The sequence below is a fragment of the Clarias gariepinus genome, chromosome 8 (genome assembly GCF_024256425.1).
Source record: "Clarias gariepinus isolate MV-2021 ecotype Netherlands chromosome 8, CGAR_prim_01v2, whole genome shotgun sequence".
In the NCBI taxonomy this organism is placed as follows: Eukaryota; Metazoa; Chordata; class Actinopteri; order Siluriformes; family Clariidae; genus Clarias; species Clarias gariepinus.
The window spans coordinates 30,285,975-30,348,025 of record NC_071107.1 but is presented as its reverse complement, the minus strand read 5'-3'; the positions used below and the strand labels follow the sequence as shown (position 1 = coordinate 30,348,025).

The 62,051-nt window shown below is 38.4% G+C and overlaps 2 protein-coding genes across 2 annotated transcripts; one reads left to right on the top strand and one right to left on the bottom strand.

Annotated features, from left to right (window-relative positions):
- Positions 1-4,656: 4,656 nt before the first annotated feature.
- Positions 4,657-40,481, top strand: pcsk2 (proprotein convertase subtilisin/kexin type 2). Its single transcript, XM_053501298.1, has 12 exons — positions 4,657-5,044; positions 6,686-6,790; positions 12,977-13,090; positions 13,442-13,550; positions 13,671-13,708; positions 25,226-25,302; positions 26,609-26,697; positions 27,356-27,531; positions 29,385-29,600; positions 32,337-32,437; positions 35,015-35,242; positions 39,359-40,481. The coding sequence occupies exons 1-12, from the start codon at positions 4,862-4,864 to the stop codon at positions 39,846-39,848; spliced, it is 1,926 nt and encodes a 641-aa protein (XP_053357273.1). The 5' UTR covers positions 4,657-4,861; the 3' UTR covers positions 39,849-40,481.
- Positions 40,482-41,633: 1,152 nt separating this feature from the next.
- Positions 41,634-54,833, bottom strand: LOC128528460 (filensin). The gene is made up of 8 exons (XM_053501299.1): positions 54,395-54,833; positions 53,218-53,278; positions 51,836-51,931; positions 50,443-50,535; positions 48,851-48,964; positions 46,631-46,851; positions 46,230-46,324; positions 41,634-42,529 (listed from the first exon to the last, which is right to left on the bottom strand). Exons 1-8 carry the CDS (start codon positions 54,760-54,762, stop codon positions 41,736-41,738), a joined length of 1,842 nt encoding a protein of 613 aa, XP_053357274.1. The 5' UTR covers positions 54,763-54,833; the 3' UTR covers positions 41,634-41,735.
- Between the last annotated feature and the right edge of the window lie 7,218 nt (positions 54,834-62,051).

Below are 62,051 nucleotides of genomic sequence, written 5' to 3'. Positions count from 1 at the left end.
CATGCTAAATACTCACACCTGAAGTGTGAATTTGCCCCAGTTTATTTGTTTGAGTCAGCAGAAGACAAAAAACACACCTTCTCCATTCTGCAGTAACATGCTCTACTTGTTTCCCAGGCAACAGAGTAATTCTGGTATCAAGACTTTTGTTGCTGTCTGTATGGTGCCATTACTGTACAGTGATATTGCTGTACTGATGTGAGACCTTTTATTACCTATACTGGGTCACTACATAAGCTCTAATGGAAGTATATATAAAATAACCCAAGGATATTAAGCCTTGGGTGACAGGATAAAGAAAATAATAAAATTTAAATTTTTCATATGTTTAAAAAGACAGTATAACCAAGCTAAGTATTTCTTTTCTACAGAAAATATTTCACAACAGAACAATTGAATTTGTGCATCTTAGAAATGTGTGCATGTGACCGAGCATAACGAGCTAATAATCAATATGTTAATGTCTCCTTTTCCTCCCATTTTTAATTACTTAACTGTGTGCAGATAAGAAAATGAACATTGAAAGAATGTGTAAAACTGTCGCCTCACTCCCCATGATTGGAAATTTGAATCTCACTTCTGGTCTGTGTGTGTGTGGATTTTACATGTTTTATAAGTGCTATAAACAAGGGATAAATAAATGCTGGGTCAGCATCCTAACCAACCTTGCTGGTTTAAAACACCCTATTTAAATACACCACAAAATTTATCCAAGTAAATGACAGGACTGCTAACGTGTGCAAAGAATATAATCGCCGTTATCAATTTCAGTGACTCAGATTTAAATATATGAGTCACAGACTACAAAGCTAATAAGCTCCCAGACTGTTGATGGAAGTAGACTTGGGGGGGAAAAAAATCAAACTCTCCAAATAATTTTTTTCTCCTGTGAAAAGACTATGTCTCCGGATTCATTGGCACTGAATATCTACTTTAAAGAGAATGATACTTCACAAGGTCAGAATTTATCTAAGCATATGGGAAGCAGAGGTTCTACTGTAGTTACACGATCAGCTTAGTATCCACATGCATCATCACGCCCACCAGTCGAGGTTTCCTAACCTGTCTGGAGGTTAACAGACCAAGTCAATCCCTACTAAACTATGACTCATATAATTCTTATCAGCAGCAGAGTTTCCAAGACATCATGATATAAGACAGTGGAGAATGAAAATGATTTCCTTTTCATCTCAGTGAAAAGGCATGTAATGGTATCAGTGCAAGCAAATTGATTCATCTTTGCACTGCACTCAAAATAATGCCATGCCATTAGCAGGAGATTTCTTACAATTAGACAGGTAGCCTCCATCAGAAAAGCAGCTCCATGCTCACAGTCTAGACATAGATAGTTCCATTCCATGTGTAAGGGTTGTGCTTTTTATTAAGGTCTAATTACAGCAGGACTCTAACTGTTTCATTTCTCTCATACTACAGCAATAGCTTATCAGCAAATTACCTTAATGGGCTATTTGAAGTGACTTTTCTTTCCCAGGAATGGTTTATTAAGTTGAAAGTAAGCATTTAAGCAAGATCTATAGAAACAACAGATAGAAAATACTCTCAGAGCTACATGTGCCAGATGTACAACTTTTATTTATTTATTTATTTATTTATTTATTTATTTATTTATTTTTCTTGTCTATAAATACTTGAAGCTATGAAGCCTATAAAATAGCAAAATGGACACAGTGGTTGTTCTGCACACATGCTCAACATTCATTTTATACAACACATCAATGCATCTGCTCACTCATGCAATTATCTAATCAGCCCATCCTGTGGCATTAACACAAAACATAAAATCTAAAGATACAAGAGTTTCAATTAATGTTCACATCAAACGTCAGAATGACTTTGACCATGGCATGCCTGTTGGTGCCATATGGGCTGGTTTGAATATTTTACAAACTGCTGATACAACACTATGATGAGTGTACATAAAACAGAATGAAAAACAAAAGACGTGCACTGAGCAGCAGTTTTGAAAGCAAAACTGTCTTTCTGATAAGTGGGGTCCAAGGAGAGAAGAGAGACTGGTTCAAGCTTATCGAAAGGGAATTGAATGTAAAATGTCAGAACTAACAAATAAAACTCAAACAAACAAACTAACAAAAAAGTTAAGGTAAAGAACACATTGGACCCCAGTCCTGTCAACCAAAAACAGGAAGCATAGTTACATTGGATGCAGACTTATCAAGATTGGACCACTGTGGGAAAAAATGTCTCCTTGTCTTCTTTCAGTCACTGCCAGGGTTTGTTGAGCATGTGCACACTGTATCCTCCGATTCCTGTTGCCTGAAAGAAGTGAAATCCAATTGGATGTTATTACGTTGTAAACCGTATGAAATAAATGAGGCTGCAACATTTTGACCTATTTTACTCACAGAGGAAATTAAGACAGTGCATCAATAATGTTTAGTATTCAGTGCAGTAACTATGTAGTATTTGTCTCATAGACAAAGGGCACAGTTAAACACAAGTGTAGACAGAGATACCCCAAATATAGTTAGTGTATACTAAAGGTATATATACTGTAGGTTGTATGGCAACCATACTATTTTGTGCATTTCATACTGTTTAATACTATTAATCCATGCCATTATTTGCATGGATTTCTTTGTAAGACACAAAGCAAGCTTGTTGAATCGCACCGAACTGAGCTCAGGTTTAATTGAATTAAATGTAAAACTTTTATATAAGCAGCAATAAGCCATCTGGTATTAAGCCTAAAGAAAGTTATTTTTTCCTTTTTTCCCCACATGGCACACATGTTGTACATATACCCAGAAGGCATATTACTCTAGCAACATTAAATCTCTTGCAGCAAAATATGCAGAGGACACACTGTTCCAGAAAGACTTATAAGCCTATTCATTTTAACAAGAAATAGTACCCCATTCCTGCATTGTTCCAAATCATTTGCCTTGTGTAAAATTCTTAATATATGCAAAACTGCGAATGTACAGTATAGATGTAAGTGAATTCTGTATTAATGTGTCAGGCTTTAGGCCAATAAAACAATTACACTTGAGTTATTGATCTATCCAGGCAATGCCTTAATCTTTGCTTATTACAGTATATTTCTTAGGAAACAATGTTTACCGTCAAAACACTGGTGTTTGGTTAAATACCTGTTTATGGCAAATACTATTAATAATAATAGCAATAACTGTTTATTAATCCCTGGATTTTATCATGTTTGTGTTGCCATTTTATTAAAGCAATAAGCCATGTGAGAGCAGACATTACAGTGATGGATAAGGAGGGTTTAATCATGCTGCTACACATTATGCCTTATAACAGCCTTACCTGTGATAAAATCACTGTAATGCAAAACCTCGAGTGGCTTATTGCTTTAATAGACAAACAGTGTGTAGAGTGAGTAAAAAGCTTTATTGTCCACTAGCCATATATAAGTGTTTTTGCACTGTGCTATAGAAAGGGACAACAGTGAAGCATCAGCCAACATGTAGTGCAAATTAGGGAAGCTGCAGTGAAAATGAAGTGCACAAGTACAAGACAATAAAAATATAGACTTGATACAATGGGGACATAAAAAAATGAAACTTTTATAATAGTAAAATATACAGTAAGCTACAGTCCATAAACACCAGTGCTGTTCTGTGGACAGAAATGCTTAGGGAATGGCCAGACTAGTATGAGCTGACATTAAGGCTATGCTAACTAACAAATGACCACTCTATAAAGTCATGGTGCATAGGAAAGCATATAGAAAGCATCTCACAACATCAGAAATTTATCCTGAGATTACAGTAAGCACTGGTACAGTGAGGACAACACTACCATTACAACAGAACATGACTACATGCTACATGCTACTACCGTGTAATGATATGAACTGGAGAGGTGTGTAATAATGTAATACTTATCACAACATCCTAGCATTAAAGAAGATTATGAGAATTACACTTAATAATGGCCATTTTTTATGACAGATATCACTGGTGGTGGCATAGTGGCTTAGTGGCTAGCACTGTCACGTTAGGTTAGCACCTCCAGGGTTCAGGTTCGATTTTCACCTCAAGGTCTGTGTGCATGGAGTTTGCATGGTTTCCCCGTAGTCTGTGGATGATCAGGTAAATGTGTGTATGTGTGCCCTGCGATGGATTGACACCGCGTCCGCAAGTCTCCTGGGACAGGCCCCCGGCAACCCTGTATACAGAAGTAAGTGGTATATCAATATAAAGTTAGTGAGTAAAATATCACTGGTGTGATTAGAAAGTGCATAATGTCAAATGGACCTGATATAATAATCAATGTGAATACTGTGTAAATAATCTGGAATTGTTCACCAAACAGGGGGAATAATAGGCAAAATAATGAATCTATCAATTAACATCAAATAGCTTGATTGATTAATTAGGAGGGGGGAAAGTACAAGGGTTTAAAACGACGTGGAAGGTTGTTTTGTGCTTAGCTCTTAATTAAGCCTCGTTCTCCAGGGAATTCTCCAGGGTGCTGAAAAGGAGCGTTTTTATAGCAAGCCAGGAGGACGTGGGCGGAGAGTAGGCAGCACGTGGCCACGCCCATTGCAGCGCAATTGGCCACAGCGTCACGTGACCGTTCCTCGCACGTTTAGGCCGCTGAATTATAGATGAAAGCGCTCGAGCTGAGAAATGTAGATCGGGTCCCCCGCGCGCGCGCATCTCGGCTCGCGCAGCGCACGACCGCCTTCCCGACTCAGCAGCCTACAGGACGAGACGACGAGATGCATCCCTGGTGCAAGCCCTGATAAAAGTCGTCAGCTCGTTTTGCAATTGATTTCAAATAAACAAACAAACAAATAAACGGACAACAAACAATAAATCACTTAAGAACACGGAGAGACAACAGAGGCGCGATGCTCGGGGTGGTGAAATACGGGACAGCAGTGTTTGTGCTGTTGTTTACTGCATTGCTCCTCTTCACCGGAGCCACCGAGGAAGGAATTCTTACAAACCATCTTTTAGTTCAACTGCACCAGGGAGTGAGTGAAGATGCCCAGCAACTTGCACTTGAGTATGGCTTTGAGAGTGCCAGACAGGTAAGACATCATCATAAACACTAAATCTAATAGAAATTGGGTATTATTTATTAGTTGTGAGATTGCTTGCTGTTAAAATAATCACAACTGAAAAGACTTGTTACAAAACAACAGCATAGCTCTTTGTTAGTATTTGTCAAATATATTGCAGTAAAGAAGACTTTATCTAAAACGTGCAGACAATGTAAGAGTAATTTGTTCAGGTAAAAGCATAAAGTTTAAGCCAGCACTTGTTTTTCCTCCTTCTCAGGTAAAATGAGGCTTTCTGTTATGGCCAGTTAAAGTTTTACAAACCACCATCTAATTAGTTCACTCACTTAAGAGTGTTACAGCACGTTTAAACATGAAAACATCTAGATTGAATACAATTGAAAAAGATTCTTTATGGCATTAAAAAAAGCTTTATGGCATTAAAAAAAATAAAAATGTTTAAACAGCCTACTAGAAGTGTGCATATGCACATATGAACATGACATGTCTGTTGATCATATGTACCCATTGTTGAAAGTTGCTGAAACTGTGTTTGACTTAAACCGTTTCAAGTCTCATGCAAGCTACAGACGTTGATAACACATATCTATTTAAACCCCACCGGTTAATGGTAAGCCACAATGACCTATGATTTCACGCTAGCGGTCAATGCTTTTGGGGATGTTAGGTTGCTAAGGACCCCGACCTCTGCCCATTTACACACACTCAGACACCCTGTTACATATTACAAGCAAATTAGTCCAAATGTCTTTGGACTGTTGGAGGAAACCCATCATGCATGGGTAGAACAGGTGAACAGACCAGGGAACCCCCAACCTTGGTACTAAGTCACAGATAACCTCTTATAGGTGTATACGATATCCACTAATACTCATAATTAGTTGCTGTGGACGTGTTTATGGCAGAAAATTAAAATGCTGTAAAATCAGTGTCATTGTAATCTTCAGCTACACTGAGGATAAAGCCATACTTCAGAATCAAGCGGTATATTACAGTACAACGTTAGAAAATGTCCAATCATGTGGGCAGATGTTCATCTAATGCTAGTCATCTGTTTCTGAAGCAGATTGACATCTCGTATCGTGCCACATTTATTAAGTTATCATAAAGCAAATTTAGCAGCGAATAGAGAATATTGTTCATGTTATGATTAGTTTGGTCAAATGTCAAAACATGAACTGATATATGTGTGTGTGTCTGTGTGTGTGTGCAGTGGACTGTTACAACATCTAATGATGTGGAACGCAGGACTTGTTTAGTCAGGCATTCCAAATTTCCCATGATTATAGCCTAGCGTTTCTATTTAGAAGATTTCACAGAGAGCGTATTACAGAAATTATGCACAGATCCAACTTTGTAATTGCGCCTTTAGCACTTAGTTTCATTTCCATGTGTATTATAATCTGTAAACTGGACATCTGAGGTTGCCATTAAGCTTAGCGCTGTCTGGTTGTCAGTTTGAAAAATACTAATATGATTTCATCTTTTTTCAGTAACACGCTGTCTCATATAGTCAAAAACCTATAATAATATGTTTTATGGATAGAAAAAGGTCATTTATCAAGGTCAGTCCTATGACCTTGGACAACCCTTAATTTAATGTTATGAACATAATTTACTCATACAGGCTGTTTTTGTCTTTTCTTCAAGCTTCCCTTTGGTGAGAGACTTTTTCATTTCTACCCCCGGGACACTCCTAAGACGAAGAGGAAACGCAGCCTTCGTCGCCGCCAGCATCTGGATAAGGACCGACGGGTGAGTCTACAAGCTCGGTGTTTAGTTCCCATAGAAACCGGCCCAGTTTCAGTCCCTGGAAAAACAATAGTTAATAGGGGAGTGTGATGATGCAGCCTAAAAATTAGATCACAATGTTTTCAAAGGTCTTAATAATAATATTTATCACAGGATACTGTAGATAATAGTATTAAAGAGGGCGGGAAATCATTAACGCTTGTTAAACGGTATTTCACTTTATTGCTTTATATATGAATAGATGCATATGAATGTCTGAGCTGTTTAGCAGTACTTATCATCTGGGCTGACCCCAAGGTTAAGGCCATCATGGAGAAGTTTAAATATTATTATTCAATTATTTGATGAAAAAATTTGCAAAACAATGTCATGTTTTTATGTTCATATGGAGTTTAATGATATTTAAAGCTTTGTTTATTATATTGTTCAGTGTTAAAGACAGGCATCAAGTTAGTACAGACTGTACCTTTGTAAAATGTGATGCAGTAAATAATTTAATAGGTAAGATGCTATAAAAATGGACAAAGTTGTCAGTAACTCGTTGTTAGCAGGAAACATAAAACCTTGCAGAATGCTCCGTGCTTGCTAATTAAGCCGTGGTACAATTTGTACTCAGCAGCAAAATCACCTTCACGTTACAAAAAATTTTAGTTGAAGAAATAAAAAAGCATGATATATGGATGGTTTTTTGACTTGTGATGACCAAGAAAAACGGATGTTTATGCCATATAAGGCAGACATCAGGAGATATACTGTTAACTATGATGAGATACAGGATCACTTCTTCTTCACATCTTATTGCATGCTGGTTTTCTGAAATAATCCTTATTTACTTTCCCTTTTTCCTCTGATACCATAGGAATCATGTAGCTGCTTCCGCCTCTACTGTATATAGTAATTTATGAGTGTAGATTTATGCAAATTGCAATGATAGGGGCACACATAGCCTTTAGGATAGACTTAGGCTCGTCATCATAAACATATGAATAAGAATAAATGTAGTGTTTATGCAGCTATTGGGTGAGAATTCCGGTAGAAGCGTTGCATTTATCAGCAAATTTACACACAAGATGGGATAGGCTTAAAAAGGGCACAATTTTCAAGCACATTTCCAGCATGTTTTTTGGCACATCTCCAGGATTTTGTGGCTGGAAGATAAATGTTTAAACATTATAATAATTATAAGCAGTTTTATGAGCTGGTTTTAGGATTATACTTGTTTAGTTTTTAATCATTGTGTGTTTTATATGTTCAAGGATTTGAGGCTGTGCAAAATATATACATTGATTCGAAGCTTTGTCATATACTGGACACTCAGTGGAACAGCTGTTCCCCTGCACCTCCATGCGATTATCCAATCAACCAATCAAGTGTCAAAAGCTCACTGAATCTGGGAAGTTGAAGATCGGAAAATAACACCTTGTCTTTTTCCAGTAATTAACTGTTAGGTTTTGGGGAGCCTGTGTCTATTGTAGCCTCAGATTCATGTTTTTTGGCTAAAAGGAGTGCAACACAATGCTGTCGTCTTCTTATGTAGCCCATTATTGTTAATGTTAATCCTATGATGCTTTTCTGCTTGGCATGTGTGTAAAGAGTGACTATTTGAATTACTGTTACTGTAGGCATTAGTAAAAGCCGATTCAGTTTTAAGTGGTAAAATGTTGGCATTCCTCTTTAATCCTCTAAACTCTTCACACAGCTCAGCATACCTGTGATTTTGTGTAACAAAATCTGAAAAAGTTTAACATCGAATCCGGAAATGAATAAAATTATGATACTTCAGAATACAAATTGAATCGGCACCTACAGTGGGTACCGTGATAACATCGTATCCGGAGATCGTGGGTGATTCCCGTCCCTATAGAAGCCATGTTGTTAATTCAAAACATTCTGGCTGTTCTTCTCTGATGTCTTGCTCCTATTATGCTGTCACATGATTGGTCGATTGTATAACTGCATAAATGAGAACAGGCACAAAAAATAAAAATGTTGGTGGTGGGTGTAAAGAAATGACGTAGAGAAAAGCATTATTTATCATTATATTTAAGCTGATATGAACACTAGACGTGATGATGCAGGAGCACACAGGCTTAGTACCTTCTATGCAATGCTGTTGAAATAAACACTTATTTACTAAATGTACTGCAGCATTTTAAAGTGACCTTGGTATCTTTTACCATTAGTATTTAAATTGAAACTAGCAATGCTTTTATGAGCCACATTTGCAATCTAAAGTGATCATTAGGTTTATTCGCTTCTCGACAGTTACTGTGTCAGGCATCAATAAACGTTAAGCAAAGGACTATTCAGACTTGTGCTGGTTAGACTTTCAAGAATCAATCCGAGGACATAGACGAGCTTTTTTAAGTCCTAAACTGTATTCAAGTGTTCGTTATAGAGTGCCTCATATTGATCCCGTGCTCCTGTTTTCCTTCTTCAGCTCAGTTCATGCTCACTGCCCGAGCTGTTGGCTGTTTACCCTTAGACAATCCCTGTGTTTACTATGCTCTCGATCCTCTTTATCTGTTCCCTTTCTGTCCTTTAGGCTGCTGAGTAACTGCCTGATTAGATGCTACTGTATGCATGGCATTTTACCTGCTGAACCACACCTCAGATTATGCCAAAATATGCAGTTTGGAGTCCAGTGTTTTGATTTTACGCTTTGGTTGTTTGATTCTTTACTTTCGTACATGTCAGAAAGGCTTGATTTCAATCACTGGTTGAGAAGGACTAGGGTACCATTTTAAAGAGCAGCAGTGACTGCCAGAGATCAGACAGACTATTGTCAATAATGTTCTATAGCTCACACTGCAGGAGCAGAAGTGCTGGGGCTGATAAGAGAGGAAAAGCCATAAATCATTGAGGATGATTACATGGATTCTCTGTGTTGTGATGATACATAGCTTATTTAACTGCCTTTTTTTGTCTAGGATTTACTCTTTTAAAAATTTCTTACAATCTAAAAGCCATTGTTTTACTTTTAGACTCTCACATTTGATACAATATTTTATGTTTGCTTGTTTTTTAAGATTTGGTTTCAAGCTTCTAATATTCTCATAAATAGTGGTAAATGATTGTGATGTCCACATTTGGGACAATCCGGGACAAAGTTTTTTTTTTTTTTTTTTTTTTTTACAATGTGTGATGATTTATACTGACTGTTATAAAATTTTATTTGAAGCATTTATGATGATTAACATCAATTCACACTGACCACATCCATAGTCCCATATGTCCCTGCCAGGTGTTTAGAATTCCGATTGGAAATTGGGACAGACACCGCACATGTATCTCATGTTACAGATTTCTTAGTGTTGCAGTGTTATCTTTCTGTTGATTTTTTTCCTTTGGGAATATTGCTGTGAGATGCATCTTAGCTCCCAAATTCCTGTTTTATAATATGTACAGCATCCAAACTGCATCACGTCTGCTTTCACAAAAAAGATCATTTTGCTGGATTTTTACCCCTTTTACTGCTTTTTTCTAATATTCCATTAAATCGTTTTTCATTGTATGTATGTACTTTTACTATAGCATCAATACTATGTTTCCTAGAGGTCCAGTGATAAGCATGCAGTGCTGTCTTTGCAGAGGCTGGAGTTTGAATCCTGCTCAGGCCATCATTTTGTTATTAGTATTTTTCAGCAGTTGTTTTTGCAACATTGTGCTAGAAGCATTTGATCAAGTTTATTCCATGGTCATATAGTCAAAATTGGTCGAATGTCAAAGTAATTTTAAATTTTAATTCAACTTAATACCAACATTGTCCCAACATCTGTATCCTTGCCATATTAGCGTTACTACAACTTTATGACAACCAAACATTTTTGCTGGGCAGGGGTGTCTCAGTGGTTAAGGTGTTGCACCACTCATCGGAAGGTCCCAGGTTCAAACACCAGCACCACCAAGTTGAATAAGTGCTAGCTGAAAACCCAAAAACAGTTTATAAAATGTAAATTTATACATTAAGACTCATGTATGGCTCCAGATGATGAATGAAATGGTTGCCAATGCACCTTATGTTTTTAGTTTGCATGTAAGGCAGACTTTGTTTGTGTACATGGTGCATTCACATTGCAATTGAACCGCACCTGAGTTTTTTTTATATCGGACAGAAATTCTACTTTTCAAGCAGTCTTTGTTTTGCTTGATGTGTACCTGCAGCGTTAGAACGCCAGCGTTCACACTTGTTCAAGTGAACCAGATTAGCAGCACTATAGTTAATTTTAATTATTGTCACACTTGCTCCAAATTTTCCTTTTAAGCTGAGATAATATGGTACCCGAAATGTAAAATGTGAGATATCAGGTCTTTGAAATGAGTGGTATCATGAGATGCATCTGATTTTATTGTCAAAATCAGGAACAGCATACTATTGTTCACATACATAATTATCTTTTTAACTGAAAACATACATAATTCACTATTATAAATGTCTTGATGTTTCAAAGCTTCAGAAACTGCTATAACCAGGCATTTTATTATGCAATTTTAAACCAGCTTCATTTCAAAACCGCAAAAAGAGAATTGTGTTGTGATAAAACAGGTACCTGTGAGTCAAAAAGACCACTAGCTGATTTCATATGTGTCAAATGTTTGCACCTTTAATCTTAACAAGTCTGGGTCTGAAAATCCATGACTGTTAAACTCACCACTTGTTCCAACGCGTTCATGCTCCTGAATTTGTAAGCATTAGAATAGGCACATGCATCCCTGTCTTAAATTACAATGAACCATTTTACAGCAGGTCCCAGGGACTGCATAATGACATTCCGCTACATGAGATGCATTTTTAATGTCTATACTGTTTGCTGCGTTGGAAAAGAGGGTGCTTCTGGGAATTCTCAACTTCTAATTGAGCAGAAATAGGCTGATTACCAGTGACCTCTCTTTCTCTTCTTAAAGTTGTATCTCTTTAAGCCTTGATAAGAGTAGAATTAACACAGTATTTAGCGAGTTACCTGCTCCCATGAAATCACGTGAGCTGACAGTGATATTTAATAATCTGTGTAATCAGGTTGCTGATTTACAGAGAAGGAGCTAATAAATTTTATAGGGATTTACATTCTGAAATAACCAACGTGATGGTACTTAAGCCCCCTGAACTATTAATTTACCATAATAAAGTTCAACATCATGTCCTTTAGGATGCTTCTTGACAGCTTAATTAATAGTCTACCCATAAACCGTGACAAACAGGGGTCTGTCAGGGGTCAGGGGTTTATATTCACCATAAGCAGAGGTCATCGATGAGTAATGCTAGGCTTAGCCTACATGTATGACACATTTTTCTTAAAAATAAAACCATGTCTAAATTGATAACCTTTTCCTATTTATTTATTTTTTAAGATGGGATCTTCATCATATTTTATAGGATGAAAAAAGTAACTAAAGTAACCGATTTTTGCACCCGTTGTGAGCAGAGCATACTGTATATGAAACTTCCGATGGTTTACAGTAACAAGAAGCCACATCGAGTTTCACTCCATCAGCTGAGAAGAGAAATCTAAGACTACATTGTGCACAGGTTCACCTTATACTGTGCTCACTGTAGACGATATTTAATCATATGCAGATAACAGGACACCATTTTAGCATATTGAACATAATTACAGCACCACGTTTATATTTTAGTTCACTTTCATTAACCTCATCCTGTTTAATTGAAAAAAATAGACTATCCGAGGATCTAGACTTCGCTTTAGTTACAGACTTGCTTGTTTAATCTCTAGGCAAATATTAATAAAGAATATTAAATGTAATGGCATATTTTTAACCTGAATTACTCATAGCAATTGTGAAGATTTGTTCATTTTGTTGGCCTAAATAATATACAGTATATCTAGCATAGTAATAATTGTGATGGTTATCAAAGGGCTTTCAAAGCTCTTCCTAAAATTAGCCTTTGCCTGCCTTTAATCTTCACGATGTCTGTTTGATGAAAGCGAGAGAACATGCAAATCTGAGTGCATAATACAGCCATTCTTTGTTCCGAAGCCCTTGTCACACCACATACTGCCTGCTAAATGTGCATCTGTTGGGATAAAGAGTACGGCCCTGGAGATTTTATTGAGTGATAATTGTTTTATTTCCCATGCAAAAGGAATTCCCATGAATTCTAATATTTCATATAGGTATTTGTAACATTGTTAAAATGTCAGGTTTAACGATTTTTATTCTATGTCTCAGGTAAAAAAGGTGATTATGCAGGAGGGATTCGAACGTCAGAAGAGAGGCTATCGAAACATCGATGACTTTGACAGTGGTTTAAATGATCCACTTTTTACCAAACAGTGGTACCTAGTAAGTAATTACCACCTTAATCGTCTTCATGCCTTAATGCCTGACCTTCAGTTCCATAGCTGTTCATGGCAAATTCATCAGATAAAAAATGTAAAATATTTGTCTAATTTGCAATCAGTGTCAAGTGTAATCTCAGAGCAAGCGTCTTCAACGCCTTCTTCATTCCCTTTATGAAAACAGAACGTCACCTTTATTGAGCTTGTCATTTTTAAATGTTTCCCAGCACCGGTCCATTATCAGTGACCTTTATTTTGCTCTGTATTATTGTTGAGGTTGTGACTAATTTTATAATGTCCACACACCTGGAGTGTTCAGCTCATGAGAAAGGGTCCATATTGTGTTGTTGATTAGATAAATACAGGGCAGGCAGACGGCACTCCTGGGCTGGACCTCAACGTGGCAGAGGCCTGGAAGATGGGCTACACCGGAAAAGGAGTGACCATCGCCATCATGGATGATGGTACATACGCTTTAACTGTGTCTGCCATTTTAATTTGTTAACTACTGTTTTTATGACGTTTTTTATATAATTGGTATGAATTTATACCAAAGTAAAAAGCATGTTTTACTATTTTGACAGGAATCGACTATTTACACCCAGACCTTGCTTCCAATTATGTAAGTATATGTAATCATGTTTTGTATACTTAAGGGATGTAACTGAAAAAAACTATTATTTTTAAACTTATCATCATACTTCCTTAGGATTTATATTAGTGAAATACACTGCAAAGGCAAGGCAAAGATGTTACTTTGTTCCGAAAGGGTCAAATTATTGGCATGCATCAAGCAAAGAAAACAACTAAGATGTTTGAGATTACAAAAAAAATCAACAGTAGAAGTCAAGGCAATGTTTATTAGTGAAAATAGAGCATTTCTTATGCAAAGTGTGAAAAAAACATAAAGGATTGGGACTAAACAGCTGTGTAGGTTTACGAAAAACACTTATCAGTGAATAAAGACTTCAATTTATTAGGGAGCATGAAGAATGGACTGTGGAGGATTGGAAAAATGCCATGTTGTCTGAGGAGTCCAGATTTATGTTGTTCAGGTCCAGATTTAACCGTATTACAATCTTATTAGCAGTAAGCCTTTCTATGCTTTTCCAGCTAATACTTAGCTTGAATTAAGAGTGTCTATTATTCATTAATATTTATAAGCAGTCCACTAATAGTCATACATTTTCATGAATTGAAGATGTGTCCAGTACAAAAGAGAGCAAAATATTTTGCTTCTATAGCAGAAAGACATTTCAGAGCAGTGAATTTATAGAATGGTTTATTACCAATAGCCTGGACTCGGGGAGGTAGAACAACCAGTAGCATTCTGAGTCAACTGAAATGCGTACGTCATGGCGTCTTTTTGAAATCAGTGGTTTGTATGCTGTCTTTGTTTCCAACCTGTGAAAGAAATATGCTGATTATATATTTAAGCAATAATAAATCTTACAATGCTTATCTGTGTTGTCCTGGGAGAAACATGGTAATTATAAAGATAATGAGCGGAAAGATTTCAGAAAATGTTCATCTTCAATCAATAATTGATGTAATTTATCTAGTGAACATTTGTGGATCTGCGCGGCTTCTGCTCTACAATCAAAGACTAAAATATAGCCCAACACTAGCTTGTGCGTGCATTTCTACCTGGAACTAATGAACGGCTTTTCCTTTCCATGGGTGAGGTGGGATCAGCGTGTGCCTTAGCCATTATTAAATGCTGCAATTTTTCCGTCACAAATCTCAGTAGAGATTTCAGAGCCGAGTGTCACAGTGTCATAGATAAACACACACTCACACATCTATACAGTATGTGTATATATCGTGGATCTCTTGGTCTACTTTAGTACATGAAACCGCAATCCTGGGAAAGACTGTTGACTTGACATTTGCTCAGAAAATAATCATTGACACCCTGTAACAAGCAGGGTTAGCCATTGATGAAAATGCTAAAGGTCGTTAATGAAAGGACTAGCTCTTCGCAGAGTTTTGCATCAAGGCATTTTCAAGGAAAAAGTGATAGGGAAAAGTGTGGTAGGAAAAGGTGCACAAGCAACAGGGGTGATGGCAACCTTAAGAAGTTTGTCAAAAAAGTGGGATAGCTTCACAAGGAGTGGAGTGAGGCTGGAGTCAGTGCACCAAGAGCCACCATGTACAGTACAGACGTCTTCAGGAAACGGGCTACAACTGTGGCATCCCCAGTATCAAGCCCTTCTGAATCAGAGACAACAACAGTACCTGGGCTAAAAAGAAAAAAAAAATGGAACTTTGTTAAAGTAATCTTTTCAGATAAAAGAGAATTTTTTATTGAATTTAAAAATCAAAGTCTAGAGGAAGAGTGGAGAGGCATAGAATCCAAGTTGCCAAGTGTGAAGTTTCAACAGATGTAATCTGTTGGTGTTGGTCCACTGTGTTTAATCAACACTTAGTGCCTGCTTACAGTGCCAAAACTATCACTAACTGGTTTGCTGACTAGAATATTACTGTGCTTGATTGGCCAGCAAACTTGTATGACCAGAACTCTACAGGGGATTATAGAAAGGATGATGAGAAAGGCTGCTGTCAAAGCACGCTGGTCGTCAGTTACACCTCCATGCCATGCCGCATTGTTTAATTAATTTTTGCTAAGGGAGATTCTTGTGAGTGTGTTAATATACCTTTCAGATGTTGGACACGTTAGTAATGTAAATCCTGTTTTCGATTGATCTTAAGAAATATTATAATATTTTGAGGTACTAGATCTTTGATCTTCATGAGCCAAATCAAAATAAAAAAAGGCTTGAAATATTTCACTTTAGGGCTTCTGAATTTACAGTATGAGTTTGACATTTTGAATAAAGTTTTTCAAAAACACTTCCATGATTTTTTAATTAATTGAGATGTATTGTATATAAAAATCTTTTCTACATCTACCTTTAGTGAACTCGCACACTCGTAGGAAGCAGGCAGTTTAACAGGTACATGTGCTCAGTTCAGTTTATGTGAAAGTCCTTATTCGGGGTTGCGAGTGTAGTGTAGTGTGCGCTACGAGTCTTACCGTGCCTTTGAACACAGAGGAGTCTCAACCCAAAAATAACCTTTGCTTATCTGTGGTGCTGGGTGATGCCAGCGCACGCTCCGCTGGGCCGATGTCTCCTGCCGAGCCAGGCTGAAACAGACATTTACTGCCTCCTCCCCCTCCTCTCCTCCTTCTCTCCTTTGCTCTCCCTTCCATTCCCTTCCCTTCCTTCTTTGCTGCTACTGTTTTATTTAGCATCAATTCCACCCAGAGCTCCAGCTCCTCGTTCCCTCTGAATTATCAGAACACATGCAGGCATCTTTGCTGCAGCACACACCAGCTTTACAGGGCCTGAGGCCATTGCTTTCCTTGTCTCTATTTTTAGTCAAGGAAGATCATTTGTAGCCTAGTTTGAAAATAATTCTTAATAAATTTGCTTGACTGAAGCTGTATGTGGGATTTTCAACTGCACTTGACTGCATTCGTAGGTGGCAGCCAAATGGAGGTTTGCCAGAGCTCCTCTCTCTCTCTCTCTCTCTCTCTCTTTCTCTCTCATTTTCTATTTCTTTTTTCTGCCAGACATAACAGATAACAAGCACAAGCTGCCAGTTCCTCCTTGCAGCTTTATGTATGTTTTTTTCCCATGAAGTTGCCATAGCAATAACTTGATATATTTAACATGCAAGGAATATCCCACACTCTTTAAAAAAATTTTTTTTATCTAGTATGCAAATAATGTTTACGCAGCATAGTGCACTTTTCCCCCTTGTCTGTTTGGGTTTCTCCAGGTGATCTGGCCTTCTCCCACCCCTACTGTACATGCATGCCAATAGGTAGACTGACTACACTAAAGAGCAAAATTTCATTAACCAATCAGAAAGATTAAACAGTGAGAGAGCAGTGCTGTGTCCGAGATGTTTGGTAAATCGATTAAGGGAATTATATCGATTGACTTTGTGCAGGTCTGTTTGTTTTTCTGTTTTTTTCTTTTTTGAATGCTTCTGTACAGTTGCACTGTTTACTCAATTCTTGTCAACTCTTAACTTCCTATTGAATTACTCCAAATATTTAGTAGAGAGTAGCCTATAGCATAAATCAAGTGTGATAACCTGTCGACTTAATTATGTCATCACTAATGTTATCCTGTCCTACCGAAATCTGTTGTCATGAATCACATCTTTCAAAATGGGCAGGCGAACGGAATATACGAGCTAAAAAGAGGCAAGGATAAGAACACATCTTGACAACATGCACTCAGGCACAGCATGTAGTTGACACTGTATAGACCTCCCACCTCTTTCTGAGCTCTGGCAAAGAAATCCTGATCATCTCTGGAGCATGTTTCTTTGCTTCTTTAGATAAAGACAGTTACACTCTACTGGCCTGTGATTGTTCTAAAAACAGCAATGACCAGAATATTCCCTGATCTAAGGGTAAGTGGTGCAAATAGTAACCCATTATTTCCGATCTCAAATAATCAACTTGAGCTATTTATATAGTACATGTGGTCCGGTATTTTTGTTGCTGGAAGTCTATTTAAAGGAATTTAAAGGAGGTTTTTGCACGACATTTTATTCACTCACCTTTAGCTTTGATTACTGCACACAATGTGGTGGCCAGCTCATGTGTGAAAATTCTCTCAGTGCTTTGCCCACAAAACCAGACTCCAAATGGGGCATGGTCATCTGGTCATGCACCTGGCCCATACTCATGCCCTAGGGGAACTTAAAAAAAAAATCCCATCACGTATACACTTCCTGACCAAACATTTCACGCACTCTAAGATTTTATTCTGCCACCTGTACAGTAGCTTTGGTTATAACACACAATGTGGTGACCAGTTCCCATGTGAAAATTGTTCCTCATGCTCCAAGAAGCACTCTTTTACAATCGGAGTCCTGGAACGTACAGTACCTGTGCCATCAGGAAACAAAAACTCCATAGATTTGATAATTTGGTCATTTAGTAAATTCAGGTTGTCAGCTGACTTCATTTTATTGCCACATAGTGCTGTCAAGCGCAGACCTGCCTAACTGACACTGCCTTTAGGGGCTTGTACAGTGGGCACTATGCATGATGGGTGCATCACTTTATGTGCTTCTCTTCTTACCCTGATGCACTCATCACTCTAGTTTAGGCTCAGTCTCAACTTATCACATGGTAGATGACATTTTTTCATTGCTCCAAAGTCCATTCTTCATGCTCCCTAACAAATTCAAATATTTTATCTGCTACATCTCACTAAGAAGTGGCTTTCTTATGACCATACAACTTTTTAGTTCCAATCCTGGAAGTTCTTGTCACATTGTGTGCATATGGAGATGCTTTTCACTATTAATGCTTTTTCACTATTAAATTACAGTTATGTTTATGTTCTTAACTATGCAACTCCACCAAGTGTTTATGTGATCTCCATTTATCATTTTTTCTACAGTTCAACACTATCCTTCCAGGTGTTGATAATGTGTAATTCGTAAGATAATTGTAATAATTTCAAGTATCCTTAGTTGTTTTCTTTACTTGATGCAGCCCAATAACTGACCCCAATAAAATGGCGACTTTTTGGGCCAGCCAGAGTATATGAGAACCATTTTGTGAGTATGTCAAGCAAAGAATAAAATTTATTGGTGATAATATATTACACCAACCTAGCCATGATAAATTGTTATTATAGATTTTTTATTATTCCTAATTGACTGCAGCTTTTATTAAAAAACAAAAAAACAGAAAGTAAAACCTCTTGATGACCATGTATGACTGCTATAGACAACCATAGGCAATAATTAGCCTAAAATAGACTTTTTTTTTAAGCAGTACATTATTAGTACAGTAAGCTTAAAGAATGTGGATCATTTGCCATAGAAGTCTCGAGCTGTTACTCTAGAAATGATAATGTATTCAGGCAAATGCATACATCAGGCAAGCCACAACCATTGTCAGAGTCTTGCTGTTAAAGAAAATTAATCCACAACCCTGTGATCCAAGACTTCAGCCACGCTGTGGGATTAATAACTTTAACTCTGTATTATAGGAGAAGTCGGAAATCACAGCAGGCCAGATTTTAAAAACTATTTTATGAACACAAGGACAGATGGTCTGTAGAGATTTTTAATGAGCTATGCATAATTGCAACTGACTTTTTCAAATCATACTTGAAACTTGTGCTGCTTCAACTTGGGTGGTTATTAAATTTGTAATTGAATCACATACTGCTGTTTGTCTAGAGGATCATGAATCATAACAGAAATGGAACAAAAGGAGCAAAGGCAACCCTACTAAAGATTGCTGTAAAAATCACTGTGCTCTAGTACATCTGTGACATCGGAAAATTGTGTGAAATGATTCTGCTCAGCTTGTCTCTGTGGTATTGATGTCAGAAATTTCTGCCCACCTTAAACCACTACAGTGATCCAACGCAGCCCGGTGGCGTCAATAACCCTCAGCCATCAGCCATATACACCGAGATACCTGCTCCAAGCATGTCATTACCCTGCACAGAGCACAGAGATGAGAAGCTGCCCTTTGTCTTTCACTGACTCATCCTGGCAAATGCCAGCCAGAATACTTATCCCTGGAGCCATCAGTGGTTTCTATGTATGATATTTTCAACTACAGTCTAATGAATTCCAGTCCCTCAATGCTGGCTGTCTGGGAAATACAGGTTTTACATTCTGTGAATATGTGTGTGTGTAACTGTGTGTGTGTGTGTGTGTGTGTGTGCAAAACACAGAAAATAGCGTTGCGAGTAGCACCAGCAGACCCACTGTACAGTATGTATTAGTGTATGAACAACACAGCAGCCTGTGGGGAGCAAAGCCTAACCGCCTAACCTGTCCTCAGGAAACCTTACATAGCTAGCTCAAATTGATGAAAAATGTTGGTTATGTTGAAAAGGACACTGTATCAGTACACTCCTTGCATCACAGCTTACTGTGTATGGAGATTAGCTTAGATTTGTTTAAATGCTCCAAATTAGACACACACCTCATGGTTTGTGGCCATAAAACATAAAAAACTGTCTATTCAGTTAAAAATTCTTTTTGCAATATGCCTAATAATTATTGTTAACAGATATACAATTAGAGTTTCAGGGCTACGTCAGTGCTTTACATGAGAGATTTTTTTGGCAAAAGCAAAGAATCTGTAGTGTCCGTAACCATGTCAAATTCATGTTGCAATATCTTAACAATTTTGCGTTTTAGAATAATACACCTTTTTTGGTTTATGTTTCATATTTTTCAGGATTCTTATGTTTCATGAGAAACCCATATTTGCCAAGATTGCCAATGACAATTAAGATCATTGAAACATTTGAATTCAAACAAGTTATGGACATTACATAAAAGGGCAAGAAATTGTATTTAGCAAATCTGTTTATTTTTATCTGATAAAAATATAAATGTGTATGCATAGTTGTAAAAAAAAATGAAGCATGGGTCGGAGATGAGAAGCATCAAGTATTATGAAAAATGTTATATGACTTGAAAATTCTCTTCTTTTTTTACATAGGTGAGACACTTTAAAGCACCAATACAATGTTTTGGCTGAATACACGACTGAATACTGATACTGAATACTTATATCCTCTGAATACAAGACTTTTCCAGCCAGCTTGATCCGAGCTCTTTACACATTTGCAAGAACATACAATATTCTTCAATATGTGTAAACAGCTAAGATCAGATTGGATAGGAAAGTTGTATATTCAGACAGTCACACAAACTCTTTTATGTTTTTCTATTCCACATTTAAAACTTTCCAAAAAATCTGCACCCACTCCTCCTTGTCAGAGGTGTTGACTCCATTTCACCACTCCTGACTTCTCAGCCTTAATCACATTTTTCACTGAATGGAGGTTGACAGAAGTAATGTGGTCCTGGCCCAGAGCAGCTGTAAGACGTCTTTTAGTCTCCTCCGCTGCCTCATCATTATAACTTGCATGACACTTTGATGTCCACTTAGCATATTTCAAAATGATCCCTACCGTAGTAGAGGACACTGTGATCATGCTGATTAAAAGGTTGCTATTTACAGTCTAGCCTCTTTTGACTGGTGAATGATGTAAGACAGAAATTGGATACAGATCACGTCTTAGGCCCCCGTCACATCATAAAGTTTCCACGACGTTCTAACAATATCGGAGAATGGGGTCAACTTGACAAAATTTACATTTATCAAGTTCTACTTGAACTACTTGAGGTTCTCAATCATGCGCTCACTCGTTCTGATCCGATCAGATCGCACCATGGCCTTAGCTGGTGTTTATCACATGCTTGTTACTTTACATTACAAAGTGAGGGTGTGAAGAGTTGGATCTAGTATTTATGCTCAAATCTCTGAACAGTACAAAAAAAAATCAAGAAAAAATAGGAAAGAACGTGTTATTAGAAAGTGTGTCCAAACTTTTGACTGCCAAATTATCCAAAAGTAAAAAAAAGCCCTGTTTTCGAAGGTTTTTGTTTTTCTCTTGGCAGTCTATCCCGAACTCTTTTTAGAAAACTTAATCGTTTGGGTGTTACCCATTGAGTTTCCAGATGTGCCATAACATGCCTCTAAGGAAAGAGTGACTTTAAACTAGCGTTAGCAAATCATAAACAAGTAATAAATGCATCTGTTTCTGCTTAACACATCTGTCAGGTGTGACTGTTTCTGAGCTAAATGTCATTCAGTTCTTTTAGTGAGATGACTAAGCTCTATCATAAATTATAGGTTCTGTAAGGTAAAAAAAAAAAAAATTATAAACATTTGGTTTGATTCATTTCACTTGACATCCAGCAAATTTAAACGAAATGAATATTTACAGACATCCAAATTAAAATGAAAGTAAAAACCAATGTATAAGAAAATGTTGCCAGATTATTTTCCCCCAAAGGGCTTGCCCCAGTTCTTGTCCTGTTTTGGTGGATTATTATTTATTAATTCCTTCTTGCCTTATTCAAGACAGCTTCCTATATGTGACAGAAAAAGGACAACACATTTACTTGGGGACACATACAGTATAGCTCTCAAATCCTTTCACTTTGCTGCTTAGGGCAGCTAAAGACATTAAGGAGAGAGTTAACCACCTTCTTCAGTTCCCTCAGATCGATAGCCAATGATTGGTGCTTGTATTGGTGAGAGACAGGGCCAGCTTTATCTCCCAAATAACAGCTCCAGTTTTAAACATCAGGTTTAAATGTGCAATAAAGTGAATTGCCATTGTCATTTTTAAGGCCATAAAAAGAGCTTTATGGCTGCTGGGTATTCTCAGAGGAGAATGGAGACAGCTTCTGTAAACCATAATTTCACTAGGAATATGGAAGGAGTGGGATTGGCTAGCAAGTACTATCTCTTCGACTTTAATTAAAGCAAGCATGCGTAACCAAAGAGTGTCCAATTTAAAGGAATAAACAGGAAGAGGCAGAGAAGATAGTGTAGTACAATATACAAGAGCCATTGCGTCTCTGAACAAACATCTGAGATGATCTGTTTACCCAAAATGATGTACAGTTGAGACAGGAGAGGTTGAGGATTAGGAGGCTTGCTCAAGCACCCAGCTGTAGTACCTTGGCAATGCAGTGATTTGAAGGATTTAAGGCACTTGAAGCCTGAGCATTCGTTCAATCCAAGCCAAATGTCTGAGCTTGCAGATTCTAGGAAATTATCCCTAGTCTGTTTTCCTGATTATAATTATGGATTACCACATTTTTCTCATGGCAGCATTGTCGCCTTGCATGTCCAGCTTTCGGGTTTGATTCCTACCTTGGTTTTGTGTGCATGGAGTTTGTGATTGGTGGCTTTCTGCTGGGTGCTCTCTTTTCCTCCCACAGTCCTTCCATAAAGATGCAGATCAGGCTAATTAGCATTCGTAAATTACTCATAGCGTGTGAATGAACATGTGAGTATGTGTGTGCACCCTGCAATGAATTGGCACCCTTTTTAGGATGTACTCCGTCTTGTGCCCTAAATCTCCTAGCATAGGCTCCAGCCCCCCACGACCTGGAATACAGTATAAAGCGGTATAGACAACATTTTTGTATGCATGTGATCAGAACCTGCTAGAATTGTTTGACAATGATTTATGGTTTGCCACAAATATAGTTTTAGGGCTTTGTCCCTTTTTATACTAGGGGTTGCCGAATTGGATCATCTGAGCTGCAAGATCTGGCACAGCTTGGGACTGGCACTGCATGCAGTGGGTGGGTTGTATGCCCTGTAGGGTAAAGGTTTATGCCCAAAGACCCAACAGTGGCAACTCAGCAGTGGCCATGCTTAAGTGCCTAAACTGCCTGAGACACTACTACTATTGGCACAAATAGGGTGAGAGGATAAAACTAGAAGAACAATTACTTTCTTTACATTAGTATTCCTTTAAAATGTTTGTTAGGTGATTCTGATCTGGCTTCCAGTTAGAATTCATTAAATGTCTGGATGGCGTACAAAGCATACAAAATCATACTGTAGATCGGATTGCAATAACACTTACACGGAATCTAGAAACTGGCCATCCTTTATGATCCTTATAAGCGAAGTTTTACCCAGAGGACATTTAGCTTGCATGTGGTCGTCTCCTTGACATTAGCTACTAAGGATGTCAGGGTGATTGGTTATGTACAGCATGAAGAGACTTCAAGCCATCTGTTTTCCCTTCTGTTTTGCCATGAGAAGTAGATATAGTTGGCCACTTCAGTGATCAAAGGTGTCTCTGTTTGCTAAATGCCTTAAACATTTCAGGATAATTTTATTACCGTCTTACAGCATAGCAGTCTTACGGATATCAATTCATTTGGTTTACAGATGAAAGTAGCGGATTTAAACTCAAGGTGCAGCCTCCCTGGCAATGACAATGAAGCTCAGCAAGATAAGATGACTTCTTTGTATGTTGTGTATGTCATTAAGGGATTACTTTATACAAATAAAGAATTATTTTCGACCCTTGGCTGGTGATCTAATTTACCCATGTGTCGATAAAATAAATATTTAAAAATCGTGTTAATGAGTAAAAATGTACAGCTTGCTTGTTTTTAAGGACCTGTTCAGGATGTCACAAGTCAATAACAAGCTCCCAGAATGAATTGACCTGATTTATCAAAACAGGATTGCATAAACTTCTTCACATGTATCAGGGTGGTTGATAACATTTTAAAACGTGGGTTCTGTTGATTCATAAAGCTCCCTATGGGCAAATGAAGTTTGATAAAATATACATGTGCTTGGACATCTTCGACTGTTAGGAAATCAGTGTTCCGATGTGTGAAAAGTAGCTCTGGTGCACGCATGGGTAGTCCTTGTTGATGGTATGGAGCGTACTTGCCTCTTTAGGAATAGGCATTACACATCTGATCAGGCTGAATTTTTTTTTTTTTTTTTTTAATGATGAGATGAGATAGCAACATCAGTTTTAGGCCTAAGGTCAAGTAGAACATCTGAAAACATTTTGTAAAGGTCTAATATGCCTAAATTAGCTGTGTTGACAATATGATAAAGGAATCTTAAATTAATAATAAATGATGTGATTATATCTGCTGCCTGGCCAAAAAAATGTCACCATTTCAGAAGGGTCAAACTATTGTCCTGCATCGAGGACAGAAAACAACTAAGGAGAACTTAAATGACTGTAAGTGGGTTAGAACCCTTCAACACATTATGAAAACCTGGTAGGATAGTGCTGAACCTTCTACTGTGGTTTAGAAAAAAATTCACTTAAACACGTGGTGAGGTTGCATGGTAGAAAAAGTCAACAGTAAAAACTATAGCTATGGTTGATGGTGAAAGTAAGGGCATTTCCATACCCACACAATGTGATGAGAACTCGCAGGATTACTGTAAGGCTGAATAGCTGTGTGGCCATAAGAAATCCACTTGTTAGTGAGACTAATTAGAAGGCTTTAGATTGTTAGGGGGACTTAAAAATTGAAAAAGGACTTTGGAGCAATGAAAAAGGGTCAAGTGATCTGATGAGTCCAGATTGATCCTATTCCAAAGTGATGGAGGTGAAAGTGGAAAGGGGAAAAAAAATTCCAATTCCAGTTTAGGCCACACCCACATCAGGATCCTAAACATAGATACAACTATTTGGCAGATAATAACACTGCACGAAACCATGTTGACCATTGTATCACAAGTATTTGTATTTCCATAGCCACTGTTTTCTTATTTCAGAATGCAGAGGCCAGCTATGACTTCAGCAGCAATGACCCATACCCATACCCTCGCTACACAGATGATTGGTTTAACAGGTAATCAGCAGCCCGTCACTCGGTTGGCTTTGTGACTCAAGACCGAAAGGTGGGTGGGGGTGGAAGGAGGATGAGTGTGGTGACCCAAGACTGAGTTTCTTTGCAGCGGTTGGCTGAATTGCTGCTTGCTTTTTTTCCTTATTGATTTTCCTAACACATAGTCCTATTAAGTCATCTTCTCTCTGGGCTCTCGGCTTGGCTGCATTAATATGGAGCACATGGCCCATCCTGACGCCTGGCAGCACACCGAGCTTGCTGCATCTCACTTTTAAATGTCCGTGGAGGTGTGACCACAGAAAACAAGGACGGCGCTGAAGAGCGATAATATATACTTATCATCTTATTTGTGTTTTTCCTAAAGGAGAGCATGTGTTTTTCTTATAATGCTCAGATTCACTAATGCTGTTTGCGGATCAGTTGTGAATGGAATAAGAGTGATTTCTTGGTTTGTGTTTGTTTGTGTGGTGGTAGGTGACAACCAGAAGGTGCTCAGCAGGGTCAGGGGCTGTGCACATTAGCACGACTCCCTCTTTATTACTGCCATGCTCAGAATCCCAAGGTTAATAAATCCTTGCACATTGTGACAGCCATAAAGTGCTTCAGGCCATCCTTTCTAATAAAGAAGAGCAGAAGCATGGCTTCTTTTTTGTCCTGGTTTTAGTGTGTGTATGTGTGTGAGGCATATGATTGCAGCAGTAATATCATTACTGTCACAGACTTGCCGGTTAATCAGACAGTTATTTATTAACCCAAAAGCAAGGTTTTTTTTTTCCTGGGAAGCTCTGCCTTTCTTTTTATTCTCTGCCTTTCTTCTTTCAGGCTTCATGTTTCTCCTTTGTGTTGCTTAGAAGACAACAGTGCGCAGTTTCCTCATAATGGCTGCAGATTTTTTTTTTTTTTAGAAAGATGAAGCTGTCCATAAATGCCATTTTCTAACCCACTTATCAGAAATAGATTTCCATTTATAACACGTCAGTGGTCAGAAGGGTTCCCGTTGGATTCTGATTATGTATAGATTGATATGTGAGTTGTGTGAATGTGCGGTGAGCAGAAATGTTTATGTGATTTATCAGGCAGTAATAGCTGAAACAGTAGACAGTGATCTTGAATTAGAGACCCATTATTCGAATAAAGTTAGGATTGATATCATTCGAAAAAACATGGCATTACTTTGTTTCATGTAATTCTTAAAAATAAACAAATAACTATATTTTTGGTTGCTCATACTAAGTCAATAAAATATATTAGCAATGGATTAATCATGACTTATGCTAACATGTCATACTTTCTGAATGCAAATGTTCAGCCATGGGACCAGATGTGCCGGGGAGGTGTCTGCAGTGGCTAACAACAACATCTGTGGCGTAGGAGTGGCCTACAATTCCAAAGTGGCCGGTATGTCTCATGCTATTTGTCAGTGTAATTTTGATCCATATCAAGATCAGATCTCATGAGTTCACCAGATATTTATATTTACCTGGATTTAGCTTGTAATATAACTCAGTCACTCACTCATTTACTCATCATCCATATCACCTTATACAGTACTGTGCACGGGGAGAACATGCAAACACGCAAACCTTTATGCACACAGACCCAGATGTGGGAATCGAACCCCAACCCTGGAGGTGCAAGGCAATAGTGCTAACCACTAAGCCACCTTTACACGAGTCACATACAGTCAAAAGGAAAAGAAAGAAAATGGCTCACGGGTATGACTAAATTACTGGTGGTACAGATGATGTAAAGAACACTCCGAACAGTTTTCTGTGAGAAACAGAAGTGTCTTTGCCCTCAGCTCTTGTTGAGTGTCGTCTCGCTCAACTAATTTCGAAGTTCTCATTAGGGCCAGCTTTAAAGAACATGCCTCCTGAACAGTATGTGCACATCCTTCCCAAAGCTCCCTGCTTTAGCCAAACTGCAGCACATACTGTAACGGAGGAGATACAGCTAAATTATAAGTGTATTTAAGCTCAATAGTAAATAATAGAAAACTGTTTGTCATTTGCAAACGGATCAAACAGAGATAAGATACATGACCTGGATCTTATAGGCATCCGGATGCTGGACCAGCCATTCATGACGGACATCATCGAAGCTTCCTCCATCAGTCACATGCCGCAGGTTATTGACATCTACAGTGCTAGCTGGGGTCCCACTGATGATGGCAAGACGGTGGACGGACCTCGTGAGCTAACCCTTCAGGCCATGGCAGATGGCGTGAACAAGGTACTCATGGGAAATATGGTGTTATTGCAAATATAATTAGATCATGTCCACGCTCATGGCAGTTTAAACTGTCAATAAGTTTAATTTTTTTTAATCTGCTGTCAGCTACAGACCGAAATATCATCAGTGTGCTGTTTAGATCTTTTGTGTTTATACTCCTAACAATATTGTATCTTATAGCATTTCAAGCTAGAAACTGTAACTATGATAGGCATAGTTTTTTTTAACATGGCCACTTTGATGAACATCGTAGCATGTTAGCATGTTAGCATGTTAGACAATAGACGGGTAATTTTTTTCTAATAATAATGTAACATTTTCGATGATTATAAAGTATTACAGAAATATGTATCAATAGAACTGCATTGATGATTGGAAAAAATGTTTCGCTTCCATTCTCATGGGGTAATAACTCCCAAGGTGAGAACCTACGGTATGCTATAAAGTATTATTATTTTTGCTGACATGCAAATGTAACCTTTTTTTTTTTGATAACTTTTCTTTCATGAAAACTTCAACTGGATGTTAATTTTGAACCATGGACCTCCAAAAACTTTTGTGTTTTTTATAAAACTGCACAAGGTTACAGGACTTTCACTCATTCAAACACATGCAAAAAAAAAAGTATTTTAGGTTAACAAAGAGAGTAAACCCTAATTATATTTACAAATAATATTTAACTAAATATGAGTCAACAGTTGGCCCTTGATTGGTGCATCCTTACTGTGAACCTACCCCTTCACATTTCACTAAGATGACTAGCCAGGCTTCATGGTCCGTGGTCTCAAATTAACTTGTGGAATTAATCACAGCACTTTGGAGTGACACCCTCATGTCCTCCCTCTACCAGCCAGAAAAAAACAAGCAACACTAATCAAGTCGTCAATTGAGTCACGTCTTCAGGCGTCAATCTTTCTGCAGTAGTGATGGCGTGTATAGTTTGTTTTTCGGTGCACTTTAAAAAGATAGAGGAAAATTCTCTTGGGAAGTTACATACATTGTTACACTGGAAAAGTCAAATCATTTCCCTTATACTGTAACTGTCCTAGTCTTTAAACGTTTTTGACTAAATGATGTAATGCAAAATGTTCAGCAAGCCCAATACGCATATGGCTTTTTGGGGAAAGCAGGGTAAGTAATCATATAGCATAGAAATGGTCTTCCGAAAGAACATGCATAAAAAAAATCACTCTAGCTCCTCTCTCTAAAAGTATCCCTTAGAAAGATTATGGTCCTCCCACACCTCGAAGATTCCCTCTTCTGAGCCCTTTGTGTGAATAGAGCTTGTTACAAAAGCAGCAGCGTTTAAAGTGCAATCATTTCTTTTAGCTAATTGCAGCCAAGCTGAGCTGATGGGTCTCCGTTCAGGGAGAGGGAACAGAGCGAGAGAGAATACACGATTATGGGGCGGGTGGGAGATGGAGGGGTGTGGTTAGAGGAATAAATAAATTCAGAGAGAGAGAGAAAGAAGGAAAGAAAAATGTGTTTACAAAAACAAAACCACGGGCAATTCATTAAGGATCTTGAGTCCGTCTTCAGTTTTCTGAACATTACACTATAAATCCAAGTAATTTACTTAACCAAGCATACTTAATTGCTACATAAAAAGATGATAATCAGGGGACAAGTAGCAATATGAGAGCTAATGGTATGAAACCAAATAAATGTATAGTGTTTATGATTATTGATGGATTATAAAATGTTTATAAAAAAATAAGTTGTTTTTCTAAGAGCTAAACTTCAAAATTGACCTCAGAGTCCCCTGAAATACATGAATAATAGTAGATATTACAATGTGTTATTAACTTTGGTTAAATATAGGTATGCTAATTGTGTGTGTTGTGTATGTCCAGGGCCGCGGGGGTAAAGGCAGTATCTATGTGTGGGCCTCGGGGGATGGTGGTGGCTATGACGACTGCAACTGTGATGGCTATGCCTCCAGCATGTGGACTATATCTATCAACTCAGCTATTAACGATGGACGCACAGCTCTGTACGATGAGAGCTGCTCCTCCACACTCGCCTCAACGTTCAGCAACGGCCGCAAGAGGAACCCTGAGGCAGGAGTGGTGAGTTGGTAGATGTTGCATGAGTGTGTGGAATTGTAGATGCACATGTGTATGTTTCAGATGTGTGTCTTTAAGTATATTTTATGCACTCAATGTTATTAGTTATACCTTACCTTTTTGAGTTGTTTCTTGAGGTAGGTGGGAATCCTATTTGACTTGGTGGAAATGAGGGCACCTACAGGAAGCCAGTGGAGAGCACATAGCAATGGGATGGTGTGGGAGAACTTGCGTTCTGGATCGGTTTTAATGGTCACATGGTGCAATAAGGATGTACAGTAATGCTGATTGAGACTTATAAAACTACCCTAAGGTTGTATGAACTGTTAGATGGCAGATCTGAACATTTCCCAAAGAAATCATAAGAAGACACAAGAATGCATCTTTAGAAATATACAGCAGCTCGGCCTTGCTGGAATTTAATGCAATCTGTAACACGATGTCGCAGACAATCTGCGACAGATACAGAAACATGAAAAGCTGAGGGAGGAAAGGGGATAATGAGCTGACTATCATTAGTATAGCAGTGGCATGAAAAGCCATTTGAAATGGAGGAGCAGAATAGGGCTGAGCACTGAGCCTTGTGGGACACCTGTGGAGAGACTGCAAGGAGCAGCTGGATACTTTCCATGTCACCTAATTTGACCTTCCTGCAACAATCGCCCCACTACCATGCTGTGCGCTTAATTGCAAGGTTTGTGAGGTTGGACAGGAGACACTTGTGACTGAGTGTTTCAAAGGCTTTTGTGCACAGCTCAATGAGGATGACAACCAATTTTAGTTTGTAATTTTGTTCTATTGGTACAAAGTTTCTTATGGGAGTTTTTTTTATAGGTCGAGTGACCTTGAAGCTGGGCTGGTTACTAGAGGCTTGAACAAGAAAATATTATTGGGAAAACCAAGCAGCTTAATGTCCATAGTAATAATCAGTAAGTAATACAATGGATTAGCATTTGCCCAATCTATACCAATCCATAATCAATAGTCCTTAAGCCTTGATGGAGCCTGTAACTCTTGCTTAGTTAGATTTCAATAATAGAAAGCTGAAATAACAGAATTGGTAAGACCACTTGATCCTTGAACACCATCTACTGTCTGTGCAAATCCTGTAGACAATTCTGGAGATTTCCACTGGGAGAAGGAGCTCAGTAGATGTTCGAATTTGTGTGGTTCTAAAAAGGGTTTAATCGCTTTAATCACTATTAAGCATAAGACAAAGTGTAGATGTTTTTATGTCAGAATGTGCACTGAAACATAATACTTTAATGCAAAATGTGAAAATTTAATGAAGTTAATTACCACTAAATGGCTGCCCATGCTGACAAGCACAAACCAGTCGTGATAGCACTTTAAGCTTTAGTAAATATGACAACAACAAAAAAAACCTTTCCGTTCCAACTATAACTATAACAATATTATAAAAAACAGTCACGCAATTTCTGTAGCTGAATCTCAAGTGGCTTTCTACACTGCTCATGAGGGCACTAGGTAGGCTGGTCTCCATTATGCTATATCCTATTTGGAGGTCAAACAATTGGGCAAATAAAAAAAAAAAACCTAATAATAAAATGTTTTATTCCTAGGGAGAAAAATAAGCACAATACAAAATCTGCACAAAATTTCATTGCAGGTAAATATATAAAGATAAATGAAAAACTTTGATTTAACCCACTTAAATGGAATGAATTCCTGGTTTCTTACAGTATATCCTCTGCAAAAAGGATTTAAAAAAGATTTGGACTCTTAAGCATACACAACATTATTGAAGATTTCTCTGCCAGGAGAGACACAGTTCCAGCAAGAGATATTTATTAGGATGAATCGTATGTTCAGTGGATGGTCTGTGCTATTTTTAGCTTGACGTGTATAGCCGATGTACTGTATGCTAACCAAATTAAGCACATAAAGTACAGCACAGCTTGCTTGGTTGTGTAGAAGCGCAACAGCATTGATGCTGCTTCTTCCAGGGGAGAAGTGCTACTGTAGCTACATCCACTGCATATCGATAAGGAAAACAAAGATCAATGACTAATTTAAAGATCAAGATATTGATTGGGAAGCACTTGCTGACTAAGAGGTTTTTTTTATCTGTGCTTTTCATAGAATAGCAGCACACAGAATGCATATACTGTATACTTGCTTTGACATGATTTAAAGGTACCAATTAAATCAAATAATTCTTCAGATGATAGAGAGGTTAATTCTCCAATAGAAAAAGTATCAAACAATGAGATGAGCTTACACATTGTCTTAGAATGAAAAAAAAAGATTTTGTTTAGTATTTAAAATTTCAGCCAATTATGTAAGGTTTAAGCCAAAACATGGCCTAGAATTTGGTCTTTTTTATCTTTTCGTTTACCAACCAAGTTATTGGTTTTAGTTAATTAAAAATTTTTCCCCCATGATGACAATCTTCTTAACACATAATTGTATATATTCAGTGCTATTGAGCTGATTCATCTTAGGCACTCTCTTTCTTTCTTTCTCTCTCTCTCTCTCTCTCTCTCTCTCTCTCTCTCAATTTTTTTATCTTTTAATTCAGATCCAGAAAGCTAATGGCGTTGGCATAAACTGCCATAAATGTTGGCAAAGCTACACTGTCGAATAAAATTGTCCTAGAATGATGGTGAGCCGATATAAATAGAATGTCTCTCTCTCTCTCTCTCTCTCTCTCTCTCTCTCTCTCTCTCTTTCTCTCTCTCTCTCTTTCTCTCTCTCTGTCTCTCACTTTCTCTGCAGGCCACCACAGATCTGTATGGAAACTGTACACTGCGTCATTCAGGCACATCAGCTGCTGCTCCCGAGGCTGCTGGAGTGTTTGCCTTGGCATTAGAGGCCAAGTAGGTACACATTTGCTTCTTAGCAGATGTTTAAGCCACACAGCCTGATTAAAGCTTTATAAAACATGCAGCAGAGCTCATAGTGCAGTATCTTGCAGTATATTGCACTGCATATGAGCCCTACCATGATAGTGTTTTATATTATTCCGGTTTGTATATCTGATGTATTTCCCTTGTGCTTAAGGCCAACATTAAGCAAATCATTGTAACAAATGTCAGCACAAAAAAAAAAAAAAACATTGGCCCTTATGTAGGCTTTAAAGCTAATTAAATGGGCGTGAAGCTCACACTTTGCATCAATGCATTGGCTCAAAGCTCTCCATAATTTGCTTAATTGGAAGCAAGAGACCTTTAGAGGGGCAGGTGCTCATTAAAAAAAAAAAAAAAAAGGAGACATGGATTTTTTTAAAACCACTTGATACACCATATACTGCCAAAACATTGTAACAATCTGCTGAAATTGCAAATGTCAGTGTGAACTTATGCAACAGCTATGCATGTGCCAAAGCTAAGCAATGCATGTACTGTACATTATTACATTTTGTTAAAGATCATGCTCCCTTTAGCGAACACTGACCACAAAAATCATGACTGTTAACACAATTATGTTAGATGCTGCCTGTATAGTACTATGAATTATATATGCATTGTTTAAAACACAATGTACATGCCGGCTCCACATTTGCTTCCTGGATAAACAGTTTTTTTAGGTCAATTCCAGGATCAACAGTGTTATTATAATTTTTGAAATTGTTGATAAAACCTTATTATGTTTCCATGCAAACGTTTTAAGCAAAACATGTAAAACTATTATAGCACTAATGTAACATAATTTGGCTTTACACAAAATGAAGCAATAGTAGCACTTTGTTAAAATTCATGAATGAAGCCAAGGTGGAATCTCCTGTCCACTCAGGGACACTGTATATTTAAGTGCAAATAGCTCACAAAGCAAGTAAAATTATTGACTTCCTTTAAATAGATAAACAAATCAATAAATAACTAAGACCATTATCGACATCAAGGGGTAAAGGAAGAAATGCGCAAATCAGTCTACTGTTACTGTACATGCTGCATCGTATCAAAGGCAATACTGCTATTACGTATAGGAAAAATGAAATATTTCCCACAGTCAAAATGATCTACATGTCTTATTAATTTATTCTCGTTTGTGGTGAAACTGACTTTAACATGTCATTTTCACATCACTTGTGCTGCTCGACACAGTCTTTCTTGTGCTTTGACTGGGTGTTAATGAATGTTGACATGACCTTACCTCTGCAAAGACTCAGTGTTTGCTCAGCATTGAATAATGTTGTAGCTGATGGTGGAGCAGGTCACTCACTCCAGCCAACGGTAAATACTGATCTCAGACAGTAAGTGCATGTGTGTTTTGTCACTAGGCCAAACATACTTACAGCACTGTAGTGATACCTGCAGCATGCTGAGGAGCAGGGAATGGACTTGTATGAAGGACACATTAAAATCGTGACCAGCACTCTAAGAAAAATATCCTGTTCTTTTTTTTTTTTTCAATTTGCCGGTGCTCATGTCTTTTTTTATATGGAAATGACAAATATTATGTTTCATAAAGCAGGTCTGCATGGTGGCTTTTAATGTATCACAAATAAAGACAATATACATGAGACAATCCATTTGTTTATTTCAACTTGGGCAGCTGAAGATCAGAAAAATAAAACCCCTGAGATGTTTTACCAATATTGCCTTAGATTTCTGGCTGACAGGAGAGGAAGGTGATGTGGTTGTTGTAGCTCAGCTGCATACTGTATATCTTCTGAAATGGGTTTTTCGTTACAGCATTTACTATAAGACAGTAATCATATCATTCCTGAGATCTGGCTATTCTTAACATGACATTTAAAATACTCTAAAATGCTTAAACTAGTCCATCTGGCACCAACAGAGTGATTGGAATGACATATTTCCCCCATTCAGAAGCTTTTAACCTGAATTTCTATGATTGTATACATTGTGCTGCTATATGTTTAGCTGATTGGATAATTCCAGGGCAAGATGTTTTGCTGTTAAAGTGGCTATGTTAGTGCATATATTATAATATTGTATGTTCTCCAATAAGTGTAAGGTATCATAAAACAAAATTATAATCATAGTTCATGAGAGGTTAGTTAAATGAAAAAAGTGGTATTCTTTGAAAAAGCGTAGATGACATAAATTACGTAGAAACTATTGGATAACAAGAGACACCGGGAGATTAATCTAAATTGATCTAAATCAAGCAAATTCTTAAAAATACTTTGTCGTTCTGTAGTGATAAGGGCTTAGACACATAAATTATTTAGACTGGGTTATTTTAATTATAAACTATTAAACTGAAATCCAGATATGCTTCAGCCATAATCATAAATGCATATAATAATGTATATAAAAATGTAAATGTATATAATAATTATATCATAATCATAAATGTATATAATAATGTATATCAAAATGTAAATGTATATAATAATTATATCATAATCATAAATGAATAAATCAATTTCCAAGTGTTATAACTGTTTTTACTTAATCCAGTCTTGTTTGTGTGTGTGTGTGCAGTCCAAACCTGACCTGGAGGGACATGCAGCACCTTACAGTACTCACTTCAAAAAGGAATAAACTCCATGATGAGGTGCACCAGTGGAGGAGAAACGGCGTGGGTTTGGAGTTCAACCATCTGTTCGGCTATGGAGTGCTGGATGCCGGTGCCATGGTCAGCCTGGCGCGTGACTGGAAGACTGTGCCTGAGCGCTTTCATTGCGTGGCCGGAGCGGTCCAGGAGACACAGTAAGTGCTTCATGCGCATGGTATAGGACACAAACATTCTTCAAATATTGTTGTCTAGTTCTTTTGTACATTTTATACAAAAGATTGCATTCTGACTAATATTTTAATATTCATTTTATTTTAATTCAACTTTTTGTGCTGAATATCAACACGGCTGTGATGCAGTCATAGGCACAAGGCTCCAGGCCCAGACCTGAAGATATCACAGTTGTACAGCAGCACGACCTGGAATGTAGTGTTACCTTAATATAACATCAAACCCCATTCATCATAAACAGAACGTGATTTATTTGCTTATTTAACCAGTTGTTTTTCTCTGCCAACACATATCCCTCCAGGCTTGGTGGAACGAGTGTTGAGCTGGTAACCGACAGTTAGTGACCAACAGTTTAGTATAATCGACAGGTGAAGCGTAGTTTTATATGATCATATGAGGAGACTGAACCATAAGGTTTATTTTATATTTGCTCCTGTCTTAGAATTTCCATGGTTTTAAATGTATGTTTTGGTAGGTAGCTGCGCTCGCTTCTCTACTACGGACCGTACCGACCTACTGTACTTTCACCCATGCTGACAACCAACAGTTAGTGTAATTAATGATTGTTAAAACAACTGTAATGCGGGGTGATATGTACAGCATAGGGAAACATCCCAGCGCTGTTATGCTCTGTTATCATCACATGTGGAATGCCTCAATCCAATCAGATTACTCAGTCAGAACTGTTGTATAACCCTCCTTTGATATTCAGCTGCATGAAATATGAAATGTAGTACTAAAAAATGGGTGCAGTGTGACAGCATTGCTGTCAACACTGCTGAAAAATTATAGCATTTTTCACATTTTAAATCTTCTTTTCTTCTCACACCAACATTGGGAGTCCCTCTTCTTTCCCCAAGCACCTGCGCTCCTTATTCTCAAGTCTGCTATAATTAGTCTTCTCCTACTCAGCGCTGGGCACAGCATCCTATGGCAACAGCCTCAATTAGACTGGGCTTGAGTGCCAAGGAAAATGTGTGTGTGTGTGTGTGTGTGCGCAATCCGTGTGTTTATATTTCTATGTTTGTGTGCGTCCTTGTCAAACCCCTATGGACAAAAGTGCTAGCTCTCATATCGTCCCTAGCAGAGAGATGGTGGGAGTCCTAGCCGAGGCAGTAGGTGAGAATAGCAATTAAAAAAAAGGCAGAAGAGGAAAGAAAGATGGTCTTGAATTCAAATGAGCACAGACATGCTGGGCAGTCACCATGTGATAAGCTTCTATCAGCCCTGACTAATGAGCACCACTAAACCCTCAGATGCTGAACAAACCCGAAAAATAAGACATTAATTGTTTCAGAGAGATGTTTTTCATTTTTGTGGATTAAGTGCGGAGGGGAGGGGGGGTGGCGTTGGGGGTCTTCGAGTAGGAAAGAGTGTGTAACTGCAAGACGAGGAAGAGGATTAGGGAGCATTTAGGTGGGATTCAGTAAAGCCCACGAGAGAGCATCTACAGAACACAGTATTTGCCAAGCATACAGTACCTCAAACCAATATCTACTGTTTCTCATTCTTAGCTCTACACTGTAGTCGAAGGGGATCACTCTGAGAGGTGTTTCCAGTCTCGCAGTACAGCACCTTTTGTTCCAGAGCAGTAATTACAATCAGAACGACAGCATGACACTCCTCCAGATACTGTTCTATTAATATTCCAACTTGGGCTTTAATAATAAACACAACAACAGGAAAAAAAAACATGCATGGCACCTCATCTGAGCACTACTCTAGCTGCACTAAAGAATTATTCCTATCTACAATTGGATTTTAATACAACACAGACAATAATGTGTGCAGGGCATGTGTGTTTCTTTAATTAATCTTACACTTAGCAACTGCTAGTAACACTGTTACTCTGTGTGTTTATGGTATACTAGCGTGCGTACACGTCATCAATGGGAAAAGTAGAAAGAGTTAAAAGGTTAAACTCATCAGCTTTAATGTAACCAGTGATATTATGATTATTTCAGGTTGAAGCCCACATTCATGTCTGTGAACTCTCTGTCTAACTTATTACAAAGAAATAAAATTGTGTAAGGTTGAGTAAACTATTATTATTATTATTATTATTATTATTATTAGACATATTTACGCTAAATTGTACTTCTTTTGTTGTCAATCCGCCACATAACCGTTCATAACATCGCTTATACCTCCACGTTTTGATTTCACCTACAGTATGGTGCAGGTTAACCTTCAGGCAGATACTGTATCTAAGAACTGCAAAATTTCATTAAATTCTGTCCAACGGTTGATCTAAGACACGTCCACAGTTTGACACACACGCAGTACGCTGTCAAAACCTGCAGTTTATAATCTGGCACATAACTGCTCATAACTTCCCTTATCCTTAACATTTTGATTCCATTTATGGTGCAGGTTTAACTTTAGTCAGATATCTAAGGACTGGCAACGTATCGCTAAATTCTGAGACATTGAGACTGGTTTCATCCATATTTGGTTACATCAGTAACCAGTGACTTCTTCTCAGATATGCAATGACTTATAAGCCTCGTTGTTTAGATGAATCTCAAAAATATACCAGTTAGGGCAAACATCAAAGAGTTACAGATGAAGAGTCAAAGTCGAGAAATATGCTTATTGTTATGAATTTTCTCAGCAGTGCAGAATTAAGTGACTTTTCTTATTCATGTTTTTATTTTTTACGGCTCTAACGGTCTGTTTACAGCCACAAAAGTGCAGTTCTTTCACTTAAGTTAATCTAATTAGCACATTTGCTGTTAAATGTATTCAGTGGCTTTGCGTTGCTCTACACTGATTGTCTTCCTGAACGTTTCTGTTCCACTGGTGTATTTATAGAAGGTATTTTTAGAAACCATCGATTTCCATTTCACATGTTACAAGCAGCGCTGTTAAACAGTGCATATTCATGAGACACCCCCTGCGGCTTTAGTTCGTGACGTTCCAATTTTCCAAACAACCGAATACACGCTCGACTTCCCTTTTGTCTCGCACTTCTTTTTTTTTTTTTCTAAATTAGTCTCCCAGGAAACACGCCCCACTTGCGTACCAGTAGTCTCACACAGACCCACGTACGTAATCCGAGTGCAGTAATGGACCAGGATGGGAGACCTGTCTCTGATAATGCCATTACGTCCACTTTATGGCCGCTCGCTCCAGCCCTCTGGCGTTATCGTCCTGCTGGCACAAAACAGGCTGTCAGCAGCACTGCGCCTTTGTGCGAGCGCAGCAACAAAGCCGTCCGCCTCTTACGGCGTGGACCAGGTCCCTTCATCTCGCCAGAACAATTTGTCTAGCACAAGGGTGGTGCGTTATTGAAAAAGGGGACATAATAGGGTTTCTGTTGTCTGCTCTTTACAGCTTGTTCTTGCTGAACTAATATTCCAGGGAAGTAAAAAAGAGTTCGGGGCTAACCTTTCCACATGAGAAGCTGGTAGTTTTTCTTTTTTTTCCTAGTCCTAGTATATAACAGTATATAATTCATGATTAGGTGCGTTGTTAGGGAGAAAACGGTGCCTAAAAAACTAGTTATAAAATGATTGATTATTGCTTTTTATTAAACAGCAAAAATATTTGTATTGATGTTCACATAAGCACTTCTTCAATAACACAATGTAGTCTGTCAAGAGTAAGTAGCTTATGTGTAATGGATTTATTGGTTGTATTGGCAGTACAGTGGCTTAGCGATTAATAATCTCTAGGGTTGATTTATCTCAGTTTGTGTGTGTGTGTGTTTTATGCCCATGTTTAGTGACTTTCTCCAGGTGCTCCTGGACATGTACTGTACTGTAGGCTGATTGATGTGTCCAAATTGAACAGAATGTAATTTTCGGTATGTAAGTGTGTGTTCTTTTGCCCTGCAATGGGTTGGCATGACACACAGGGTATCCACTGCCTTGTGCCCTGATCCCAGGGAAAGACTCCAGGACACTCATGACCCTAAACTGGATATCAGTGTGGATGGATGGTTATATAAGTTCGGTTAAAGTTATAGCTTAAAGTTATAGCCATTTCGATTATAATCTGTAATGATGATGTGATTTAAATTGATTTAAATCAAGACATTGTGTCTCACATTGTATTTTTATCCCCTTTCCCCACAGCAAGATCCAATCAGGTTCAAAGCTAGCACTCACCATCACCACAGATGCTTGTCAGGGCCGCGAGAATTTTGTGCGCTACCTGGAGCACGTCCAGGCGGTGGTGACAGTGAATGCAAGCCGGCGCGGAGAGCTCATGCTCAACCTGACTTCACCTATGGGCACCAAGTCCATCCTGCTGAGCCGGCGGCCACGTGACTCCGACTCGACCGTTGGGTTTGACAAGTGGCCTTTCATGAGCACGCACACGTGGGGCGAAGACCCTCGCGGCACATGGAAGCTCGAGGTCGGCTTCAGCGGAGAGTCACCACAGAGTGGCCATCTAACCGAGTGGACCCTCATGCTGCATGGCACGCAGAGTGCGCCCTACATAGAGCAAGTGGTCAGGGACTACCAGTCCAAATTAGCCATGTCCAAAAAGGAGGAGCTGGAGGAGGAGCTGGACGAAGCTGTCGAAAGGAGCCTTGAGAGGATGATGAGCAAAAGCAACTAGCCTCAGTCAGAACTGCATGATGCCTGCTTTCTCTCTTTTCTCTAGCTCTCTTTCCCTCTCAGTGTATCTCTACTCCTTCTCTTCCTCTCTTTCTTGCTCCTATATTCCTTTTTTCTCTGTGGTCACAAGTTTCCTGTTGTTCCATGTAGGCCTGCGTTAATTGAAAAAAAAAATATATATATATTCTCCAAAACGACCTATTCTACAAGATATTAACTCTGGTGTTCTCTTCTTTTTTATAATTTTTAGAAAATGTATATACACAATCTAAAATGTAAAAATAGTATATGAATTTATTGCTTCCCTTGCTGTCTCCCCACCTCTACGAAGACAACTATTGTACAGTTTGTGACTGTAAATGATTCTCTGTGTTATTCCACCTAAAGACTAGTACCTTGCTGAGAGAGCAGTGACATTGATTTTTCTTTTTTTCTTTTTTTGAATAACACCTATTTATATCGAAACAGGAGACATAATGTGTGATCACAGCTTGTGGCCAACAATGAAACCTTCATATCCTTCAATATATATCTAACAATAAATCTGTTCTGCTGTTTGTTAAAGCATTTGAATGATACTGAGGATGTTTTACAACGTAGGGACAATATAGGATTTAGACTGGTTTTCAGAAATAAACAGAATATTATCGAATCAAGGTTGCGTTTCTCACACGTACAGTCTTACACGTCAATAATAACATAAAAGACTGAAATCCACCGAAATGACTTCAGTGTTCATTGACAAGTCTGTAAAACTATCCTGGAATTATTAACATCATGCTATTCGAAGATAAACCTACAACTGGTGGTTTGGAGATGGTGGTCATAGTCATCTCTCATCCAGAAATCAAAGAGAAGGGGTTGATCATAGGATAAATGTGATGAGACTGAATACTGAAACTGTACTGATTTGCAGCAGGTTTAACAATCTAAAAACATACATATACCCCAACCATGACAAGAATGTGCTCCAGCATGACAGAAATCCTTTTTTGTTCCAATTTCCAATAACATAGTGTCTGATTTCCTTCCCCATTATATGTTAAACCTTAAGAAAATTCGTAGAAGTCTATTTTTTTAAGACAGATGCAAACAAATTCTGGTTATCTTTGGCTCCAGAGAGCAGATTATTCAGAGGTCACATCGGTACTCCACTGGGCCACCTTCATGTAAAATGGATGAGCGTCATCTCCAGCTGTCTCTTCTAGGCAAACACATTCACTTCATGGTGCAGAGTGAGAGACAGAGAGACTTTATACAGTGTGAATCCATGCTGTAGTGAGATACTAGATGTCCAATAATACAAATAACATTTAAAGGGGACATATAATGCAATATTCACTTTCTAGTCCTTCACGTTTTTTTTTTTTTTTTTTCATTTTTATATTTGCTAGAGCTAAAACAAGTCAATTCGGTTCCCCTCCTACTGTGACCTCATAGGTGAAGATATCCTCCCTGGCTGGTTGCTTAGCAGTCCTCAGGAGGGGCAGGAGACACTAAAATTGAGTATTTAAATAAAAAGCGAAACAAGGGGGTTGAAATTTATTTTTAACTGGAGCATTAACAAACAGTTTGGGAAGACCTGTGTTAATTTGTTAAATAAATAGTAAAATATTAGAAATTTAAATGCTGCAATGGCCATTACGGCAACTCCATACAGTATGTTACAAATGACATAGAATACCAAATTAATACTTGCTGCTCATTTATTCAAAAACTATTACACTGCAAATCTGCAACTTCCAATTAATAATATTTCAAATTAAAAATTAGGAGTAAGATTTTTAGCTTTTTTTTCACTGTAGATCAAAAAATGTAAGACAAAGGGCAACAGTGTAAAGCAGTGGCTTTGACGTGAAACGCAGCCGCATAAATCAGACTCAGATTCTCATGTGGCCCGATCCCCATGCTTCTTTTTGCTCATCTTTTCAATCATGGTCTCCACAACCATTGACGTTTCCTCATACCCCTTCACTCTGAGGTCAGGTGAAAGCTTCTCCACCGACTCCACCACTTCCACCTTCTCGTACCGCATGGAATCCGAAGCCATGCTGGAGCTTGACTTCATAGGTGGAGGTCCTCGTTTCCCACTCATGCCTCTCTTGTTCTTTGGCTTGCCACCCTGTGGATTAGGGGTACAGCCTGCATCATCATCATTATCTTCCTTCCCACTTGACTGGTCGTCTTTCTTACCGGTATGGTTGTTATCTGGAGGACTGGGAGGAATTACTGGGAAAGTGGGGGCAACAGGGGAGGGGCTTGGTGGAGGAGAAGGAGTTTTACGCTCACGGGGCTTGCATGGGGAGATGTCGTCATCACAAATGGTGACGAAAATGTGTCCAGGAGAGGGTGTTGTAGTGTAGAAGCAAGGATCCAGGTAGCTGGATTCACCTGTGACCAGGACATAGCGGCCCTTAGTATAAAAATCAGTGATGGGTTCAGGCTGCTTGTACCTTCTCATGCGGTTGCGCACAATGTTGCAGAGTGTGTCGAAAGCCTTGCTGATCTGAGCACCGTCAGGTACATCATCAGCTTGTTTCACCTCCCCTTCGACCTGGACATGATCATATGCTTCTTTTTCTTGTTCTTCTTGCACATCCTTTTTCTTTTTGATCACCTTCTTGGCCTGGTTCTTTTGACGGGGCTTGACACTGGCAATGTCCTGGAAGGCTTGAGTGATGTCTGAAAAAGAGGGTTAATCAGAATCCTTGTCACTTATAAACAATTCATCTGAGCAGTTGCTGCCACAAACACTGAAGCAAGAAGCAAAAATCAAGACGTTTAGGGTAAGAAAAGGTTACAGAAGTAAGCAGTGCAACGAGCTACTGTATAACTACAGCAATAGCAAAAGTATTTTACAAATGTTCATAACAAACCCTTAGGCACAGAGCACATTATCGAAAAAAGTAGAATTGTACTTGAATCATGTGGCTGACACTTTGCTTGTGAATATTGATTCTGATTAACAGGCGCATATTCCATGAACTCTTATTACAGAATATCTAGTTGCCATTTGCGACAAATTAAAAAAGACCTTTTAGTGATTTGTCAGACCTCTAACAGCACATTATGTCTACCAACATGCTGCCATTTCACTTATCTGCTTTATTACAGCGCTCATTTACCGAACATCGGTGTGCATTACAAAAAAAAAAGGCTTTAATTAGTTAATGATAAGCAAGCTAATTGCTGAGGCCAAAATCAAGATAATAATCAGGATGTGATCATCAGAGCAGCCCTAAACACGCTCACACAAAGACTAATCACACCTAAAACCTTTTTCTCCACTTAAAACACACAATTGCATTAAATGAATGGCTCGAGTGTCGTTCCGAGCACACAGCAATTAGTCAAACGATTCACACTTGCATAGTGTTGTGCCAGGCGAGTTTGTTCGAAAGGTCAGTATAATGCATCATTGCTAGAGCAGATCCAACTTCCTCCCAAAGCACCTTAGACAGAAATAGAAAGGAAGAGAGTGGGAACTGGCTAATCAATAGCCAGGGATGTCAGGAAAGGTCCAGTTCCCTGATTTAAGGACAGCCCTAAACATGCCTGAATTACAGAAAAGACTTTTAGCTACTAGACGAATAAATAAATTATAATACATTTTCTAAAGAAATAGGGTGAGACTAAAATTTTTATCTGTAAAAAAGAAATTAGGAATTTTAGAGGTTTTATCCTCCATCTACAGTATAGACAAATGGTTCAGTCTGCCTCTGCATATAGATCGAGTGCAATTGAAGCCTTTCCGGAAAAAAACATCAGGAGTAAATTTACAGTCCTTAATGCAGCTATATATCCTGAAATCTGTGTAGTGCTTCTATCTTTATGTAGATTCCAACAAACCACCAAACAAAAAAAGCTGTGTTCTGTATGCTTTGAACCCATAAAATGTACTGCATTTTAGTCTCGACTATCATATTTCCAAAATACAACCATGAAGCTGATAATATTGATTGAGGTACATCATCAGGTACACCTATTTTACTGCTTGTTAATCAGCCAAGCACATGGCAGCAAGACAATGCATTTAGGCATGCAGACATGGTCAGGACAATCTGCTGAAGTTCAATCCGAGCATCTCTGGACAAAAATGCTATGTTGATGCCAGAGGTGAGAGGAGAATGGGGAGACTGCTTCGGAAAGGCAACAGTAACATCTTGATACAACTGAGGTATGCTAAAGATCAAATTTGAATGGATCTTGAATCAGATAGACTACAGCAGAAAACCACACCAGGTCCCACTGCTGTCAGCTAAGAACAGGAAACTGAGGCAACAATTTGCAATTTTCCAACCTGATAAGTCTGGATTTTTTGCTGCAACACTCAGATGCTAGGGTCAGAATTGAATGAAAACAGCATGAAAGCATGAATCCATCCTGCCTTGTGCCAATGGTTCGGGCTGGCGTAATGTTGTGGGGCATATTTTCTTAGCACACATTGGCCCAGTTGAGCAATGTTTAAATGAAACAGCCTGAGTAGTGAGTAGTGTTTTGACCATGTCCATGCCTTTATGACCAGCAATATAGTAACGCACCATGTCACAATGCTAAAAGTATCTTAAATTGGTTTCTTGAACATTACAGTATGTTCACTGTACTCAAATGGCGGCATCATGTCACATCATGGGTGCGTAGCGGGAAAATCTACATCAGCGTGATGCTATCATGTCAATATGGACAAAAATCTCTAAGGAATGTTAACAGAACCTTGTTGAATCTATGCTATGAAGACTTAAGGGAGTTCTGAAACAAGAGTGGGTACAACCCAGTAAGTGCCTGGTGAGTGTACTGTACATAGACATGCATGCTACGTTCTGTTACAACTGTAAAATTTGCAGTAATTTACTGACAGAAAATACCTGTTATTGAACAGATAATCACTGCAGCAACACTTCCAACCATTTGGAGTAGCATACTGACTAGAGTGATATTATACTGTATTATAAGATGTCTAATGTACTTTACAGGTGAGTATCTTTTCTCATCAATACGAATCTTTACCATTTTCATATCTGTTTTAAACATTAAATATTCCAGAGTATAGCTGTGGCTAAAAGTTTTGAAAATGACAAACATCTGCTGCTTCAGTGTTTTTAGATCTTTTTGTGAGATGTTACTACAGTATACTGAAGTAACAATAACGCTACCATGAGTCCCAGCCAAGAGTGTGGGCTTACTCACAGTTTTGCCTAAGAACACAGCCATGAAGAAGAATGATCCAAAAACATCCCCAGAGAACAACTTTTCCCTACCATCCGAGGAACAGTTTGGTGACAAACAATACCTTTTCCAGCGTAATAGGGCACCTTGCCATAAGCCAAACATGATAACTAAGGGGCATGAGAAAAAAAAACATCTAAATTTTGAGTCCATGGCCAGGAAACTCCCCAGACCTTGTGGTCAACCCTCAAGATGATGACGAACAAACAAAACCCCCAAAATTCTGACAATTGAATATGAAAGAATGGGCTGCCATCAGTCAGGATGTGGTCCAGAAGTTGACTGACAGGATGCCAGGGCTAACTGCAGAGGTCTTGAACAAGAATGGTCAACACTGCAAATATTGCCTCATTGCATCATCTTAATTTAATTGTCAATAAAAGCCCTTAATACTTATGAAATTCTTATAATTATACTTTAGTATATAATAATAACATCTGACAAAAAGATCTAAAAACACTGAAGCAGCAGACTTTGTAAAAAAAATTGATTTGTATCACTCTCCAAACTTTTGGCCACGACTGTACATAATTATTTTCTGGATATTTTACTGCAAAGCAATGTAGTGCTCTAACTGTTTATTCGTTCACAGCATACTTCTGATATTAGTAAGCATAAAACAAAAGTATTAGTTTTTTTTTATTGTAGAAGTACTGAAACCATTAGTCTATCATATGATCTAATTATATCTACTAAAACATGACATACTGTAATGCATTTCTTATTGTTTGACTATTGTTGGTCATTCAGGCCTGATCGGAATAGCAAAATGAATATACTCTCAAATGAAATAAGTGTATAAATAAAATCAGGGATTGTCAATTTTTATGTATTTTAAAATTAGCTAAGAGACAATTTAATAGTTTCAATCTGATCATGATTATTATTATCTGGGAATCTTAGGCTTACTGCAAATTTGATAACGCCCCTTTTTAAAAATTTTAATCTGCCCTACTAACTATAAACCAGTTCAATCAGTAGTTCTATGCCAATTAAATTTTAAACTCTATAACTTTACAAATTTACATCCATAAATTTGATATTTATGAGGCCATTTGTTCCAGTCTAATAAGATAAAAATAACCCAAATGGACCAGACACACAGGTCTCCCCTCCCCTCCCTTCCTCCCTCCGCATCACCCTCATCCTCTGTCACCTTTCCCTCGGCTGGTCATGGTGGGGCTGCGAGTGTGTGATCTGTAATTGGCGGTGAGCAGACTAATGGGGCTTCCAATTATGGCTGAATTCAATCTGTGAAACAGAGTGAGACAAGTGTGATCACAACAAGGCAGAGCATCAGGGAACCTATTTCCTGTTTCAAAAGGTGTTTCAGTGTGAAACCAAATGTCATTATGATTATTTAAAAGAATAAGAGTATAATTTAGTTTAATTAAAAGAAAAAAAGAACACTAAAAAGACTAGTATATATCATTAGTTGGATTCCTGGGATTGTACTCCCACCTTGTGGCTATGTCCGGTAACCCAGTATACAGAAGAGACATCTATCAAGCATCTTATAAAGTATCTTTTAAAGCAAGAGATCCACAGTCATCTAACCTGCTGTCTTCATTCTCAATGATCCTCTTGTATCTCTCCAGTTCGTTCTCCAGCGAGGTCTGGTACACGGCCAGCTGTCTGCACTCATTGGTGTATTTCTCCAGCAAGAGCTCAGCATCCTCGATCCCCTTTCTGAGAGATTCGATTTGCTCGTTGTACATTTGAATCTCTTCATCATAGCTCTCTTGTGTGATCTTGATGGCCTGCTCTAATGCTGAGGTCTAGTAGAGGGAGATATGCGAGAGAAGGTTATGGTTATATATTCCGCCACCAAATGTCCAAAGAGATGTAAAATAGTATACAGTATGTGTTGCTAGGTAGTACAGATCCAAAGACAGTATGAATTAGTCATACAAGAGAAATTCTATCTATCTATCTATCTATCTATCTATCTATCTATCTATCTATCTATCTATCTATAGTGATATATTACTACATCACTCGTACGGTCCTGACGTCACTCATTTTGGGTCATTAAAGGAGTTCCTGAGAGGCCACTTGAATAAGCGCATTAGTGTAGCAGGGGATTTTATAGAGAAATAATAGTAGGTTTACTCTAATAACCGTGTTCTTTTATTCTGTACAATCAACAGTCCCAGTTTGACAAAACAAAAGTTGCAATTTTACTGCCACCCTGTGGTTTTGTATAGATATTGAGAGCTTTTTTTCTTCCTTTTTTTTTTTTTTTTACCCCAGGTGACTTTCAAATCTTGAATAATTAGTAGGCATCAGATATTTCAACTAATGTCATTTTATAAATTTTAAACAATTCATTGTAGAATAACGACTATAGTCTCCAGTAAAAGCAAGTCATTTTTCGAGAAGGGGCAGAGTAGCTCAGGTTCTGGATACTAATCCTAAGGTTGCAGTTTACACACAACTTCACTATGCTGCCAGCTCTCATCCCAGCTTACTATCAAACTGGTATAAGAAACAGTTAAATGTATTAGTACCAAATAAGGACTTCTTCTAATTCCGATATATTGTAAAATATAAGGGTGAGTCAAAAATGATCCTTATTCTGACTGTTGAATTTGTTTTAATCACCTTTTAGTACAGACAAATAGATAGTTTTTCAACATAAACTTTTTACTTTTCAATACACTTTGTCAATCTTTCATATTCCTTCATTAAAAATGTTTTAAGCTAAGCTGAGCTAGGCTGAGGTTCATCAGAAGTGAATCTTTGTCCTCGTAGGGCTGCTTTCAGGGGTCCCAAACAGGTGAAAGTCTAATCGAGCGAGATCAGGACTATAGGGAGGATGCTTTAACACATCAAAACAAATTTATTTCTGATTGTCAACAGTAAGGGCAGAAGTGTTATGCAAGATCACAAGGCCCTTGGATAGCAGTCTTCTGCATTTAATCCAAAGTTTAGGCTACAGCTCTTAAATATCTCAGTGTAATAAACACTGTGGATTATTGAACTTTTTTTGTGATAATGTTAGAATTGTGGCCCTTGAGAATCCTAGAAAACTGTAAGGATCAATGGTTGACTTTTGAACATTTATTTGGTCGGTGATTAAGGATGTTTCCATCCCATACTCTGCTGTTTACTCTCAAAGTGATGAATCACTGAACCTGCACAGAAGTGATTGGCGAGACAGTAGCCCTGAATGGAAAGTGTTGGTATGACAGTGCAGCCAAGAGAAGTTTTAGTATAACTGGAGTGAGGATAATTTTTGACTTAGCCTACTATATCTACACATAAACTCTGCATGTAAGATATAGATGGAAAGTTGCTGGCCACTGGTTTGTCTCTCAATCACTTTTAGGACATTTCCTGTTTATCACATTGGATCTATCACCAATCGCAGGAACATTAGACCCTAGCTGGGAATACCCTCTGGACAGGATGCCCCATCCACATTAACATCTTGGGGCACTTTACCTCGACCAATCTCAGAACATGCTTAGAAAATCCACACACAGTAACAAGAATTCAGGATCAAACATAAAGACCATAGAGCTGTGAGATAGCAATGACACCACTGTGCCGCACGCCTATTCATTTGTCTACAAACCATAAATGGTGATTTTTCTTTTGTAAAGAAAGTGATGTTTTAACTCCTAAACCCCCATTTATATCAATTGACAATTAACATAGGTATACTATAATATAGACATATATGATAGAATATACAGTAAGTAAATGGATAGCAACATGACTAGTGGGACTGACCAAATATTGCTCCACGTCACCATCTCTATGGTGACTTACCTCAGTTTGCAGCTTGTGCTTTTGTGCTTGCAGCTGACAGAGAGCACTCTTATACTCCTCTAACTGAGTGCTCAAAGCAGGAACTCTCCTCTGACTTAACAGCTTCTCCTGCTCCTTTGAGACAGACACAGAGAGAGATAAGGAAAAGAAAATGAGGGAAGGAAACAGTACATACAGTACTGTGCAAACGTCCTGAGCCACGTCTCATTCATGGGAGATAAGATTCAATTATTTGTCAAATGTACCTAACAGCACTGTGAAATGATATTCTAGTTGGGAAGATGGGGTCGGAGCACAGGGTCAGTCAGGATACAGCGACCCTGAAGCAGATAGATTGAGCCTTGCTCAAGGGCTCAACAGTGGCAACTTGGTGGTGCTGGGGCTTGAACCCACAACCTTCCAATCAGTGACCAAGTGCCTTAACCAAATGAACCACCACTGTGCATTTCTTCACATTTTTCTTCAAAAGAGCCAGACTTTCTTGTATATTTTATTTAGTCCTGAGGAATAGTTCATCAGTCTTCCTGAGGAACTTTTTGACTCTCAGTCTCAGCAAGTTTTTGGCTCTTATTTTAAAGACCCGACCAGAAATATTTTTTTTTATTTGTTAAGTTACACAGTGGCCTATGAATCATTTAATCATAAAAACCTAACTAATCTAATATGTGAAGAAACAGGTGTTGATGATAACAGATGATCAGGCTGGTGATTAGTGTACTGGTGATGCAGAATGCTGAGTGGATGGAAAAGATAAGAGGGGAAATGAGGTTGCTGCTGAGGTTGTTACATACAGTAAACAAGCAATTTTGAAATTTATATAATGTACTTTGCAGTAAAACAAATTTGTTCCCATTTCTTGAATTAGATTTTAAATTTAATATGAAGAAATGAGGGGTGGCTCAAGATTTTTGCACAGTACTGTAAACACTCACAGTATATATCTGCAATCACATTGCCATTAAACCAAAAATTTGAAGCTAGTCTAATTTGAGCTCACAGGAAGGTGGCTGTAAATGAAATAATCCCTCTATACAACCATGGTAAACAGAAAAACATTTCAGGAATGCTTTCAAAAAGTGGATTGGATAAAATGGCCAAAGACTACACCAATCCTTGGTTGCACTTCTGTTACCCTGGAATAGGAATCAATCACAAGTTTACTGAAACTAGATCGTTGAATGTTCTGCTGGTCCTCAAGCCTGCTCCTGGAGGATCCCTTGCTCTGTAAGTTTTAGTGTTTACCTAGATGCAACTAATCGGCTAAGTACCATTCTCTTCTAAATAGAAGTAGAACACAAAAACACAGAAATGTTAAGGGCAGGTGAAGCTAAAGGACCAGGATTTGCTGACCACTGGTCTAGAATATCCCAGGAAGAACAAAAAAACAAGGACCCTGGAGCTGTGAGGTGACATCATTATAAGCTTTGTTGTCACAAACATGAGTTCCTAGCTCATTAAATGTTACATGAAAAACACAAGCTAACCAATAAATAGCTAACCTCTCCATAATTACATCTAATAAATGTTTTATCATTAAGAACAAGGTGTGACCCCCTCCCATTGGGGTACTCTACACCACAAAGTCACCTTACCTCTGAAATCCCCACTGACATACTGGGAATTAAAACAACAGTCTGGTTGATCTGGTTAAGGATGTTTAAGTATGTTTGTATCTCTGCCAAATTCTGTGGAGGACAAAAGATGGTGAGTGAGAATACAGTACAGTAAGGATGTAGTCGTTTCATCCCCTGGCAGTTGGGGGGATGATTTACAACTCACGTGTGTGCATGTGTGTGAGGTGCACTAAACTGTAGTGGCAGTCTATAAAACAACCCAGGTCAAATGGAATGAGTCATCATAGAGGTTCCTTTCACATAATGCTTATAAATTGAGTCCAAACTCTTAGTCCAAACAGGTAAAGTTTGGATGCATGGTTAAATCCATTTCAAGCAGTTGAGGTCAATTTGAGGTATAATTTAGTGCTTGGTATGAAGCAAATTTATACTGTTTATTCACACCAAACTTCTCATTTATAGCTGTGTTATTAGATAGATAATTAGACTTTCATATAATATGCTGCAATAGATCTGGTGTGATTGTTCATTCCTTACGGTTTATTCCTTGTTGTAAACCGCACTTGACCTGACACTCTACACAAAATTACATGCAATATATAAACAAAAGTATTTGGCCAAACCTGCAATGACACTGTGTACAGTACATATACTTTAATATGGACTTGACCCCCCCTTTTGCAGCTTTAACAGCTTCCACTCTTCTGTGGCTGGCAACAAGATTTTGGAGTGTTTCTGTGGGAATTTGTGCTCATTCATTTTGTAGGTGTGGTACATTTATGAGGTCAGGCACATGTTGGATGAGAAGACATGACTTACAATCTCCTTTTAGGTTAATCCAAGATTTAAAAATTCAAGACTCAAAGAATTTTATTAATCCCAGAGGAAAATTGCTTAATCCAAAGGTCATCCAAAGGTTCTTGATGGTGTTCGTCAGGGCTCTGTGTTAGGACCAGTCAAGTTCTTCCACACCAAACTCATCAAACCAGATCTTTATACTGTAGCTCTTGTTTTGTGAACTGGGGCACATACATGTTGAAATAGAAAAGGGTCTTTCACAAACTGTCACCACAAAGTTGGAAGCACAGCATTGTCCAAGATTTCTTGGTATAACACTCAAGCATTATGATTGCACTTCACTGTAAATAAGGTGCCTGACTGAAACACCTGAATTCAATAATTACAGGTTTGGCCAAATCCAAATTTAAGATCCTCTGGTTAGATAAGTACATCAGTTTTTAGTGTGTTTTAGCTGGCAACAATTATTTTAACTATAACTGAAGCCATGTCATAAGACCCAATATATTTCTCTTTCACCAGTCAAGTCAGTCAGCCATACCTTCCATTGCCAGAAATATGACTTAAAAAGGTCATAGTCAAAGTTGGCATGCTGGGCATACAGCCTCATTACCTTTTTATGTCTCTCCTTTGTGGCATTTATGTCATCTTGCAGAAACTGAGACTCGATCTGATACTCCAGGTTCCTCAGGAGCGCAGCGTCTGCCTCCTATTGATTTGATAGAAGACTCAGTCAATCAGACAGTTTCCTTCAAACCACAATTTCTCAGGAAGAAAAACTGTTTATATATATATTCAGCAAAAAAAGAAACGTCCCTTTTTCAATAATGTTGTAAAAATACAAATAACTTTACAGATCTTCATTGTAAAGGGGTTAAAGAGTTTTCAATGTTTGCCCTGCATGTTCCATTAACTATAATCAATTAATTAACATGCACCTGTGGAATGGTCGTTAAGCCCTTAACAGCTTACAGAAAGTAGGCATTTAAGGTCACAGTTCTAAAAACGCAGGACACTAAAGAGACTTGTCTACCGACTGTGAAAAACACCCAAAGAAAGATGCCCAGGGTCCCTGCTCATCTGCGTGAACGTGCATTAGGCATGCTGCAGGGAGGCATGAGGACTGCTGATGTGGCTAGGGCAATAAAATGCCATGTCCGCACTGTGAGACGCCTAAGACAGCGCTACAGGGAGACAGGAAGGACAGCTGATCATCCTCGCAGTGGAAGACCACGTGTAACAACACCTGCACAGGATCGGTACATCCGAATATCACACCTGCGTGACAGGTACAGGATGGCCACAACAACTGTCCGAGTCACACCAGGAACACACAATCCCTCCATCAGTGCTCAGACTGTCCGCAATAGGCAGTCCATGAGGAGGAGATGCACTGTAGTACTTCAAGCAGCTGGTGGCCACACCTGATACTGACTGGTACTTTTTAAGCCTCCCTTCATTCAGGGACACATTGTGAAACATTTTTAGCTTATATCTTATGGTGTTGAACAAATATTATTAGTGTTCGTACAAATATTTACACATTAAGTTTACTGAAAGTAAAAACAGTTGAAAGTCAGAGGATGTTTCTTTTTTTGCTGAGCATATATATATATACATATATATATATATATATATATATATATATATATATATATATACATATATATATATAAGCTTGGAGAAAGGTGTGTGTGTGTGTGTGTCTGTTACAAGAGAGAGAAAAACGTTTCTGGGTGAATAAATCACGTAACTTCTCATTTATTTAATCAGACACGCTTGACATTTGGCTTTAAAAATGGTGAAATTAAGCGGTTTTATATTATCAGAAAAACTGTATGAGGGTTCTCACTAATTATGCTTCCTGTTAGGCATGTCTTTTTTAATTTCATGCTAAAATATATTATAGATAAGCTCAAATTTATGTAAGAACATAATCTATAATGAGGTAGGTTTAGCAGATCATAAAAGAAAATCATTTGGACATTTGTGTACCTTATTGAGCTGCTCCAGGGTCCCTTGCAGGTGGTCCTGATATTCGCATTCATTTCTGTATCTGTGGACAAGCCAAGTTGGTTAAAACCCTGCATTTAGCTATTAGACTATTAGTTTCTATGTGTAGATAAATGTGAACATTAATGTTACATAACGTTAATGTTACATAAGGTTGTAGTTACACACTTAAGAAAATAAAAACTTGTACATTTTTATTAATTTATAAAATTAATTGCTAAACATAATATATTGATGAATATAATAATAATAATAATAATAATAATAATAATAATAATAATAACATGATAGTTGTATTAATATTATTTTAATATAATATACACCATACTATTTTTATTACTTTGTTATAGATTATTTTTTTTTTTTGAAATATACCTTTATTATTGAGTCAAACATTTCTGATTTTAAAACATAAGTATACCACCAAAAAATTAAAGGTTTAAGGAAAATATTTGTAAGGCAGAAAAAAAGAACAAAAGAAAAGGGGGAAAAAAAAAACATGTTGGGTTTTGCATGCAAAAAAGAAGCAGATGCAGCAGTCACAGTCATCAGAAGACCTTTGCGTAGTTCTACAGGATGCTCAGTAAAACTTCCGCCAATTTCCTTATATAAGTTGCACAAATCGTCACACACCAAATAATGATTTTGTTTTATTAATTACTGTTTACTTGGCCTTATTCCTTTATTAATTCATTTATTAATTTCTTTATTATTTATTTCAGAGGCATCCTTGCTCTACAGCATTTACTTGCATGTATACTTTTGCACATGTACTACAGTATATTTATCCAGGACAATTATTAATACAGTGGATTCGCACCCTGTCCAAAATGTACCCCGCCTCGTGCCCTAAGCCTCCTGGGATAGGGTCCAGGACCCCCGCGACCCTGAATACAGGATAAAGCAGTATAGACGATAAGTGATCGTGAGTGAGATTGTTCTGTTTTTGTGTGTGTATTCGTCTGTGAATGGGATGAAAATGAATGATCCCATGAATCTAAATTAAATAGGCAATTTTAGATTCTTATTCACTGCATATATTTCTTATTTGCCTCCATACACATGTCAAATAACAAATAATACCATGATGTGAATTTAAACAAATCAAAAGATATAACTTGGGCATCTATTTATTAGTGCTGAAGGTGCTGGAGCTGACCTGTCAGTAAATTCCCTCAGCATGTGCTCAGCATCTTTGAGTTCTCTTTCCAGCTTGGAGCGCTCAGCCTGAAGCTCACGGATACGCTCTTGGTTAGTGCCGATCTGCTCCCTGAAGACCTCCTCGAGCCCAGCTTCGGCTTCCATGTGCTGCAGCGTCTCCAGCTGTTTGCGGAGAACCGCATTGCGCTGCTCCAGCACACGGGCTCTATTGATGTAGCGGGCAAAACGGTCGTTCAGCTCCTGGAGGCTCTCCAATCCAGGCACCATGCTGGAACTGAAGGTAGAGGCTTCGCCTTGATCCTCAAACACATCAGAGTGCTCGTATTTTTTCTTATGCACTTCGTGCAGGTAGCTGGCCTTGTACATGCTTGATGGTCTTCTCTTACTCCCAGTGTCCCAGTTGAAGAGTTTTACTAAGTGAAAACTGGGATGTTCACTCTCTGATGGTTCGCACCGTACTGGCTATGCTGTGAGATAGCGACAAAAGGCATTTGCTGGTTGTTGTTGTCACACCATGTAATATTTAGAGGCTTCTAGTTAGATCCTGGTGACACTGTAGCAGGAGCCAGCAAAGGCACTTGCACTGTTGACTATGCAAAAAAAATGACAGGAATGTGTGAACAGAAGTGCTGTGTCAAGCAAGCCATTGTCAATCTGCTTTATTTTCTGCTCATCTCTATGGTTCAACTGCACGCACGCTTTTCTGGATTAACAATGTAAAAAAAAAAAGAAGAATGATCTGGCAGGTGGCACCTGATGCTTACTTGATAGACAGAAATTGTGGTGGGATTTCTCTGTGTATTATATATATATATATATATATATATATATATATATATATATATATATATGTTTTATAATATATATATATATATATATATATATATATATATATATATATACATACATATATATATATATATATATATATATATATATATACACATATATATATACATAGAAAATGGTGCATAACTTTAAGCCCTATAGAGCAGGGAGCGCTCAATCTGTGTTAGTCAATCGTTGTCAACTAATACAGTTGTTCCCCAAACTCAATAGTTTTCTTTACTATTCTACATCTATAAGATCATTTTGTCATTTTTTTTAAAACAATGACGTGTTCAAAAAAATCTGATCTTTAGGACCGTCTGTTCACATTATTATTTAAAAATGATCAGACACATTGTCCATCTTATCTGCACTGGTTGCTGTGTTACTGTAAGGATGCCAGAGGCTTGGGTATACCGTAGGATGTGTTGTGTGCTGTCAAATGCTGGAGACATATAAAAAACAAACAAATCCATGTCCACATCACGTGATCGTGTTGGCTTTGAACTTTCGCATCTTGTTGTGTGACATAATAGACAGTTTGAAATCTGATTTGAGCGGGGAGAGCATCCAGACTGAGATACATCTTTAGGAATCTGATTTGAATCTGATTTCGAACCACCTCTGGATGTGTTTTAAATCGGATTTGCAAAAATCTGATTCGGTGCGGTTCAGACTACATGAAAGCAATCTGATTTCAAACTGATTCCAATCTGGCTATGCCAAAAATTGGATTTGAGCTGACAGTCTGAACAAGGCCAAGGAAGTCTCTACAACACATTTGCACAACAACTAAAGGTCACTAGTCCAAGCATATCAAAACCGAGTGCGAGGCCGTGTAAGTGCCGGCTTTTATTTACGGAGATGGACCTGAAGCCTCCGGCTGTGCTCAGGTGAGTGCTAGTGCATGAGTGAGTAATCACAAACAGAGCTTTGAGGTTGCCATCAAGCCAGGAGCATGAGAGTGTGCTGCTCTGTCATCACGTATCACCATCAGGCCAAGGCATACCATGAATGCCTCATTTAAAACCTGCAGCGGATGTGCTTGTCCTTTGCTTTAAGAGGGCTGTGCTCTTTGTGCTCTTTTAGACCGAACGCAATTACCACTGACCATAGTGGAATGAAGCAAGGATGTAGGATGTGTACATTCTTTGATGCAAAGAAGAGATGCAAAGAACTTTTTGCATGCTTTTTTTTTTTAACATGTGGGTTTAAAAGCGGTCCGGAGTTTAAAGTCGTACATACTCACATTATCAACCTGGATTCTGCATGCACAGTTAATTATGTTTCTGCATTTCATTTCAGTTGCTCTGCCACCCATAAATCCTGCTTACATATTGAGCTGTAACTGAAAATTGCAACCTAAATAGTCAATCTCTCTCTCTGCCTAAAAAACAACCACGAGCTCCATTGCCATAATTTTACCTTCATTGTAATCCTTACGTTTTAAACGTCGTTTATACTCTAAATGAATGCAGCAGCATATATATTATAAAAATAACTTTACACTGTTTAGCAACAAAGCCAGAATCTAATATTCTTTTGCATTACCACATTACAGCCCCTCTTACTGAGAGTGCAAATAGTGCCACTCCGAATAGTGCCACTCGTGACTAGCGTTATAACAACATGAAATTGATACATGCTGTTATTTTACCCCTGGAGCTTATCTCCTCTCAAGCCAAAATAACTAATTCAAGGAGAATGTCCATCATCCATCTGGTGCTTCGAGCATCTAGTAAGTTAACTGTCAAGCATGTTCAGCTCTTTAATGTAAAACATGACTGTCTGCTCACTGTTTTTCCATGCAAGTTTAGTATCTATTGTATTTATTTATTACACACATTTCCATTTGAAGATATGGTCCCTAAATATATGTCTGGACCATGTAAACATGACTTCATGTTTATGACATTGCATTTGCTGACCAAGTCATTAAGTGTTTATCAGGATTCGTTCTGGCAACCAAAACTAGGAATCTAACTCTATTGTAGCTAGCTATGTTTGGAAAAAACATCACCTGTTCATCTTTGGTCCAGTTACAACCAGTCTAAACATACAGTACTGTAGTACATGATTACTTTCATTAGCTGACAGAGGTGGAACACTATGGGTTCTTTCGCTGTCGTAGACCACATCCTTAAGGTTTGCTGTGTTGTGCATTTTGGGATGCTTTTCTGCTCGTCATAATTGTAAAAAGTGCTTATCCGAGTCGCTGACAGGACAAAGCAATCTGGCTGTTCTCATCTGACCTCTCTTATCAAAAAAGTATTTCAAAGATTTTATAGAACATCATGCATGAAAATCTCAGCCGATCGTCAGTTCCTGAGATCTTTTATTTTGTTTTCTTATTTAAACATTTACTGAATCTGTACTGTAAATTACAATGAATAAAGTCAACACAAAAACTTAAAACTATTATGAGTACTTAGGTACACTCTACTTAGCTGGTACTTGGTTGAACCAGTTGTTAGCTGACAGAAGTGGCACTCGATGCAGCCTTCTACTGTTGTAGCCCATCTGCTGTAACCTTGGATGCGTTGGGCATTCAGAGAGGCTCTTCTACATAAAGCCAATTACTGTTTCCTTTCTATCAGCTTGAACCTATCTAGCCATTCTCCTCTGACCTCTGGTATCTACAAGGCATTTTCTTGAGAGAATTGCAGCATACTGAATATTTTCTCTTATTCAGACCATTCTCTGTAAATCCGACAGCAGCTTTGGAAATACTCAGACCACCCCGCCTGGCACCAACAACCACGCCACGGTCAAAGTCACTTTAATCAGGGTTCTGATGCTTAGTTTGAAACTCAGCAGATCACCTTGACCATGTCTACATGCCTAAATGCATTGAGTTGCTGGCATGTGATTGGCTGATTAGATATTTGCCTAAACGAGCAGTTGTCCAGGAGTACCTTGGCCAAAAAAAATATGGTTTGTAAGCTTGACATAATTTGTTTATGTTTAAGCAATACATTTTGCCAATATAAAATAGTTTATTAAACTTCAGAAAAAAGTGCATTTAACATATTTAATAATAGCTGAATAAAAAGTTTTTATGACCTATGGCTCTACCCCCAAGGGTGATATGGGGAAGGCAGCTCAGTGGTTAACACTGTTGCCTCATACCTCCTGTGTTGGAAGTTTGACTCTTTAAACTGATTTGGATTTATAATGTGAAAAGTGTTAAAATAAATGAATAATTGTGCGTGTGTGTGTGTAAGAGTACAGGTGTTCATAATGAAGTGGTCAGTGAGTGTTAGTTCATACAGTAATTTTAGGCATTTGGCAGACGCTCTTATCCAGAGCAACTTACATTTTTTATTATTATCTCATTACACATCTAAGGGTTAAGGGCCTTGCTCAAAGGCCCAACAGTGGCAACTTGGTAGTTGTGGGGTTTGAACCTGGGAGCTTCCGAACTGTAGTCCAATGCCTTAACCACTGAGCTACCCCTGGCCCACTCCCTCTCTATACCACTTACAGTATACTGTACAGGGTCATGGGAGCAAATCCCAAGGGACTCAAAACACAAACAGGGGTATACCTTAAAAATAAGCTAATAAAGCTAAAAACAAGCTAATTAGCTTTAATGTAATCAGTAAAATTATTATTTCAGTTTGAGGCCCACATACAGTACACTTTCTGTACGGCTCCCTGTCTAACTTATTAATAAAATATTGAAATTAAATTGAAAATTTAATTTTGTAAGGTTGAGTATCTTACACCTTGTTTATGCTAAATTGTACAGTTAAACCTTAAAATGCAAACATAATTTATTCAGGAAGAGTATTACGCTGTTAAAATGTGCGGTTCATAATCTGGCAAAAAACTCGTCATAAATTCCCTTCTGCTCAACGTTTCGATTTCATTTATGGCGCAGTTTTTATAGTGTACATCCCATTTTTTGGAGTAAGCCATAATGAGTTGCGCTGTCGTGTCTGTTTATTGAGGATTGTCCATCTTCTAGGTGCATTAATGCAACCACAGGGGGCACAATGTAGTGTCCTCTTGTGCCAGTCTGGATAAATGCAGAGAGTTGTGGCAGAAAGGGCATCCGACATCAAACATTTGCCAAATCAATCATGCGAATCATTACCAGGACATCATTACAGGGTGCTGGTGGAAATTGGGCTACTGTTGGTTGAAGAAGGAGAGGAGGAAGGCTTGTTCATAGGCAGAGAGAGAAAAGGAAAGGCAAGAGTTTAGGAGTGATAGTAGGGCCTTTGAATGTTGGGACTATGACAAGGAAAGCAAGACAGCTGGTTGACATGATGCAGAGAAGGAAAGTGGATATACTGTATGCTCAGGAGACCAGGTGGAAAGGTAGCAAGGCTAGAAGCTTGGGAGCAGGGTTCAAGTTGTTTTACCATGGTGTGGATAGGACAAGAATTGGAGTAGAAGTTATCCTAAAATTCTGCAGTTAGTTAGATGAAGTAATGCAGAGCATCCCCAGACGTGAGAGAGCAGTGATTCTTGCAGATTATAATGGACATATTGAGGAAGGGAAGAGAGGTGATGAGAATGTGATGGGCAGGTTTGGTCTTCAGGACAGGAACGCAGAAGGACAGATGGTGGTGGACTGCAAAGAGGATAAAAATGGCAGTAGTTAATGCTTACAGAAAAGGCAGGTACATAGTGTGACATATAAGAGTAGCACTCAGGTGGATGTTGTAATCTGAAAAAGATCAGTATTGGTAGGGAAGAGAGAAGCCAGGATGGTGGTATGTAAAATGACCCTGGTGGTGAGGAAGGTAAAGAGGACAAAGGCAGAGTAGAGGAAAAATTGGTGGAAGTTGAAAAAGGAAGAATGTTGTGCAGTTTTCTGGGAGGAGTTGAGAGAGGCTCTGGGCGGTCAGGAGGTTTTTTTTTCAGTTGACTGGACAACTACAGCTAAGGTGATCAGGGAGACAGGTGAGAGGGTACTTGGTGTATCATCAGGAAACATTGGATGCGTTGTGCATTCAGAGAGGCTCTTCTACATAGAGCCAATTACTGTTTCCTTTCTATCAGCTTGAACCAGTCTAGCCATTCTCCTCTGGTATCAACAAGGCATTTTCTTGAGAGAATTGCAGCATACTGAATACTTGGTGTATCATCAGGAAAGGGAAAAGTGGACAAGGAGACTTGGTGGTGGAACGAGGAAGTCCAGGAGTGTATACAGAGAAAGAGGCTAGCTAAAAAGAAGTGGGACACTGAGAGGACTAAAGAGAGTAGACAGGAGTACAGGGAGACGCAGCGCAAGGTAAAGGGTGAGATGGCAAAGGCCAAACAAAGAGCATATAGAGACTTGTATGCTAGGTTGGACAGTAAGGAGGGAGAGGTGGATCTGTACAGGTTGGCAAGGCAAAGAGATAGAGATGGAAAGGATGTGCAGCAGGTTAGAGTAATTAAAGATTGGGATGGAAATGTGCCAGGAGGGTGATGGGAAGACGGAAGGAATACTTTAAGGAGTTAATAAATGAGGGAAATAAAATTGAACAAAGAGTAAAAAAGGTGACTGCTGTGAATCAGGAAGTAGCAAAAATCAGTAAGAGTGAGTTGAGGAGAGCGTTAAAGAGGACGAGTGGAAAGGCAGTTGGTCCTGATGATATACCTGTGGAGGTATTTGGGAGAATTACAGAAAAGGTAATAGGGAGTTGCATTGTGTCTGTAGATTTAGAGAAAACGTATGACAGGGAGCCTGAGAAAAGAGCTGTGGTATTGTATGAGGAAGTCTGGAGTGGCATAAAAGTATGTTAGAGTGGTGCAGGACAAGTATGAGAGCTGTAAGACAGTGGTGACATGTGCTGTAGCGAGGTCAGGAAAGGTGTGCTCTGGAAATCAGAGGAATGAAGGTTAGCCGTAGCAAAACAGAATACATGTGTGTGAATTAGAAGGACCCAAGTGGAACGGTGACCCTACAGGGAGCAGAGGTAATGAAGGACAGGGACTTTAAGTACTTAGGGTCAACGATCCAGAGCAAGGTACAGGCAGGTTGAAACAGGTGGAGAAAAGTGTCAAGTGTGTTATGTGACAAAAGAGTAGCAGCGAGAATGAAAGGAAAGGTGTACAAGACAGTGGTGAAATCAGTGATGCTCTATGGCTTAGAGACAGTGGCACTAAAGAAAAGACAGGAGGCAGAGTTAGAGAGTGCAGTGATGAAGGTGTTGAGGTTCTTTTTGGAAGTGACAGGGATGGATAGGATGAAGATGGAGTCCATCAGAGGGACAATCCATGTTAGATGTTTTGGAGATAAAGTCATAAAAGCCAGATTGAGGTGGTTTGGACATGTTCAGAGGAGAGATTGTGAGCATATTGGTAGAAGGATGCTGAGGTTGGAACTGCCAGTCAGGAGGTCTAGAGGAAGACTTAAGAGAAGATTTATGGACGCAGTGAGAGAGGACATGAAGTTACTTAGCGTGGGAGAAGAGAATGCAGAAGATGTGCTTAGTTGGAGGCAGATGATTCACTGTAGTGACCCCTGAAAGGGATTAGGCGAAAGACAAAGAAGTCCATCTTCTAGGTGCAGTATGGTCATGTCTGTGTCTCCTGCATACTCTGTGTATCGCATTGATTGGCTCTATTAATTGACGCGTATAGCCAATGACTTTTTTTTGGTTTGTTTTTTTATGCTGGAAGCCGTGACATAATCTGGCTGGACAGACATAAGGCCAGACATGCAGGCAGAACATTTTCTAAGACGGGTTTCTCCGAAAGATATCATTAAAGATATTATTGAAAGAGCAAGTTCTGACCAATATACAGTCAAAGCCTTTCTTTTTTTTATATAGATGTACAAAATGTTATACAGTAGATTACATTTGTTCTCGCTTTATTTCAAAGCC

What these genes read in the sequence shown, in the direction of transcription:
- pcsk2 (XM_053501298.1), top strand. Translation starts at nt 4,862, where the DNA reads ATGCTCGGGGTGGTGAAATACGGGACAGCAGTGTTTGTGCTGTTGTTT. An exon ending in ATCTGGATAAGGACCGACGG is followed by an intron (nt 6,791 to 12,976) that starts GTGAGTCTACAA and finishes TCTATGTCTCAG; the next exon opens with GTAAAAAAGGTGATTATGCA. An exon ending in TGGCAGATGGCGTGAACAAG is followed by an intron (nt 27,532 to 29,384) that starts GTACTCATGGGA and finishes GTGTATGTCCAG; the next exon opens with GGCCGCGGGGGTAAAGGCAG.
- LOC128528460 (XM_053501299.1), bottom strand. Translation starts at nt 54,762, where the DNA reads ATGTACAAGGCCAGCTACCTGCACGAAGTGCATAAGAAAAAATACGAG. An exon ending in CAAAGGAGAGACATAAAAAG is followed by an intron (nt 50,536 to 51,835) that starts GTAATGAGGCTG and finishes TGTCCTCCACAG; the next exon opens with AATTTGGCAGAGATACAAAC. An exon ending in TGTCAGTGGGGATTTCAGAG is followed by an intron (nt 48,965 to 50,442) that starts GTAAGGTGACTT and finishes TCTGTCTCAAAG; the next exon opens with GAGCAGGAGAAGCTGTTAAG.